This window comes from Corvus cornix, chromosome 5 (genome assembly GCF_000738735.6).
Source record: "Corvus cornix cornix isolate S_Up_H32 chromosome 5, ASM73873v5, whole genome shotgun sequence".
Taxonomy (NCBI): Eukaryota; Metazoa; Chordata; class Aves; order Passeriformes; family Corvidae; genus Corvus; species Corvus cornix.
The window spans coordinates 20,096,384-20,154,896 of NC_046335.1; the positions used below are offsets into that span (position 1 = coordinate 20,096,384).

Sequence of the window (58,513 nt, forward strand, 5' to 3'; positions counted from 1 at the left end):
GAGAGGTCTGAGAATTTTCCATTGTAAGCTTAAATTGTAACATACTTACTCTTGTGATTGGATAATAATGACTATAATATGGTGATGGTAGTAGCTATGATAGGCTATAGGCAAATGTAAAGGTATTGTGTATGGTGCTTATTGGTTGTTATGTGTTAAGATACTCTGCAAAGAAAAGTATAAAATGCTTTGTAACTTGAACAGAAAGTGGCTTCAGGTATGCCTACAGCTGGAGCTGGCAGCTGTAGGGCTGGCTCTGGATACCCACTCCCTGAAATGCTGTAACTTCGCCTATGCAATAAACAGCTTTCAAGAGAGCCGCCTGAAGTCCAGACATCCTTCGTGAAACTTTCTCCTATAAAGCATATATGAAAAGACTTAAATTCACAGAGCTATTTTTATTGTCAATTGCTTCCTAATCCTTAGAAAAATTTTTCATTGGCCCCTACCTCACAAAGCACTTAAAAGCACAATCTTCCCCAACTATATGCCCCGAAGTCCCAATGAAATAAAGCATGCTTTATTTCCATTCAAGACAATACACAGACAAGAGTATCACACATAACTGAACTATTTCGATCTTGTATGAGCCCAGCTCATGTGCCCAAACCACTCAGACATCTGCTGATGACTAGACTGAGCAGATTACATGCAGAATTGATACAGGTTTTACACGTTTGTCATCACCTGTTCAAATTGAGGCGTGTAAGTGTCCATGTAGTCATTGCTGTCTACATAAACCCTTACTCCCCTGCAGCCCATGAGCACTATGGGGCTATTGAATCCATGATATGATCACAATCTTTGCTTGGATATTAGATCTATGATATGATCACAATCTGTGACCAGTCTTGTCTTCTGACTGTTTAGCTGTTCATCTCTGCAAAACTTTAATAACTCCATGATTTGACAATGGTAGTGCAGAGTGATTACTTCAGGTAAGCTCAGCAATGTCACACTTACATTTTCAGAAATTAGAAGCTACTTTAAACATTTTTACCCACAGTCTCATGATCAGCCTGTTAAATGGTTTTTTCAGATAAAAAGCAAAAACAAAATAAACTACTGCCTTGACCAGGATTAGAAAAAGAAAAAAAATGAGGGTAGAAAAAGTGATTTTCTTGATGCAACTCTTCCAAGAAAGACAAAAGGCATTTGCAGTTATACTAAAAAGAAAAAAGTATGATCTCTGTGGTGCGTGGGTAGCTGGACTCAAATGAAGAGAAGCAAAAGGAAAGCGAAAGAATGTCAAGCATTGCCCATTTTTATATCTTCTGTGGAGAGAAAGACGCATGCATGTGAATGGAAGTGAGGCAGTGGCACAGTGCCAGACTGGTTTGTTTTATTTGAAAAAGCACTGAAGACTGATGTATGAGATCATTTACTAGAGAAGCTGGGAGAGCAACTCACAATAAACAATTTAGTCTCCAAATGTAGCTCTTTTACTATTCAAACTATCCACAAAGATCAAGCTATTTTTATAGATGTTTGCTGTTTGTACTTATCCAGACAAGTATTTCCTTCTAGTCCATACCAATGCAAGTGGAAGGATTCAGCACTCACAGTGACAGCACTGTGACTGCTCAGGCAAGTCAGCTGGCATTTCTATTGCTCCAGCTTAGCTGCATATGCTAAATTCCTTTATACAGAACTAAAACTTCTGAAAGTTCCATCTCAGCATCTACATGTCTGAGGTTATTTGTCCCAAAACTTAGCATAAAAACCCCTGCTCTTTCTGTACACTTCACAACGGATTTGAAGAACATGTCACCATAGAATTTTATTGCAAGGTTAGTAATTTTTTTACTTATTTCTGCAGCTTTGCTTTAAAGCACACAGAGAAAAACAGAATTTAGTAGACAGTCTGAGAGACAAGACAGGTAGAATTAGTCCTTTTTGTTATATCTGCTGTGTCCCTTTCCTCTATCCTTTGAAATTCAATTTCTTGTTTGCTGATATAGCATCTCATAAAAGCTTAACCAGAATACACATAAAACATTTCTTCGTAAATCTGAGATTTATCTTTTCAGAAGGCAGGTGTAAGTGCAAGAGAATCATACAGCTACTTTTCTAAATGTAACTTGATTACAGACCTCATACAGCTCACAGAATATGTCATGGTGATATCACGTATCAGGCAGGTAATTTTATATACATTCACTGTAGTTCACATGCATACTCTGTTTATTCATATTAAGCTGCAGCTGTTGAAGTACTTATGTTTCAAAAAATAAAACCATTTGGGGTTATGCTCTGGGATTTTAGAAAACTGATGGAAAAGGAATGGGTTTTTTCCCCCCAGTGAATCTCAATGGAAATACATCCATTTTCCATGAAGACTGTGTTTCTTTGGGATAATACAATTCTACATATATTAAAGGTCAGCGTTAGGCACAACGTTCCTTACTAAAACTGGACATACTGCTTCCTAATATCATACTTCTCTGCTTTCTGTAGGACATACAAAACTAAAGATACAAAATAAAAAACAAGGTTTAAACATTATTCAAATCCTAGGTGCTGAAACAGGAAAAATAATATTTGCTGTAATTTGGCACTGGAGAATAGATGAGATAAAAGGTACATCAAGTAGTAGAAGATTCAAAGACATCTGGAAGAGTTCAAGAAGGATTGTGCTATCTCAGAATTAGAAGGTTATCAGTCATTAGACACCATGTATCCCCTGACCTAGGGGAAAAAAAATATCAGGGAGCACTGTACTCCATACTTGCTTCCGGTCTAATAAAAGTTCTCCTCATAATGGGCTTCCTTTCATAAAATCTGACCCAGTAAAGCATTCACCAGACTTTGGTTATAGGTACAAGGGATGCCATGGATTTCTGGGAGACTCTTTACATGACATAAGAATTCACAGAGTTCAAAGTTTGCTTCAGAACATAAAAATAATTAAGTTCTTGTAGGATTAAGCCCATCACTAAACCTCTAAGGCACATGATTTCATTGGCACAATGCTAATCATCACAATGCTTTCTAACACAATGCCTTCTGTCCTGGAAAACCTGTCTCACTAATTTCATCTTAAACTAAGATTTTTAGCAGTCCTAATAGAAATTATACAATTACAGAAGTAATCCACATAAATAGAGTCGAAATATCTGTTATTTATTTATTTATTACTCAAAAGTACAAATAAACACATTAGCAAGAAGGGAGAAAATTGTTTGACTGCAACACCTACTTTTCTAAAGCTATAAAGAGATTTTTAATGCATGAGAGGTTTTAGAATAATTATATTTCCAGGAGATTACTCAAGGATTACAAGTCTTTTTCAAATGAACTAGTCTTAACCTAATTAATATTTCTAATTTTACAGATGGGGTAATTGACACAGCTGACATTTTCAAATTAGGTCTCCTATATTCAAATTACTATATCCACATTGAGAACTGAAGGAATGCAGGATCTTTGAATGTCAAGACAATTTTTCAGGAACCTATGCACTGACTAAGGTAAGAATTACAGGAGTTAATTTTGGGGAATTGTGGTTGATATGATGAGACCATGGATATCATTAGGAAGAAATGGGTATCTGTTCAGTAGTTTGACTACTGTCTGATTATAAAGCTAATAGCTTTGTGGTCTGCAGGTCCGACTGACAGGAGGGCTAGAGACTTCTGATCTAAAGTTCCCCATTAGCTCATAATGCTGAGCCCTGGAATATAGTTGTTGTGCATATGGGTAGTTAGTCACGCCACAGAAGAAAAGCCACTCTCAGTCCAAGCATTAAGCCAAGGCTCAGTTCATTAACAAATCCTGGAGCCTAATTGTTTCTCCACGAACTTTGGGGAAATTTGAGTTTAAAGCAAGGAATCAGCAGGCTACACTACTTTTCATTCACAAACTTTCAGCATAGTAGAAGAAACAAACTCGGACGGCTCTAGTCTGTGGTGATCTGTTTACCCGCTGCTTTCCTGATCCCATATTGTTCACCCCCGCTTTCCCCTTCCCCTAGCCCTGGCCACTCCCTTGGGCTGCTGTACCCCAGCTCCGCCCATGTACCGCCCCTGAGCCCCTGAGCAAACCCCCTGCGCCCAGATCGCAAAGTCTCTCTGCTTCTGGGGATCGCTCGGAGAAGATATAACTATTAGAAGTCCTCTGAAATCCTCATGGAGAGACCCTTCTCGCCTCCTTCGCCGTCACTGTGCTGTAGAGCTGATAGCTAGCTGGAGCAAAACTCTGGAGCCGTCCGAAAAGGACTGCAGGAGGACAGAATGGCTGCCCTAAGCAGCTCCACTGGGCTCTCAGGAAAAGCTGCAGCTTGCTAAACTAAACCTAGCACTACACTAGTCCATTACAACCAGAAAGGTGTAGGACACGTTCGCAAAGCAGCCACTTAACCATACGGCCTTAAATATCTAGAGCTGTCTCCAATCCCATTTTGCTTTATTTGAAATATATGATTGTAATACTCGTGCACAAAGAAACCCTGATCTTTGAATTGCTCCTCCTCCTGAGTCATTAAGAAGATACCAGTATCTCTACCTTACTGTTCCACAGAATAAAATATCCTAGAAAATACATATAAATTTACAGTGCTATCTTGATACTAATTTTATTCAGTTTCTTTAAAGTCTCAGTATCTTTTGCCAATCCCTTCTACTAGCAAGTTTTCATCAGCCAGTACAATATACATTAAATGCTGATCTATTTCTGCCCTCACAATATGCTTGTTCACTTCAGCAGTCAATAAACAAAAAGAAACAAAGACATAAAATTTGGGATAAAAACAAACACTAATCATTACAAAACTGGAACTGGATGCACTTGTAACATCAAGCTTCAGCTACATCTCCAGCAATACTGAAAGAGCAGTTTTAAACCAGACAGCAAGACTTAGCAACAGGTAATCTGGAATGTGTTATATAAAAATTACACCATTCATCTTTCCATCTCATATCAGAAAATTGTGCTTTTTCAAAATGAAATTTTTTGAGTTAAAAATTGCTTAAAATTCAAAAGTGAAAAAAAAGTTACCTGAAGAAGTCAGTCCCATTTAGATAAAACAACAAACAAAAACCTAAAAAATAATACCCACAAGCTAAAAAACACCTAAGTAAAAATTGAAGTAAAGAAAAAGGATAAAAACATAAATTGTTCCTCTTGTTTTTGGATATAAATATTTCAAACATGTTTAGGGATTAAAATGTCTAAGTCTCTGAACATTTGTTTTCATGATGAAGAAATCAGCTATTATTCTACAACTTGGTGAGGCAGATGATGCACAATGATGCTACATGCTATTTATGTACTGAAGTCAATTTTGCCTTGCATTTGATTTCTTTGTGATGTTTACCTAGAGATTTAAATAGCATTATTATTAAAATACTTAGAATATCACTCCACAAGCAAGTTCTTGTTCAGTAGAGAACGGATGCATTACTAATGCCATTTCACAGTTGAGCTATGTAAGTCTTGAGAGATTAATGCAAGACGTCTCAAAAAGTGGACTCTGAACCAGAAAAGCTTTGCCTGTTATTTTTACAGAATGACAGAATGGGGTTGAAATGGATCTTTGGAGACCATGTCGTCCAACCCCTTTGCTAAAGCAGCTTCACCCAAAGCAGGCTGCCAGGATCGCATCCAAGCGGCTTTTGAATAGGAGATTCCCCAGCTTCCCTGAGTAGCCTGTTACAGTGCTCAGTCACCTCACAGCAAAGGACCTTTTCCTCGTGTTAGGACGGAGTTTCCTGTGTTTCAGCTGGTGCTTGTTGCACCCCCCCCGTCGCTGGGCACCACGTCCCTTGGGACCGTGAGCAGCAGTGCCGCCGCCGCAGTGCACAGCGCTCCGCCCCTTGGAACGGCAGCAGTGTTCAAGGTGTTTTCAGACCCCCTTGATAAGCGTAATCGGCAGTGGAAACCCCTCAGATCAGCGGCAGGGGCCTTTCTTTCTCTCCGCCCGGCAAGCCTCGACCCCGCGCACCCCGCACCGCGCCCCGGGCAGCCTCACGCGCCCCCGGGCTGGCGCCGCAGCGACACCTGGCGGCTCCCGCAGGCACCACGGGCGGCGGGCGGGGAACCCGCGCTGCAGGCAAAGGTCACAAACAAACATTCACAAACAAACACACACACTGTAGGCACGCATATCTGTGGAACATATAGATATGCACACATAGCATAACCTATATGTATATCAACAACCTTAAAATCCCGCTTGCAGCGTCCAACTGTCGCAGCTTTCAGAAGCTTTGAGGTATCTGAGTCAGTACCCAGCAGGAAACTCTATAGTAGAGAGGACCACCACACATTCAGGACAAATCGAATTTACATCTCAAGCACTTTTTTTTTAATTGTTAAGATTTTACTCCAGTGTTTAGAACAGGCACTGCTGAGGAACAATGCCCAGTTGCTAATCCGAATGTGACATGTATGGGAGCAGCAGTAGTACAGACTTTCTGCTCAAGTCAAAATTATTCTTAAGCCTGAACTCCTCCTGCACAACAAATGGATAGTTGGATCTCTAATCTAGTCAGTTTATAGCCGAGGGTACTGAAGTTTGCAACCTGAACACTGAGCTCCATCAAAACTGTTTGTGTGCTATGGCTTACAGACCAGCTAAGCAGACAAAACCCGAGATCACAGGAGAAGTAAGCTGGTCACCAGTGTCCTGAGGGAATGTTATGGAGTAAAAAAAGACTGATATGCCAAACATTTAAAACTCACAATCAAACCAGAGAAAAAAAAATCTGAAGTGCAGGCTGTCTCCTTGCCAATGTGAGAATCATCTGTCCTTCCATGGCATGAACTGATGGATGCTTGCCCTAATCAATCCATTCGAAAGCTCAGACTCCTGGAGCAGTATATGAATAACCTGCCTTAAATCACATCTGACTGGCAATACCTTAACCTGAGTGCCAGAACTCTGAAGCCATCTGTGACACCTGTGTGTCCTTTAACAAGGTACAAAATTTATGAGATACATAGCAATAACCAAAATTAATTCCAATTTATTTCCCTGCCATTTTTACAGAAATAGCATCTAATTCTGTTTTTGAAAAACAGAAATATGAGCTACTTAGGAGCAGAGAGCTGTTACCATAGTAGAATGACTGGGCTTATGAAGCCAAACACGGTATTTTATTGACACAGTTACACGTCATCCAGATCTCAGTTGGTTTGAATTTGTCTCCTCAGAACACACTGAATATACCAAATGAGCCTGATTCTGTGTCTCAGTCCAAAGTAATATGTTTTTTACAGACATTACAGCCCATTAAAATGGACTAGAAACACATACTCATTAATGTTGTCAACCATTTGCTTGGTAGGTGATGCAGCTGTGAATCTCCAACAGGCAAAAGCATCTGTGCATTATTTACCTTATTCAGACACCAGTGCAAGTCCAGTACATGCAAACAATATGACACCAAGTTGAGTGATGTGGCAACACACCTGAAGGACAGGATGGCATCCAGAGGGACCTGGACAAGCTCGAGAAATGGGTCCATGGGCATCTCATGCAGTTTAGCAAGACCAAGCACAAGGTGCCGTACCTGATTTGGGGCAACCCCTGTTATCAACACAGGCTGGGGATGAACAGATCAAGAGCAGCCCTGCCAAGAAGGACTCGGGGGTGTTGGTGGGTGTTGCAGCAACAAGCATATTTCAAACCAGGAGTCCCATGGAAACGAAGTATATATGGACAGATTCGTGGTAGATGTTTCAGAGATGTTTATTTCTCCAGCCGCATGGCCGGGGCTCTGCTCAGGAACTCCGCAGTCACGGGACCCCAGGGTCCTTGGCCACCCTGTGGAACACAAACCAACCAATGGGAAACAAAGGTGACCAGGGGCAGGGAAACCCCGTGTCTCCCCTCAGGGCCCCTCTCCCAGGGCTCCATGGCAGAGGAGGGACCCCAACAGGTGGGTGAGAGGGTGGCCATGAGCCAGCAAAGTGCACCTGCAGCCTGGAGAGCCAAACGTGTCCTGGGCTGCATCCAAAGCAGCGTGGGCAGCAGGGGGAGGGAGGGGATTCTGTCCGCCTATTCTGCTCTGGTGAGATCCCACCTGGAGTGCCACATCCAGCTCTGGGGTCTCAGCACAGGAAGGACACGGACCTGTTGGAACAAGTCCAGAGGACCACCAAATTGATTAGAGGGATCAAGCACCTGTCCTATGAGGAAAGGCTAAGAGAATTGGGATTGTTCAGCCTGGAAAAGATAAGGCTTCAGGATGGCCTAAGTGCAGCCTTCCAGTACCTGAAAGGAGCCTACAAGAAAGATGGAGAAAGACTTTTTACAAAGGCATGTAGTGACAGGACAAGGGAGAAGGGCTTCAAACTGAGTGAGTAGATTTAGATTAGATATATGGAAGAAGTTCTTTACTGTGAGTGTGGTGAGGCACTGGAACAGGTTGCCCAGAGCAGTTGTGGATGCCCCACAGGTGTTTAAGGCCAGGTTAGACGGAGCTCTAAGCAACCTGGTCTGTTGGGTGACACACCTGTCCATGGCAGGAGGGTTGGAAGTAGATGATCTTTAAGGACCATTCCAACCCAAGCCATTCTGTGATTCTATGACTCTATGAAATGGTAATTCTCCATCTTCCCCATACTACTTCTGATTTCATAAACATTTAACAAGTTGGTTTTTTTTTTCAGTTGCCTCTTTCCCAAGGAACAAAGAACCAGTCCATTTAGTTTCCTCTCACATCGAAGGTGGTCCATCTTTCTGAACATCCTCAGTGCCTGTGTGTGGATCTTCTATTAACTTCTGTTATGTAATCTTTAAGATACAATGAACGGAACAGCGCAATGATTTGGACATACACTCCCTTTTTTATTCTATTATTTTCCTAGGAATTCTGAATGTTCCCTCTGTCTTAGTATTACCGATCACAAAACTGACGTATTCACAGAACTATCAAAGAAAATTCAAAGACTGTTGTAGGGCTACAGCCAAAAAATGCAACATATTTGTTGTGGCAGTTTGTGAGTGGCACAAGAGTTTCTGGCACACTTGCCAAGCTGGGGAAAGCCAAATCTTCTGCAAAGCCAAAGCATCTGTAAATTTTATCTTCCCCACCAACACCACAAATATGCACATGGGAACATCTGGGCAGTCTCTCCTCTAAGAGCTTTTTACAGTGATCTCCCTCCATGTTGTTCCAGCTCTTGCAATCATTCCTCAAGCACATTTTCTTCCCAAAAAAAATGTAATTGTTGTTCCAATTTTCCTTGCTGCTTCCTTTACTCGTCTCCCTGTTCAATTACTGATTTATCTTTTGTCCTTGAGCCTTCTGTTTCTCTCCCATGAGACTTTTTTGGTTAAGAAGTATGTAAAATTGACTCTCAAGCATTTGAACAGCATGCAGTGAAAATGAAGCCACTTAGACCTGTATTAGATAATATGAGTTCATGAATGTCAAATTCAGTATAAACTCAACTCTCATTCCTTCACACACTGCATGCATGACCATCTCACTTTGCAGCTTACACTTTTAAGTACAGTAAAACCATAAACAGAAGCAGATAAACCATTATAGGAAACAGCTTTTTCACCAAAGCAAATATTTTCAAAATAAAATAGGTTTGATACTTTCCCATTATTCTCTCTCTAGACATCTGATCACTAGACCATTGTTAGTGCATCAAGGGCCTGACATGAGAAACACAATGAAACTGATAGCAGTGGAGATTTTGTGTGAATCAGTGTGACAGTATAATTTGGTGGCAAGGTGCTGTTCCATTCCTGAGGAGCAGAGCCCAACCCACACACTTCAGTCCTGGCTTTCTACTAGTCCCATTTTTTATATAAGTTAGTTCTTTGATGATGTGCTTCAAAGAATCTTGCATGGGCTGACATCCATTCTGAATACTTTAATATCAAGTATTAGATTCTTTTACATGTAAATTATTTCTACATACATGTTTCCAAATATATACAGTTAATAACTTTTACCATTCTCTGTTCCCAAATAACCTAAACAAAAAAAACTCCAAGTATGTTCATTATTCACAAGTATTTCATGAACCATTTTTCTGAATAAATTATACTCTGCATGAATGCCAAGATTGTTTATTTATGATTGATAGTTTAAAACTTGTGATTGTTTTCTGTTCTTCCACCTGAGTCAAATTTTCTAAGCAAACCATTACAAATAGTAACTACCCATATTTAAGAGCTAACTCTGAGAAAGCCCAAGAAATAACAGTGTTGGCATACCATAAACACAAATTAGATACCTGAGAGTTCACAGAAAGCTAGGGGACAGTTAATATAGCAAAATATGATGCTTTCAGAGATGCACTTTTCTTCATTTGGCATTGTGTACCTCCCAGAATTACAGCTCTAAAGATGTTTCACAGTTAATACCCAGCCCTATTCCCATAATAAATATCCTGCTGCTTGTCTGATCACTGAGCAGAGCTCTGGCTTTGGTCTTGAGCCTGCAGTCAGCACAAAAAGTTTCAAGAAAAGGGCTCACAAGCTGGGAAGAAAAACATCAAAACCAGGTCCCACTTACCCTTGAACCCATTCCCATGCTGTACTTGTTATCTTGTCCTATTTTCCCTTGAAAGCTTTCAGCCCTGTTGAGATTTTCTTACTTTTAAGTAATTCAGACTACTCTAGAAATTCCCACTAAAATAACGGACACTGCTAAATCCATAACTGCAACTGAAGTGCAACATACATGAAAATTTTAGCTTGAGGGCAGCATTAGTTTTAATTTTGTCTGCACTGCAACTCATAAGACACCTCTCTGGAAATCATGTGAAAAACACACTAATATATCAAAATTCACATGTGTGTACATGTTTCAACTTGTTTATCAATAGCCTGGTGTGCTGGTTTGGCCAAATTTGGAAATATATCCTCTGAGAGAAGGCAGGTCACCACCCCTCCCCCACCAGGTTCGGGAAAAAATAAATTTTCCTCAAAGGAAAGTAAAAGAGATAAAAATTATTTATTTAACAAACACACAGGAAAAGGATAATAATGCTAAATAATAAAATCTTTCACTGTGGAGAAAAAACCTGGGAAAGTGTTGGAGTCTTCCCTTTGGTCTCCTCGGAGCTGGGGCTTAGCCCAGGGCCAGGCCCTCTGTGCTCAGTGGAAAGTCCTCCTGACGCGTTCTGAGGTTGAAGCAGTCCAGTAGAAAAGGGAGAAAATCCAAAATTCCAGGGAAGGAAAAAAAGTTCAACTCTCAGTCTCTCTCTGGAGAAAAAGAAACTGAAACTGGCCAAAAACTGACCCGGGAGCAGCAAGCCGGGTGCCTCCTTCCTCCCCTGCCGCAGCTGGGAAAAAAACAGTCACTGTCTCTGCGTGACCTTGGACAAGCTGCAAACTGCTCTGAAAAAGTTTTGCTCAGTTTTTCCTTCCCCCTCAGGCTCAGTTTAGAGGCATAGAAAGGCACAAGAATTAATTTCTGGGCATAGGGCAGCGATATGGGATACACATCATAAAGTCACCCCAAGACACCTGGGCAAAGGGAACCCTCAGCAAGTTTGCTGATGATTCAAAACTGGGGGGAGTGGCTGATCCACCTGAAGGCTGTGCTAACATTCAGTGGGACCCTGATAGGCTGGAGAATTTGGTGGAAAGAAACCTAATGAGGTTCAACAAGGGAAAGTGCATGGTCCTCCACTTGGGGAGGAAGAACCCCAAACACCAGCACAATCTGGGGGCTGTCATACTAGGGAGCAGCTCTGCTGGGAAGGACGTGGGAGTCCTGGTGGATGACAAGCTGACCATGAGCTGGCTGTGCCCTTGCAGCCAGAAGGGTCAATGATATCCTGGGGTGCATCGGGAAGAGTGTGGCCAGCAGGTGAAGTGAGGTGATCCTCCCCTCTAGTCAGCCCTGGTGAGACCACATCCAGACTGCCATGTCCAGTTCTGGGCTCCTCAGTACAACAAAGACAAGGAGGTACTGGAGAGGGTCCAGCAAAGGGCCACAAAGATGATGATGAGTCTGGAGCATCTCTCCTATGAGGAGAGACTGCAGGAGCTGGGCTGGTTTAGTCTGGAGAAGAGAAGACTGAGAAGGTATCTCATTAATGCATGTAAATATCTCAAACATGGGTGTCAAGAGGATGGTGCCAGACTCTTTTCAGTGATGCCCAGCGACAGGACAAGGCGCAATGGCCAAACACAGGAAGTTCCACCTCATCATGAGGAAGAACATTTTTACAATGAGTGTGGCAGAGCACTGGAACAGGCTGCCCAGGGAGGTTGCCAAGTCTCCCTCTCTGGAGACATTCAAAACCCACCTGGACAAGTTCCTGTGTCACGTGTCCTAGGTGACCCTGCCTTGGCAGGTGGATTGGGCTAGATGATCTCCAGAGGTCCCTTCCAACCCTAACAATTCTGTGATTCTGTTCAGCAGTACAGAAAGGGAACAGACCATCACTTGCAATTTCCAATTATAGACACTTAACAGTTAGACTGCCTCTTCTTTTCTTCATTTTGTCCAATTTCTAAAAATTAGGGACTAGAATACAATTCTACTGATTTTGCACAGCCTTAAAACAATAATTTAAACTTTTTTTAAATTACAAATACTACGTTTTCACCAGACTTGTACACAGGTCAGCCTGATGTCACTATACTTTTTCTCCAGAGTAGGCTTGCATTTGTTATGCTGTAACACCTGCAAACTCATTTGTGTTTGCTATTCATTGTCATCTAAAGACAGGACATTGAGCACACAGACAACTGGGTAACATTAGTTTTAGTGCAAACACACCAACTGTTCTTGCTGGAGGGTTCCCACACTAGGCAGCGAGCTGATGTTCTCAGCACAATTTGTACCCATAAGAAATCTATACAAGCAACTTACTCATGCCTCTGGGACTCTAACATTACAGTTGTGGTAAGCATGTAATACTCAGGTGTCATTAAATCCTGTAGGAAATCTCACTGAAGATAACTGGAGCTCTTCCCTTGAGAAAATGAACAGGAAAAAAAGCAAGTGATAACAGTAATTCAATAACAGGTAAAATCAGAACCAATACAAAAAGCAGCATGATTCCAGGATCTTAAATAAACAAGAGTATTTTTCCTCTATGCCACTGTAAGAGTACATAGACTGTAAGAGCATCTGGTTCATTAAGCTCTCCTGTTAAGGACCATTCAGTGTAATAGAAGTAACGAGTAACAAGGAAAGCAATAAAGCAAACATACACACAAACATTAATGAGCAGGTGATAAGGTAGACAAAGACCAGAACTCTTCAGTCACTGATTGATGGGCTGTTAAAAGGAACTACTCAGACATAGGCAAGGGCAAGGGGGAGGGGGGAGCAAAAGAGGGAACAGAGTAGAAATCAAGACTTCATGAGTATGATGGTGTATTTGAAAGTCTTTGTGAGAGTGTACCAAAACCATGGAAAAGTTGAAAGAACTTGTGGGGGTTATGTAAACATTATAGATTCTTTATGGGAAGTGAAAACAGTAAGGAAAGATAGAGATATGGGTGGATAGTAGAGGAAAAACATAGGATACTTGTCTGAGCCACATGATCAACGTGATCAACACATGATAAACATATGATCAACACAGTGTATCCTTTCTTCTTAATAAATTCTGTTACTGACTTTGCCTTTTTAATCTCACTCTGTTCTACATGAGTGGGACAATGTCCAACTGCCAGCAGCTGGAGAACATACCACGGGTTCACCAGGTTGTAGATCCATACAAGAATGCAATTGAGATCTGAGTGCTAGCAACAGGGAAGGGATCATTCGCCATCGGGAATAGCATGTGTGTTGCTGGGGTCTAAATGCCAGCAACTGTGGCTCACAGGGCCCATATGTTTAAGGGCCAGCAGTTGGAGACACCAGACTGTTTATATTTCCCTAGGGAATTTAATTGTGCATACACATGTGTGCATGCACATTCGTGTGTACACATACATATACTTTGCTAGCCAACCTTAAGCTGGACTAGCCATGAAGTAGAAGATCTGTATCTGGAAAGACTCCAGCTCTGAGCCAGCAGCTAGGTAAGGGACACAGTGTGTGTGCGTGGACATTGGATCACCCCCCAGTGAGAAGCCAGTATCTGAGGGATGCATGAGAAAGTGTGCTTGTGAGAACAGCGCATGAGTGTGTGTATCTGTTCTGCTATTGAAGATCAAGCCAGACTCTCCTGGTAAGCAGGGGAGGCCCCACATAATGGGTGAGGGCCATGAGTCTAGGCATGGATACTAGAGCCCACACTGATACTAGAGAGATCTGTTAATGCTGGTGTATTTGGGAAGCTAGAAAGCAAGGGCTGATGTTTTCACTAATGAGCTTCAGCCCTAACCATTTGGAGAGGAGAAACAGGCCTGGGCTATCTGCATTTCTGTTTATGCGAATGCTGGTAGTTCACAGTGTTGCCTAACCTCTGCAGCTTGTTACTGGTCTAGACTGGGTGACAGCTCTTCAAGCTACATCCTTCTTGTTCATCTTGACCAGAGTCTTCACAAAAGCCTTGCAAACAACTTCTTTTCCAACATACACTGCAAGAGACTTCTTTCCTCTCTCCATCACTGCCTTCTCTCTCCCTCACTCCCTGTTACTGGGCACTTGATTTTACAGAGCAGGTGATATTAACCATAGCAATTTTCACCTTTTCTCCCTTAGCTTGCTTAAATAACACCTGTATTGTGTCTCTTAGTTTGCATATAGGCCTTGCTAGAATCATAACCCTCCAACTACCATGAACACTGAAGATATAAGAGTATTATTCTCCTTGTAATTGTTTCCTCATAAATTAGCATCCAAAAGCTTTAAAAACACATATTAAAATAAAGTTTTTAAAAAATCATTTAAAAACTATGAAAATTAGTGTGCCTAAAACTATACATTTTGTACACTAATTTTAAAAAGAAAGAAATAATATATCTTTTTGTCAGAAAAATCTGTCACAAAGCCAATGTATTTTAGGACAGAAATCTTCCCTGAGAGGCGTCTCAAGCTTTCTCCTTTTAATTTCTCTAAAGCAAGCTGAAAAAACTTTATGAGAACATTCTGCAAGGGCAGCTCTCGGGAAATTGCTCTTCAAAATCTACCAAGCTTCATACATCTCCCACCTGTGCAGTTTTCATTTAAAAAATACAAGAAAGTTTCTACAATCAAAGTAAAAAGTAATATTGGTACAACACAGATAGTTGTATGATCAAACTACAGAGACAGAAGACAAGAAAAAGGGTATGAGAAATAATCATAAAAAATGCATATCACTAAAGTACTCCAAACTTAACTCCCACACTTCCATTCTCCTAGCTAGAGAACATCTAGAATTACATCATGCCAGACAAGCTAGGCAGCACTTATCAGGTCAAATTTTAAAATCTCTTGAAAATTTAGATCAGATAATAGTTTGAGAAAACATACCTACGAGTACCTAAAACACAGAGGATGCAATTTAAGCCCTTACCATTTGTCTGGTCATTTGGACTGCTGCATAAAAGACCACGACATTTTGGCATAGAATAGAGAGGAAGAACACTGCAAAAATACCTAAGCTTCCATTTAAAGCTTCAGAGAAAAAAATACAAAACGGGCTAAGAAAATTAATGGGAATTTTATGGCTGCTGCACACATAGATGGAACCACAGTAATAAATTTACAGCATATACTAAATTAATCAGAACTAACTCAGTCTGCAACATCTAATTTTTTTGTTTGGAAGGTTATTAATTAATTCAGAAAAACAAAATCTGTTTCCCCCATTATATTTTTCCTCTTGTTCCTTCAGTTCACTTAACCCCACACACAGAGCTTTTGTTGTAGAATAAATTTGGTTAGAAGTGATCTCCAGAGGTCATCTTGTTCAACCCCTGCTTGCAGGAAGGCTGATTGGGTCAAGTTGAGGAGAGATTTGTTCAATGAAGTCTTGAACAACTTATGGGCTGGGAGTACCATAAGTGCTCCAGACAGCTGTGATGGATTGACCCTGGCTCATCACCAGGTGACCACCAAAGCCTCCCCTCCTCAGCTGGACAGAGGAGAGAAAATATAAGGAAGGGGTTGAGGGTCAAGATGAGGACATAGAGAGATCACTCACCAATTATTGTCAGACTGTCAGGGCAAAACACACTTGACTTGGGAAAATTAATTATGAATCAAATCAGAGTAGGGCAATGTGAAATATAACCAAATCTTAAAGACACATTCCCCCCCAGCCTCATCCTTCTTCCCAGGCCTTACTTCCAAATTCTCTCTCTCCCTCCTAGTGGTGCAGCGGGACAGGGAAAGGGGGTTATACTGAGTTCATCACTCGTGGTTTCTGCTGTTCCTTCTTCCTTACGGGAAGGACTCCTCCCACTACCTCTGCTCCAGCATGGGCTCTGTCATATGGGAGACAGTCCTCCACAAACTTATTCAACGTGACTCCTTCCCAGAAGCTGCCGTTCTTCACAAACTGCCCCAGTGTGGGTACCTTCCACAGAGTACGGTCAGTCCTTCAGGCACAGCCTGCTCCAATGTGGGTCCTCTACAAGGTCACAAGTCCTTCCAGAAAACCTGCTCCAATGTGGGCTCCTCTCCCCAGTGGGCCACAGGCCCTGCCAGGAGCCTTCTGCAGCATGGACTTCCCACGGGGTCACAGACTCCTCCAGGCATCACCTGCTCCGGCGTGGGATCTCTGGCTCCTCCATCAACCTCCACGGGCTGCAGGGGAATCTCACCTTCCACACCTGGAGCACATCCTCCTCTCCTCTGCTGACACTGGTGCCCGCAGAGCTCTTTCTCTCACATACTTTGTCCCGCAGCCATTGCCATTGTGCAGTAACTTTTCCCCCTTCCCTAGAGGTGCCACCACTGCCAATGACGGGCTCGGCCTCGGCCAGCGACAGGTCCTTCTTGGAGCCGGCTGGCATTGGCTCTGTCAGACAAGGGGGAAGCTTCTGGCAGCTTCTCACAGAAGCCACCCCTGTAGCCCCCCCATGGCTACCCCAGCCTGCCCCACCCACCCCTGCCCTCATGCCTTCTGGGCAGGCCGGAGCCGTCTCCTGCGGTACGGCCGAGGCTCAGGGTCACCTCACGGCCCCTCCTGCTGCCTCGCAGGCTGACCCGGCCCGCTCCCCTGAGCGCTCTCACCGCCCACGCAGGGGGCTCACGCCGCTCCCCAAACGGGGCGGGCTCCCGTCCTCCGCCCCAGGCGGTGACATTCACAGGCACGTGGATTTATGCTTTTCCATTTACCAACACATAGATTAAACTTAGGGCTGATCCGGGCACAGAGAAGCGCCCCGGTGAAACCCCTTCAGACCTGTTCCGAAACGGCACTCCCATACCTGTGCAGCTTCGTGTTGTCGAACTGTTTAGCCATGTGTGCTGTTTAGCTGTACTGTAGCTAGAAAAAAATTGACTGGTACTTCAGTGTTCTCCTACTTAGAATCAGAACCACTCGTTAGTTCTATCCAAGGCGCTTACATGCTATTTAGACACCTCCTGGCTGCAGCAGTGCAGGCATTCCCTTGCCTGCAGACCCTGCCCCAGCGGGCAGAAAATCCTTCAGCCAGCCCTGGCCTGGGAGTGCACTTGCCACAGCTTCTGCCACTGTGTCCCACGGGAGAAAGGCAGCCGGTGGTGGCCACTCTCGCCCTGCAGGGATCCCAGGTGTACCGCTGTAAGGCTGAGGTGGCTTGACACTATTGAGACAGTGTGGGAAAAACCCACTTTATAATTTAGAACAGCACTGTGTAACGGCGCAGTCCTGTGAGGCGGTGGCATTTACCACCTAGCCATGTTTCAGTCCACTAAAGGCTGAGTTGCTACTTCCCTTCCTCGTTTGCTTTTTAATTGACCCAATTCCTGTGAGAACCGAAGAGTTGTGTCCCTCAGCGCTCAACCCCTTTCCAGAACTGATGCCTTTCTGAAGATAAAGTTTTACTAAACTCTTCATCTTTCACATACTCCATCTGTGCTGGTTTAGACACGGTTAATTTACTGCTGCTCCCCATACTCCCAGTCAACAAAGCGTACCCGGTTCCCGGGAATTCTGCGGTCTGGAATGGGCGGGGCTGCGGGCGGTGACGCCGCGCTCGCTCGCTGCCCCTCTCGGCGCGGGGAGTTATGGGTGACGTAGTCTCTGCCCCGCCGCGGGCCCTAAAGGTACACGCTCCCAGGCGGCGCCGCGGCCCTCGCAAGGCTCTGTGGGTGCTGTAGGAACGGCGCACGAGCCAATGGATGGAGCCGCTTCGGAAGGAAGCGCTCGCGCAGCGGCTCTGGCTGGCACACGTGAGGCGCTATTTGCGAACGGGAGGGCGTGGCGGGCGAGCCAGGCCTCCGCCGAGCCAATCGGAGCGGGCCACGTAGCGCCAGCCGTTCCCCGGGGTTGCGTGTGCTGCTGCCAGCGGCCCGTAGTCGGCCGTCAGCGCGGCAGTCGATTGGTGGCGGCGGCGCGGCGGGCGGGGCGAGGGAGCCGGAGTCGGGGGCGCTCGGCGCGGCCCCTCAGAGCCCAGCGGGATGGGGCGGTGGGCGCTCTGGCTTGCCTTGATGCTGTGCCTGGCCGCGTTCTGGGCCGGAGTGCTGCCCGCGGTCGGAGCGCTTCCCGCGGCCGGTGAGTACTGCGGCCCCGCCTCCCTACGCCCCCCTGGGCCCGAGCGCTGCGGCGGCATCGCCCCCCGGGGCCTGCGGCGGGGGAGGAGGGCGCCGAGGTATCTCTGCGAGTCCTGGCGCCTGTAGCGAGGCACGGAGGCGATGAGAGCGGGGGAGGCGACCCGGTGCTCTCGCTGGGGCTTTGGGGTGCGTGGGGGCAGCGCCGACCTCGCCGGGGCGCTGAGGCGGCGGAGCGGAGGGGAGGCCGGGAGCGGGGCTCCTGTCAGCTGCTTGAGCTTTGCCTCACCGAGGCTGCTCCGTAGGCCTGATAGGGGAGGATACATTGCTCAGTGCGGTGCCTACCTTTAAACAGCTCGTTAGGAGCCCACTTTGGATTGCTTGCACCGCTTAAAAGCGAAGTGAGGCGTTTTTTCTCCCTAGAACGGATTTTCTCCCCGAGGCGCTGATAATGCTGCTTTCAGCCTTATCAGAATGGCTTTCTCATCACGATATATAGAGAATACTTACGCATCCTGCTTTAGGTCCCCATGCTTTTTTCCTATCCCTGTCTTGTTGTTATGCATTTCGGGGTTTGTGTGCTTCTCATATGTTGTCATCTACTTCCTTTCCTGGGGTTTCTACCTCCCACATCCTTCTTTCCACCATGGCCTGGTGGGGGGGATGTGCAATGTATTTATTTATAAAGCGAGAAGCCACTACCTTAACGACAGCCATATGCGATGCTACTGGGGATTTGCTTTTACACTATTTCAGGAAAGTAACTAGACGTTTTCTCTACTGGTAAGTTCAGTAGTTTGGGGGTCATTTTCCTATATGCAGTAGGAAGTTGAAATTTAAAGTAATATTACTTAAATTTAAAGTAATATTACTTGACTTCGGATTATATGAGCTCTGTAGGTCACTTTATAAGCCAGCAGGCCACTTTCCAAGTTACAGAAAAGATACATGCAATTTCTGTTAAACCACAGAGATGTAGCCAAGCTTTTGAATTATGTGCTCTCATTTATAGTGTATATAAAGAAAAAGCTAAGGTGAGATGAGGCTGTGAATGTCAGATGAATCATCTGTTGTATACGTGGAAGTTAGGTGACAAGGGCTGGTCAAGTGTGCAGCAGTGGCTGTACTACCACACAGCTCTTCTGTCTTGACTGTTTGTCCACTATCACAAAATTATTTGTGAGTATGAAGTTCTGGTAGTTTAATTCAGCCTGTATAAACAATATGCTTACAGTTGATTGAACTAATACAATTAGCAAGCTGAAGAAAGCACAGTACGTGAATGTAGGTGTAGGAGCTGTTTACAAATTTAAATTGCTACTGTGATGCCAAGCTGTTCATTGATATCCACAATTAATTAGGAGAGGGTGTTCTGAGTCCATCTTTGGCAGAAATCTATGAGAGGAATACCTTTCTTGCTCCAATTTTTGACAAGAATCATTCTGAAAGAAAGTTGTCCTCACTTCATGCTTTGATTTCCCACAGTATGTCTTTCTGTAGGAGAGACTGGTATAAACCTTGGGACTGTGTATTAAATGCTTCCTTGAATGCTTATTTGTTTCTAATGTGTGGTCTGGAAACAGTAATCTGGGAGGGGTTTTAAGAAGAATGAGTAAAAATGGTTCAAGTTTTACATTTCCTGACTTTAGGAGGAGTTTTTAGTGAGGATATTTTTTTAGTAGTGGGTATTTTAAATATATATTTGTTTAAATCAATTTATTGAAAACTTGAGGTGAATACGAGAAAATTCAGGCCTAAAGAAATGGGCACTGTATTTTTTCTAAACATATGATATTACTGCAGATTATGAAGGAGTTTGAAATTGGGATTGGGGAAAGATAATAAGAAGCATTTCCAAAATCAGCTAAAAAATGCTAAGCGTGTGTGTGTTCTCCAGACAAAACTGGCTGTCTTCTGCTCATCGCAGCAGTGATGGCCTTCCCCTGTTGATCAGTCATTGAGAACATTGAAAAAATCCCTTTAATTTTTTTTTTTGTGATTGCCAGTATTGTTTCCTCTTGTTCACAAGACTAAGAGGTAGAAATGTTCTCATTCTGCTTGAAGAGAGTAAGTGATGCTTCCTCTGACTATCCTGCATGTTCCATGGCTGACTTCAGCGATAAGCAGATGTTTTCATACTGAGCACAGTCATTTACCTGTAGGGAACCTCAGAACGTATTCTTCTGTAAGACAGAGCTCAGTGGTTTTCCCTGACCTTTCTGGTTTTACTTAACTGACTGAAAAACATTCCCTAAACTATTTACCTTGTTGCTTGATTGGGAATCTCAGTTCCTGCCGAGGAACTGCTGGAGAGTAAGTTCTGTAACTAGGTAGCCAGCAGTTGCAAGGACACTGGAAAAAAGTTTTTTATTCAGGGTGAGGCTTGACCTATATCTCAATCTTCTAGTTGCACTAAAATGAATATGCTGCACAGATTGTAGCTGGGAACAATTTACTTGCTGCCAAGGATACTTTGGAACTATTCTTGCTGAGTAGGTGCCACTTAAGGATTTTACTTAACTCACTGCATGTTTTAAAACTTTGTGTAATGGGAATAGTATCTATGCTATCAAGTCTGTTTCTGTGCTGAATATAACAGTCAAAAATTGATGAAAAGCAGTCTGAGGTATTTTTTTTATTAAGATTTCCTTTTTTCCTGCAAAAACTGGATAAACAGAGTTTGCATTCCTTTTCAATGTCTATCTAGTTAATTGCACAAAAGCAACATTGAAAGAAATTGCCAAAAATACCACAGAAAATCTCTCAAGGATGCTCTAAAGCAGTCACTGCCAAACCATTTCTGTTCATGCACCTCTCTCCATAGAAAGATTTTTGAGCATGCATTTTACATGTATTTTTTGTAAGTTAAACATTGATGTATTCTGGTCGTAACATAATATGTACATCATAAAACATGCACAAAAACACAAATGAAAAAATAATGAAACAAAGGTGGAATGACCACAGTATTAAGAAAAGTTTTATGTATTGACAGTATGAAAGGTATTTTCTTCCTGCAGCCCCTGCACGTTGTCTGACATACTCCCTGAGGTGTGCACGCTCCACGTGGGAGATCCCTGCTCTCAGCAGAATCCCACTAGTTGCTTTGTTGTTACAGTGTTTGAGGCTTGAAGAGCTTGGCAAAAACTAGAAGGAAACTGACTACAGTAATCAGTTAGGGATTCATCAGCGCTGTGGGAGACTGTTTTGCTTTCTGAATTTTTGGCTACTTCCTGGCTGTGAGTGATCATTTTAACATTGAAACTAGTGGTATTTTTTCTCTGGTAGTAGCAGCCCTTTAGCTTTATGGGATGTCAGTTGATCTTCTAATACAGCAAAACTTTGGAACTGTTGAACTCACTCAAGCTAATGATGTTATTGCTGAATTACACTGCATAGCTCTTTTGGTTTCTACCCTTCTCTCCTTAGTGCTCTCTTGAAAACAGTAATTCTCACAAAATGGTGGGATCTTTTTCTCTAACGTAGGCTGCCAGAGTACTTTTGCTATATTTACGTAGCATGCTTGAACACTGGCCTTTCTGATTGAGGAAAAATGAGTACTTTTTAAAGCTGATTTTAATTATCCATGAAGTGGTGGATGGTTGAAATAAGATTTTAGCTCTGTGAAGTGCTTTAGAGTCCTAGCTGGGCATGGGAGCACCCAGCAATGTCTACATCTCAGCACTGTTTGTAAGTGAAGTATTCTGTACAATGTTGTCAGCTGCCCACTTAAGCCACAAGTATTTTTGCCTACCTTTTCCTTTTAATATATTATTGCATCTCCCTAACTTGTTTAACAGATGTTGAGATTAATTTCCACTTGGCCCTCTTAGAAGAGGTTTATAGAATTAGACAGCCTTGGTAACAGATCCAAATCAAAAAAAAAAAAAAAAAAAAGTAAGTTACTTTTTTTTATTGAAGTGTGGAAAAACAAGCTAAACTATCAGCTTTAATCTCTGAAGCAGGTGCACAAACATAACATCTGTGACTTTGTTCAATAGCTCAGCCTTGACTAATAAACTGTTCTTAGGCCCAACTGTGACCTTCCACAGACTTTTCATTAACACTTTCAGAACAGTTTTTTTAACTGTTTTAGAGGTATAAGTAGTGGGTGCATATTGGTCAGCAGTTCCATGAAACAACAAGGCTGTAAGTGATCCCTCTTCTAGTCACACTATTCATTACCCCTGCAACCTCATCTGCCTACCTTAGAAAGTAGTCTCAGAGCTAAGAGAAGTTAAATTAATATTTTGGTTTTGCTTTAGTGCAATTTGGGACCACTGTTTGAAAACAATTGTTCGAGTACAACTTCTCAGTAACAAAGCTGGTTCCTTCACAGAGAATTTAAATGATGCAATAGAAATGAAAGAGGTTTATTTACTTTCAAGGAGGAAGAGCAAATACTTTGTGAGCTCTACCTTATGTTGCTCAGGTATCTCTTGCCTTTCAATTTAGTAAACCTTTTGCTTTGCATATGAAGTTACAGTAAAACTGTCCTTTCATATGTGTGCACAGATAGTATAACCTATTTATATTTGGTCTTGTGTGGTCTTTTGATATAAAGTCAACTTACCACAGATTGAAATCAGTTAGGGAAGCCTTTACCAAAATATTAGAAAGCTCTAGAGCTGTCAGGCATATAGGCTGGTTTTGTGCAGACAAAAACAGTCACCTTGGCTGGTGTAGCTGTTCAAAAAAAATAAACATAATGTTTCCTACTGTAATAGAAGGTACTTTTTAAGTGCTCTGTATATATTACAAGGAGCATACAAGCTACTGGGTAGGTTACCCTGTCTTAGTTTTCCTGCTCTCCAGAAGCATGTCTGGATGTCCTGACAAGTTCTGAAGTTTAAAGGTGGTGTGTGGTCTTAGGTCAAAATTATTTAGGATAATCGAATGTAATATGTGGGAAATGTGGTAAATTCCAACTTCTTTTGTAGTTTGAAAATAGAAACACCAGCAAGTAACCTAAATGTATGTGTACTTTTACTGAATTTAAAGACCAATTGTCATGTCATGATCTGGAGTGTCGAAGTTCAGTGGTAGAAGTTCTTATGACTTACTACAATCACCCTTATCTGTTAGATTCCTCAAGCTGCTAAGCCCTGAGGTCTCTGCCAAAAATGCAGCTAGCCTTGTTTATTCCTTATGCCTCGTAATGGTTTTTTTTCCAAATTGGTGTTTGTTCTTATGTTGTCTTGGTTGCTCCTTGCAGGGTCTGTTTCATCTGGAGTGCTCTTTGCTGTCTCCACAAGTTTTTCTGAAGTTCTCTACACATTTTCATGTTTGGACCTTTAGAGTACAGCTGTTTACCCACATCAACTGTTCTAGATCCTTTTTAATTCCATGTCTGTTGGCAGTCAAACTCTTTGAGCTTTACATCCTCTTCACCATCCTCAACAGGCTGTTATTTATATGTCTCAGTTACACTCTCAATCATCTTATCACCATAGTTTTGCAGCTTCACTTTTAAGTCTCAGCATTTTTTCTTAATTTCTATTATGCTGTTACAGCTTAAGGTTGAATTCTCCATCATCTTTGTACTTGTTCCAATCAAAAGTTACACTTCAAGTAACAATATGGCATCTAGATTCCAGAAAGTGATTTCCAAGATAAAGCCTTTCATTGCAAGGGTTATGGTAGTAGGCTTCAAAACATGAACTGATGAAGTGTCATGTTTGGAATTTGTCATTCAGAGATGGTTTATCTCTGCTAAGTCACATTACTTGCATGAGAATGAAAATTATGCAAGTTTTGTTTGCTGCTAAATGCTTACAGGAGTCAGCAGAGTTCTATAAAACTGTTGAAGTGTTTGTGCAGATAGTTTTTCATAGCTAACTGTAACATATGAAATGTATCTCGTGGACGGGGCATTAACTTCTATGAGTTTAGACACTTTTTCTAGTCACAGTGCAGGCCTCCAGACTGTCATTGCTTTGCCACTGGTACAGGGCATTATGCACCTCAGAGCCTCAGAAAGGGGGATTTCTAAATGTGGGAGGAGTTAGTGGCAGCTTTGCTAAGTGGTCTGTTTATGTTTTGAGCTTTTATTTCAATGTAAGTGAGTTGTGTACCAGAGAGAGGGAGGCCTGTAGCATTTTCTTTCAAAGGTAGGGGGGTTTGCTGAAATGAGGTGGTAACAGATACTGATAACTGTCAACAGTCACATCTCAGTGATGCTAATTTTAGAGGCTTCCCATCAAAATGATAGCACAGACCAAGTTGTTTGAAGCACAGTGAGTAGCCCATTTTAGTTAAAGGAACAAAACAGTTGTTGCAGAAACAATTCTGAAAAACAATGGTAAAGCTGTCATAAATAAGCTTTTCTGATTATCCTTGCCTTTTCACTTGTGTTCTTTTAGATGTCTGCCTGTTAGCCTTTCTTTTTTACAATTTCTTCTCTTTCCTGTCTTTCTAATCAAATATCATATAGCTTTTAGACAAAAAAGATGACAGTTAAACAAGACTTGCATCTCTTGAAGAGTATCTTAAAGACAAAATTCCTCACAGTTTTGAAGAGAAACCGCTGTTTAAAGGTTTGAATATGCTGGTCAGGTGGAATGAATTGGCATTCTATAAAGGACAATGTTTAATTACAAGCATGGGGGTATTAATATAACTTTCTGGTCACAACTGAAGCTGTTCATACTAAAGCTGATTAGGTGACTAAAAACCTTATGTTCCATAGACCTTTTTCACTTGATGCACACGTTTTTAAGTAGTTTAATTGGACTGGAACCATTCAGACTGTGATTTGGGTTTAGAAAAACCACACTTTTTTTCACTATGGAACGCACAGTTGTGTTGGCATAATTTAAGAGGATCACCTGTGAAACATCTGATTTCTCCTCATCACACTAATAAGGTTTTTCTGAAGTGCATTAGTTGACTTAGTACACTAGAATATTTCAGTACCACAGTACAATATTGTGACTAAAAGTTTTATTTTTGAGATAGTTACTCATGGAAAAGCATTTTACTGACTTAAAATGTATCTTCTAGATGAAGAAGGAAATCAAGATGAATCACTGGAGTCAAAGGTGAGCAGATAAGTTTCTAGTCATTCTCTTTTACCTGTGGAGTGAGAGCAAAGGTCTGAAATTCAGAACAATAATTTGATTTTAGGTTTTAAGCTTTTCTGTAGCTCTTGCTGTCTCATTAATTTCTTCTGTGCATCAGAGAAATTAATACGGTGTTACAAGTTTGAAACATTTTTTTTCAAAGACCTGAAAGGGATAGAGGCAATGAGAGCTGATAGAGGTAGCTTAGCTTACTTTTGATTCTGTTTAAGTTAATTATCCGTATCTGTTAAGAAGTTTATAAATGAGTGTTTAGCCAGCTGCTGCTTCTCAATTTCTAATCTTCTAAATTATGTGGCTGCTTTCCTTCAGACTTTGTCTGCGGAGGACCAGGTAAAGGATCATTCTGCAGGAACTCGGGTGGTAGCAGGTCAGATCTTCCTTGAATCTGGGAAATCAGACTCTCAATCAGAGAATGAAGAGAACTTTCACAGTCGAGAAGAGGAAAAAGAGAATTCACTGGAAGAGTTAAACTCTCTAGAAATGTCAAATCTGTTAAATAAGGATTTGGAAGAAGCAGAAATACAGAGTCCAGGTAACTGCTCACAGACTTTTGAGCAAGTGACAACAAGGATGCATCTGAGTAACTCCAGCATGTGGGGAACACAAACAGTAATTTTGAACATATGGAATAACTAGTGTCTTAACCTTTCTGTAATGGAATGGTAATTTCTCCCTTTTTCTTTAGAAAGTAGCATCAAAATGTATTGGAATTGAAATCTTGAGTAGTTCTTTTCAGATGCATTTGAAAGAATTTTCCATTTTTCTTATTGTTTCCATCTTGCTGGAAGGCTTTAACTATCAAATAAAGAAAGCCCTGATTTCTTCAAATAGAAGTCAAGTACAGATCCTGTGCTCTGTGTATGTACACCGGCAATACAAAGAGAAATTTACATCAGTCTTTTTCAATCCCCTGACTGTTTGCCTGGTGAGTCAGTTGACAGAAAAGGAATAAATAGTAATCTAAAGACAAGCTTCCTAGAACAGCACTGAGAGTCTCAGCAGCATCTAAATTGCATGTAAACTTCATGAAGTTTTTAAATATAGGTAAAACCTTATGTCATGGGCCTTAATTCCCAGGAAATTCTAATGTGGCATTTTTACCACATAATTTCATGATTTTTTGATTTGCAGTTAATAGTAGATAACTAGATGGCACAGTTGAGTACCTTAACCTACGCAGCAGACTTTTCACTTGTCCATGAAAACGAAATCTTCAATATTACTGAAAATACAGTTACGTGGCACTAATGGTATTTGTCTTCTCAACTCAGATTGAAATGTCAAAAGAAAGCAGGAGTTACTAAATGAGCTCTGTAATGTACTGACTGTTTTCTAATAAGCTGTTTCCTTATTAGAGCAGAACTAGTATCAGTTTGTGAAAACTCAGTAATAGACTTAACAATTGCTTTTGATGCTGTGTTGTACAGGAAAAAGGTATATAAAATCCACTAAATATCTTTCTGCCACAAAACAGTGAGCTAAGCACCATATTTAGTCAGTGCAGTCTATTTCAAAAGTAAATTTTAAGATACTTTTAATCTCATACAAAAATATATCCAGATGACTGGCTTCTTGGCAGCTAAGATTTTTAACTATACCTATCAACGTACTGCAAGTGACTTTCAAAAACCATAAATTTAAGTCTTGCACAGTTCTTGGAACATCTTATGAATTAAATAAGCAGTGTGAATGGAGGGATTTTTCATTAAAAAAAGCAATTCTGAAAGGAAAGTACTTGTTTTCTGTCAGGAGAAAACAGCGCTAAAAGACAGCTTTACTGACAAACTCTTCAGGTGAGCATCTGTCTGAGGTACAGATGTTACACCCCCAGATAAGCTACTGGTGACAGAGCTGCATTAAGGGACATTAAAGCTTTTCTAAAAACAGTTTAGCTACTGTGTATGGTCATGCGATTGTGTGGGAAAAAAGTATATTCTTCATGTTTCCATATATATTTTGTAGGATTTGGATATTAAAAAATCAGTAATTTAGAATTAGTGCTAGTAAAGCTTTTAACTTTTTTAGAAAGTTGTCCTGCTCTCTTCTGATGAGTGAGGAGACTATGTGTAAGGAAAATGGTGTTTTTTTAGTTATTGCTATTTTGTGTTCTAGGGTTTTATTAAAGTTCCATACTAACAATTTTTGCTGAAAACTGCTCACAAGTTTATATAGAGCTGGTAATTCCTGTTGCATTTATTTTCCTATTTGGAAGAATCTTACAGTAATATTGCCAATACTTATAAGTAATTTATATTTGGGCTTCCTGCGGCATAAAGTATGAAACGAGACATAAGTAAATTAGGACAAAATATAATGAAATACCACTTATTTTATTCAGAGATAGTAAAGAAGTAAATTGCTTCTGGAGCACTTGGTTTGACAAAAGCTAATTTATCCTCTGGGTAAATTGTTTGCCTCACTTTGTATTTATCATTCTCTTACATAAATAACTGTGGTAAGCGTTTTAACCTGTGATTGTCTTGCTGTGTTGCTCTTGGGGTTAGTCTTTGTTACTATCTGGGAGCAGAAACAGCATTATGGTTGAATTTAGAATTTAAAAAAATGCAAAGGGGAGCATTGGGGCAGAGCTTCATAACTTTAGTATGCAGCTAAATCTCATGCAGAGCACTGCATAAAACTGCTTTCCACACTGGAGACAAGGTACAGAACAATACAAGTAAAACCTTGAGTTCTTGAGTAGTGTTAAAATCCCAGACCTGGAGCTTGTTCAAATTACAGTCATGAGAGGTCCCATAAGTTGTAGTTACATGAACCCTTAGCAGGAGTTTGTATACTACTCTGTAGTTAACAGATGTCTGAAACTATTCCAGGGTAGTTGCATCTTAACACATTAATTTTGAATGAAGTTACTGAAAATAACAGTTTTCCTCTTGTGATACAATTAACTTGGAGTGATGTGGTGAAACCTCTGCCAAGGCATCCAGTTATGGAGAGAAATTTGAACAGGTCCAGCTATACCTGAAGACTTTTTTTTTTGCTTCAGAAAATCAGCACAAAATATTTAAACTAGTATAGTCTTTAGGCCTTTCAATTATAGACCCTCAAAAAAAGAACTAGTTTTCCCTATAATTACAAAAATTACAAAGTTAACTTGAAAAAACTGTATAATTGACATTGTCAACTGCATGATTTTACAAATGTTTTCAAATGAAGATGAACCCAACTGTTGGATTTAGCTTAGTGAAAGAGGAAAACTTTCGTAAATGTCTAATTGAAATAATCCCATCTTCAAAACCCAGAGAATTCTTAGTCTTCATAGAAGATTGATTTTATTTTAAAATATTGTGATATTGTAATCAGTAACCTTTGAAGTTCTAGTGCAGGAGAAATGATAAATTGTGCTGTTCAAAGCTATTTTGAATGCAACTAAATATACTGGCAAAATGAAATAATGCTTTTAATCTAAGTATTTCCAAGAGTAGAAAATTACCAGATTCATAGTGATGAGAATCTTTTCATCTACATCGTAGTGATTTCCCTTATGTATTTTCATATAGTTGTATGTTCAAGTGTACTCCCTGCTGACATTCCAGTACTTTCAGAAGAGCATTTCGTGATGTGCGGTGTTCTGTCATGATTGTGTCCAACCCTGGTGCTAAAATGAATGTGCTCTGTAATGCACTTCAAGGGTGCATTACAAGGTCTTTTGCAGAGAAGATAAAGTGCAAGGAAAGACTGTTTATTTTGGTAGGCCCTAATGTAACTGAGATTTCCCTTCTCCAATCAAAACAATAATTGCTTAGAACTAAGAACATAAGAAACTACATACCTTCTGCTTCATTTCATAATTAAAACTAAGAACTATATTTTTCATGTGCTATTTAGAAAAACTGCTTTTTCAAGCTTTTGTAAATTAGAAATTTTACTGAAACTTGATTAATGGTAGCTCATAGAAATTAAAACCAACATAGGAGCACTTTTCTGTATGTTGTAATACATGATTTCAATTTGGGCATAAAGGAGAGTAGTCTAATTGCTGGGTGTGTACTTTCAGTTTTGACAGCTATTGGAGGCACTGCAGATGGTGAACCTTGCCACTTTCCGTTTTTGTTTATGGAGAAGGAATATGCAGAGTGCACTGCCGATGGGAGGGAAGATGGCAGGCTTTGGTGTGCAACAACCTATGATTACAAGAAAGATCAAAAGTGGGGCTTCTGTGAATGTAAGCAACCCTTTGTCTTGTTCTTGTTCAAGGAATACTTTTTTAAGGTAGTGTTTTCGGTCCTCTTAACACTCCTTATTTCAGGTTGTAGAAGTCCCTGGCCACTTTATACCATGATAAACAAGTAGTTGTGAAGGCAAAGTTTTCATGTTGGAAGAAGTTTTAATGCAAATGCCACTTCCCAAAGCTGATTAGGAAATCTTGCAGTGAAAGCATCTGTAAAACTCTGTTCCTGAGGCTGTAGGAGGGTAGGGGTTTGACAGTTGCCCATTATACTTAATCATTTGTTGTACAAAAGCAACCCTTCTCTAGGAAATGTCCTTCTGAAGGAGGAACCTGCACAGCTTGCTTTTGAGCAATGAATGAAATGAATTTTATCAGCAAACTTGTACATGAGAGACGTCCCACAAGAAGAAATTATCTATGAATATATCCAACACATCCATTAGACAGCTTTTTGTAATCACTTTGTTTATTGGTCTTCAAAAACATGTTTCTGGCTGTATTTACCCTTTAGAACCAATAAGAATTTTGAGAGGATAGTCTTGAGTGGTATAATTGGAGCTCTTAATGTATATTTTTTTTTTTAGCTGAAGAGCAGTCTAATAAGAGAAGGCAGATGCAAGAAGCTGAGGATGTTTATCAGATTGGAATGAAAATTCTTAATGAAAGCAGTAAAAAGGCTCAGAAGAAAGTGTAAGTATACCTCATCCACCCCCACAGGAGAAGGATGATATGGCTGGTCACTCTCCTTTAACTCAAAAACAACTTGAATGAGCTGCCCTGAGATTTCAAGCTTTATTGGATTCAACATCAAACTATACAGTGATAGAAAATAAATAGTAAATTCAGGGTATTTAGAAAAATTTATGCCTGCATTCCTTTGAATGCAGTAAAAATTGTGTATGATTAATTTCTGAAGAGTGGGTGTCATCAAAACATTGACTTAATACAAGATGATGCTGCAGTTCTCTAGTCCCAGTTTTACATGGCAACTGCCCAGGAGAAAAACTGAGAGCATGATATGAGGTAATTGTCCTTTTTCAGATGTTTCTTACAGTCTGGTTCTCATTCCGCTTCAAAAACGATGTGGGGAAAATTGGCAATTCTTGTCCTGCTCTGTTTTATCTCCTGCTTTCTGATGGTTTTGGTCACCATAAAAATAGTATTACACTTAAGCTCAACAAATCATTAAAATTCTGATAATGAATGTTGTTAGAAGGAAGAGGGTAATGCTTGTAGACAAAAACAGATAACAAGAAATTAGTGTACTATTCATTCTTGTCTCTACTTTCTCTTCTGTATGGATCCAATTACGGATTAAGTAGCTGTGGCTTTACCAGTATGATTTAGAATGGCTAGGTTAATTTAGATCTTATTCATGTTGATAACTTCTTAGTAAGTAGTGACTTCTGCCAACTAATATGTGAGGACTTATTACTATTTTAAATTTGTTTGTGGAAATAAAGGGGTGCATTTCTACTTTGTGTCAGAGAAAGTGAGGCACATCTAAAGTTGTCTGCACCTTGGCAAAGACAAAGGGAGACAATATCTGTTGGATTCTGAGTAGTATTTTTTAGTATAAAATAGTGTAAGAGTTGTAAAACAATATTAGGTGTTAGTTCTCTTGTACACCTTACACTTTCTTAGAAGATGAAGTTCTGTGAGGAATCATGTATGCCTCTGTCCTAAAGAACAAGGACGAGGCTGAGAGTAGAAAAGAGGAGAGGTAAATAAAAGTCTTGGAGTGCTGTCAGAGGTCTCTGAAAACAAGCCGAAGCAGGCATGTTTAAGGTTTAGGGGTTTTTAATTGCTGTGAAACCAGCTGTTGTGAAATTACTTTGAAGGGCTACCTTAAGTTCTGAGACTGAAACAGAAAGAGGAGCTTCCAGAGATCCTCCTCGTTGTTAGCATGACTTCATCACAAAATTGATCACGTATGCAGTTGTCTTGGGCCCAAAGCTTGGTGTTTTCACTGGAGTGGTTTTGTACTCAAATCAGAGAGACTCCATAGTCTTTTTCAGGCTGCTTCTTTCTAATGTGATCTACGAGACTGTTACGGGAGTGGTTCTACTGGATACCTGGCACAGAACTTAAAATTGTTGCTAGAATTTAAAATGTAGCATTTGACCTTAAATTTCTTGTATATGTTAGAGGGGAGGAAATGCATACTGCTTTGCTTATGGAATAGAGTGAACATTAAAATTCAGCTTGTCCGTTAACTAAATCATGCGTTGTTGCTTATGTTGATGATTTGAGGCTGGAAGAAATGACTGTAGGTAGATGCGCTTTTAGAAAATAAAGGCTAAAACAGAGAAACAAAACACCTCTCCAGAATCTTCAGGTTTATGAATGGAATCTGCTTCTTTGCTTCAAGTTGACAAAGAAACTGTTTTCTCTTAAGGGCATATCAGTATCTTCTGAAAGCAGCTGACATGAATCATACCAAGGCCATGGAGAAAGTGTCTTATGCTTTGTTGTTTGGGGATTACTTGAAGCAGAACATCCAGTCATCAAAAGAACTATTTGAAAAACTAACAGAAGAAGGTTCTCCTAAAGGACAAATGGTATGTATATCCTTAGATTCTACAGGTGTTTCTGTAGGTTTACAAATTGTTTATAGATTGTATTTATTCTAAGGTGCTTTTTTAGATGGCTCCTGCACCCTCAAAGTAAACACAAACATATCTTCTCTTTGAGTTTTGAAAAAATGTTTAACTACTGGTAATATGGGATGGTGGTGGTTTTTTAATTTAATTTCTTTCCTGTTACATGACTGACTACATTAGATGTATAAGTCAAAAAACAGGTAGATACAGGTGACTGCAGCCGACAAACCTTGTGAAACTGTGTACTTTTTATGTGGTTTTTGTGCAATGTTGTGCCTTTTCATTTGCAATTTAATCTGAGATGGGCAGATATACACACCAATTTATAATCTAGGAAATAACTCCTAGGAATCTTGACAGCTATTTACTGGATTAGTAAATAGATTATTAGTAAATTAGATTATTACTGGATTGCTTTGTCCGTGTGCCTTTGAACATAGAATGGTTCATACTTACTGTTACAACACGTCATAAAATATGGGTGGTTTTGATTTTAATGTCTCAGTATCTGCATATACTTATTGTTTAGTTCTCTCTTGTTTTGGAAGTGTCAGCTTCTTAATGAACTATTAATTTTCTCTTATCTCTTTGGCTACCAGCTGTTCCCTGTTTAATGGTAGAATACGGATTTACCATAGAAAGCAGGAACATGTTCTCTATAGAGACTTTATCTCTCAATGATGACCTTGACTTTTATTGGTCTAGAGTTTCAATACTGTCTGCATGACATAATTTTTGTGTATGCTTTCAGATTGCCTAGAATAGTGCTAGAGCACTGTGAAATATAGACATCTCTATATATATACCGTTTTCTGTGCTACTAGTTTCTATTCTGAGCCACCAGCTGTAACAGGTGTGATAGGTAGAGCAATAACTATGTAAATCTTGAGAGCAAAAATAACTTCTGGAAGAACCTCAGCCAAACAGCTCAGTGCATTCTGACTGTTTATAGTCACAGTTGCAACTATCCTGTGGCAGAACAGATGCAAAACTGTAAATTCACAGGATCTGTGAATCAAACAGTACAAGCCCTCTAGACAAGGCTGTGGTTCATGTATGTTTACACTGGTGTATGAGGCAAACTGGTACATAAATAACCTGACAGATACTGCTTGTCTTCAATAAAGATAATAAACTTTAAACTGGGATACTTTCACTCTTTAGGACCTTTGGATCTATACTTGACATTCAGGGAATTAGTAGTTTGTTCCTTGCGTTCAATTTCCTCATCTGAATTCTGGTGAAACAGTAATTTATGTTAGCATCCTAAACAACTGAGTAATTTAGAAACTTCATACTTTGAAAGGGGCAGGGAAGAACATAGATAGAGGCACTACCAAACTGAAGGTAGAGCTGGGCATACTCTTTGCATCTTTGAGTCTTTATGCCTATGTATTCCAGGAAAACTGATCCTTGATTTTTCAAAGGGTATGCTGACAAACTTTATTTTATTTCTAGGCTCTTGGATTTCTGTATGCGTCTGGCCTAGGAGTCAATTCTAGTCAAGCTAAGGTAATTTAGAAATTTCCAGTGTGTGCTCTTGTATTTTCTCTTACGGCAGATGTTAAATAACCAGTGATTTTGTTTTAGGCCCTGGTGTATTACACTTTTGGAGCTTTAGGAGGAAATCTGATCGCTCATATGATCCTGGTAAGTAAGATGGTTAATAACTTTAAATATGCAAGAGTGTTTGTGTACGCCTACATTTTCAGTGTTAAGATTTCCTTTCATATGAATACCCTGTCCAAATATTAGATCATTTTACATGCATTGGGTGGGCACTAATACCTTCCCCATTATTCATTTTTAATGTAAGGATGAGTCTGCTCATTTTAAGCTATATGCCACTATGAATTTAGATGGACTATGTTTATATCTCTTGACTTAAATCAGAATTGTCAGACTTAACATTTTTGTAATCTAATGAGGACTATGAAAGAGATCTTTACAGAAGATGCTGTTTTAATCAGTATTGTGAGATTTAAGACCAAGTGCATATGTAAGTAAAAGGCTTTACATGTTCACCCTTAAGCATCATTCTGCTTATTTGCTTTTTCTTGAGTAATATCCAAACTATACTGGCCATGTTTAACCTTTAATAGTGTCCGTCTTTTGCTTTTTTTGTAGCTACAATGGACTCGTGGCCTTTGTCCGGCCTATTGTCTCATCAAATCTTGCTCAAGTAATGTGAAAAAAGTTTGTAACACAGCAAGCACTATGTTCTCAAGTAACTGATAATCCCGTATTTTTATATTTTCCTTTCTAGGGTTACCGCTACTGGGCTGGGATAGGAGTCCTTCAGAGTTGTGAATCTGCTCTCACTCACTACCGACTTGTAGCTAATCATGGTAAAAACCTTTTACTAGGGTAGCGTTCTTGACTTTGTGCGTACTGCTGTATCGTCCAACTAGAGGATACTAAAGTACTCCTAACATTGATAGTATAAACAGAGAATTCCTGCTATTAAACAAGTTATCCATTTGGCTCTGAATCATGATATGCTATTTTTGTCTCTATTGAAATGTCTTAGAGGGTGTCAAAGTAATTAATTCTCTCTTGAGTAATAGCTTGAAGCTCTGTAGACATCTGGTTTTACTAAGTTATGGTGTAACTTCTGTATGGAAAAAACCCATGTGAAAATTTATCTCATCTGTTTTCCAGTTGCTAGTGACATTTCCTTGACTGGTGGCACAGTGGTTCAGCGAATTCGCTTAGCAGATGAAGTAGAAAATCCAGGAATGGCAAGTGGGATGCTAGAAGAAGACTTGATCCAGTATTACCAGTTTTTAGCAGAGAAAGGAGATGTACAGGCACAGGTAAGATTCACTTCCCCTGATGGCATTCAGACATTTTCAAGAATTACAGGAACAGCTTTATGAAATGCAGAAAGACATTGGAGCTTTAGTGTTCTCTTCATCCTGAATCAACCTGAATGCTATTTCCCCATTAGTTTTTATGTGAAGAGACTTAGATTTTAGTGTGTTTAAGGTAGAACTTGGACAGAAAATGCAAATTTTTTTTTAAAACAAGTCCATAACATTGCAACTTAAGCAGCTTAGGAATGAGGTCTTGGCTTTCACTAGAAATCAGCCAGACTATTTCAAGGATAACTTCAGATGTTGTGGAGGAAGGCTAGATGAAAAAACTGGCCTTGACAGGGGATTTCAGTTTCTCACTGCTTCTGCTCTTGCATGACTTCTGCAGGCTGGACCTCTCCTACACACAGTGCAGGTGGGGAGGATGCTAATAGAGGCAAATAGTTACAATCCAACTTGGTCACGTATGACTTAAGACATAGGTAGGCAGGACTCAAATGAACTGTTGTTACTTTGCATCTAGGACAGTATCTCACTTCTATCTAGGATAAATTTCCCTTTAGGCTAGTGTGAAAAAGTAGGATTGTATTGTAGTTATTGAAGCAAATCTGTGCCTTCAAACTTTGTGGCGTCTTTTAACTCTGATACTGTCTGTCATTGTGCATGTAATTAGCTCACCTGTATCTGTATTGCTAGAAAAAGGAAGGCTTGAGGGAAAAGTGACTTTCTTGCAATGTAAAATTTATTTTTAGGTTGGCCTTGGACAGTTGCACTTGCATGGGGGAAGAGGAGTAGAGCAAAATCATCAGGTACCTTTTCTCTATAACTCTGATGCATATTACACGTGGCAGAGGGGGAGAAAGTATAACTGACAAAACAAGTGATGCAAAAGTGTGTAAGTGCCACTGTATGGTATGTAGCGATTTCAATAGCCTTGTTCAATAAAACTTAATCTTTATGTGACTAGAAAATGGAACTGATTTTTTTACATAATTAGTTTAACTATCTCAGAAATGAGAATGTTATCACATGTACAAAAGCTCAGCCAGCTCCAGTGCTACCTGATAAGAACAGTTCTTGTTTTTGACAGTCTTTATGATGCAGTGAGCATGCATTAGTGATGATAGTCTAGAACATTTTGCTTCTGCAGACAAAACAGTGCAACTTTAAATACTAAAGATATTAAGTGTGCATAGAAAATAGAACTTCTGCTGATGTAAGCCAACCTAGCTACTCTGCTTATGGGAGTTAAAATAGCTAACCTTGTCTTGAGGTATGTATTGAAAAAATGGAGAGCTAAGGATGTGCAGTCCTGAGGATTATTTCATCCAATACAGTAATTATTTAACAGAAATTATTTACTGGTCATCATATTTAAAATACCTCAAAATGACTGCTTCAGAAGGGCTCAGAGATGATAGTGAGTGGTCAGAAGGAGCTATAACCAAATTCTGTGTAAAAGTAGAATAGGAATTGGCAAATCTCACCTATTCTAAACAGGATTTGATGGTACAATAAGAAACTAAGATTTACCTGTGTAGCTTGCGCATAGTAGCAGTTGTAATTTGTTGGTTTTTTTCCTTCTGCTTTTTGGAATACACTTATTAGAGGGATTGCCGCTTACTGTTGAGATTGAGTGAAGAACCCTGTTACATATATTAAATTAGGTGGGAATGATAACTCTTATTGCCAGAAGAACCTGGTAATTCGGCAAACAATCTACCTGTCTCTGCTCCATTTGTGAGAAAAGTTACTCAAATCATAGTCATGGTAGATAAAACATTTGTTTTCTTCTCTACAGCGAGCATTTGAATACTTCAATCAAGCAGCTAATGCTGGCAATTCCCATGCTATGGCTTTTCTAGGAAAGGTAAAATATGAACACCCTCAAATAAGGAAACTGACTGCCTTGTAATGAAAAGTAGCATATGTTTCCTACTTTCTGATATCAGGCAGTCTAAAACTTGAATTCTGGAATCTAGGTATTGACTTTTTGCTACTGTTTTGAATTTTTCTGCAAGATTTGAGTCTTCTAGTCTGTTATTTCTTGTCGAAGTTTCCTTTCCTTTTGTTTTTTTCTAAATAGTGCTTGAACTAGAGAGGGGGTTTTTTTAAAATCAAATAATTAAATACCTCAATGTCCTTTTTCTGCGGTGGAATTCAAAACTCTAAATAGGCAGTTCTTCCCCACACATTGTGAGGGGAAAAGCTACACTTCTCAAAACTTTGCCCAGTAGGAAATAATAAGTTGAGAGAGGAAATGGGAAGGACATTCTTCCCCTTTCAGTCTATGTAGAGAATTGAGGCATCTGAGTAAAAATGGCCAGTAGGCCTGTACTTGCTCTATGCTGAAGCCTGAGTCTGTCTGCAGGGTACACCATTGTTTCAGTTTTCTCAGATTTAAGGCCTTTTTGTCTAGGGGCAAATCTTACCTGACCAATCTGGTTGCCTTCTGTGATGGAGTGAAAGCAATGGTCAACAAGGGAAGAATGACTGATGTCAGCGATCTGGACATCTGTAAGGCCTTCGGCGTGGTCCCATACAGCATCCTTCTCTTCAAACTGGAGAGATGTGGATTTGAAGGGTGGAATATTTGGGGGATAAGGAATTGGCTGGATGGATATAGCCAGAGAATCGTGGTCAATGGCTCGATATCCAGGTGGAGGCCAGTGTCAAGTGGGGTCCCTCAGGGCTCTGTCTTGGGACCGGTGCTCTTTAATACCTTCACCAGTGGCGCAGACAGTGAGATCGAGTGCAGCCTCAGCGAGTTTGCAGATGACACCAAGCTGAGTAGTGCAGTGACACAACAGAAGGATGGGATGCCATCCAAAGGGACCTGGACAAACCTGAGAAGTGGACCCATGAGAACCTCATGAAGTTCAACAAGTGGAAATGGGAGGGCTGCACCTGTACAAAAATGAGTACAGACTGGGAGATGAACTCATTGAGAACAGCCTTGCGAAGAAGGACTTGGGGGATCTCATGGATGAAAAGCTGCACGACCCAGCAATGTGCACTTGCAGCCCACAAGGCAAACAGCATCCTGGCCTGCATTTAGAGAGGAGTGGCTAACAGGTTGAGGGAGGTGATTCTCCCCTTCTGCTCTGCCCTCATGACACCCCACCTGGAGTGCTGTGTCCGGGTGTGCAGTCCTCAGCACAGGAAAGACATGGACCTGTTGGAGTGAATCCAGAGGAGAGCCATCAAGATGATTGGAGGGTAGGAGCACGTCTCCAATGCAGGCAGGCTGAGACAGCTGGGGTTCTCCAGCCTGGAGAAGAGAATGCTCCAGGGAGACCTCATTGCAGCCTTCCATTACCTAAAGGTCTTACAAAAAGAGGGAGAGCAACATTTTGCACAACAGATAGTGATAGGACAAGGGGGAATGGTTTTAAACTGAGGAGAGCTTTAGGTTAAATGTTAGGCAGAAGCTCTTTTATTCAGAGGGTGCTGAGGCAGTGGAAGGGGTTGCCCAGAGAAGTTGTGGGTGTCCCATTCCTGGAATTCCTGAAGGCCAGGCTGGATTGGGCCCTGAGCAACCTGGTCTAGTGGCTAGCATCCCTGCCCATGGCATGGTAGTTGGAACTAAATGATCTTTAACCCAATCTGTTCTGTGATTTTTAGTCTAATACGTGATTGGCAAGCTGCTGGCAGTGATGATGATGCATTACTGCTTAGAAAGGTATTTAGGTCACTTGTCTGAGATCTGGGTTGCAGACTACCTTCAGCCTGTGATGAACTAAATCCTTATTACTCCATTTGAGTACCGTCTAAGGTTAGGCTACAATAAGCACCAGCTCTAGCTCATCTTTTTCAGGCTGTCATTGCAGTAGAGGATGCAAAATTCATGTCCTTAAATGTGCTGTTCAAGGCACCTGACAGAAGAAATTGCAGTTCCTGCTTTCTCTATTGCTTGAGTGTTTTGTCACTAATACATGTTGAAGTGTACTATATTTAATAACCAATTTTTGCTTTGTTTTCGCAAAGTATTTTGACTGCCAATACAGTTTGACTTCCACTGGTCTCAAGGTTTTTGCCTGATACATGTTTTTCACTGCACTGTGGTAGAAATTAAAAATGAAGGGTACTGTCATGAAAACTTTTTAATTTTATGGGCAGTTCATTTTCCATTAGAAAGTTAAACCCTCTGAATTTTACAGCAGAGGGATGTATTTGCTGCTTCTGGACAAGTTTTACTGATTATTCAGTAATGCAATAGTCAGAATAATCTAAGTACAATAGACTCCCTCACAATATGTAAAATGAAGATGCTTCATGGTCTTCATGCTCAGCTGACTACTTTGGCTGTTCTTCAGTAAAGGCTTTCTCTTTCAGATGTACTCAGAAGGAAGTGATGTTGTACCTCAGAGCAATGAAACAGCCCTTCAGTATTTCAAGAAAGCTGCTGATATGGTATGATTATCTGTAAGCTGCAACTACAGCATGTGCACTAAGAAGTTGATTAGCTCTGAAATGCTGGAAATGCTTCATGTGCTCTTCCATGTGCACATGCCTACTCCCAGCTTCTGTCCCAGATTAATTAGCCCATAATCTTGCTTGCCTAAGATGTCAAAAACTGCTCTGGCCATGGTGCTTCATGAAGATGTGTTCAGCATAAGGAGTCTAACTCCCGTGAATAGAGTCTAACTCTATTTCATCAATATGAAATACTGTCCACCTAAATAGTTCCAATTCTGTGAAGTGCTAATTTTTGTTAATCTGAAGTTGTCTCGTCACAGGAATTTACAGTGCTTCTGTTTTGTGAATATATGATAGTTTTATATCTCTCATCTCATTGGACTGTTTGTTTTCTGGGATGACATTTTTTGATCATGTTAATCCCGTGTATCCGTCTTTGACCTATCCTTTATGGTGGTGATTGTACAGTTAAAGCGTGAGTAGTCCTCCAGGAAGGGTGTTTAGCATGTGAAATACAGTAGATCAAGTTCTGAAGGGACTGTTGTAAGAGAACTGCATTCATGGTTCTTACATTCCACGATCAGAATGCTGTTTCACATCTGTGTACTAAAGTGAGGATGTCTTAATGTGCTCATTCCCTACATTCACTGAAGGTTTCTGATGTGTCCCATTGCCTGTCCTGGCACTGAAGGAGTGCCATAGTGCCTGCTTTTGCAGGGGCAGGGGTTAGTAATGCAGCCCACAGGACAGCCACCATTCTGCCCTTAAGACAGGTTCTTAGAGTTCCTGGAGTTGATTTGGGAACTTCTGTAGCATTCAAAACATTTTGAAGTTAGAAAAACTAAAGTAAGCTATTAATGCCCCGTCTTTCTAGGGTGGTGGGTTCTACATCTTTTATGACACTGTAGAAGTGCACAGTAGACTTTCATAACTAGTACTGAAAGTTTTTCCCCATTCATCATCTGTGTAGTTACCATACATGAACAAAAGTTACCATAGATGCTGTTTCCTCCCTAAATAACTATTACTAGGAGTAAAAAATAAGTCTCTCTTAGTACTGTATGCTTTAGTGATGTTAAAGGCATGCCAGATTTGAAAGATGTAGGCGTAGGTTTTTGCCTTTCTTTGCAGAAGTGTTTTTCTGTGTTTTCAGGGTAATCCGGTTGGACAGAGTGGATTAGGAATGGCTTACCTCTACGGAAGAGGTGTTCCAGTGGTAAGCTTTTGACAATCATCTTTCTAATCATAGGTGATTGTGTGACTTTTTGTTGTCAATAGATTTTTTTTTTTTCTGGAGGGAAGTACCGTAGAAGGCTTAATTGTGAAGATTCCTGTTACGCTGAAAATTCCTTGAGGAAATCTGTAATGTAAAAAAATGCGCTATGAAATTAGCAGCTATGAAAGAAACATCCTGATTTTCCTCTCAAAAGTTTGAAAATGTTGCTTAAGCTATTAGAAATGCATAGAAGTGTGCATTTTAGCAGGAGATTTGAGCTTGTCTATAATTTTCTTGTGAAATAAAACAAATCCTAACTGTCCCCATTTTGTGTCTCTGGTGGGAGTGGAGGAACACTTTGAAACTTTTAATTAGTTCATTTGCTTTATTTCTTTTCCCACAGGAGGGTTTCTTGTCAAATGTTTTATATTTAGCTGTGCAAACAGATATTCAAAAGTTGAATTAGCCCAAAGTTTAGGAAGTAAATAGGTGTTCTAGAAACAGAACAGAGCTTCCATTCTGTTAAGCATAACTGTTCATAGCAATGCTGTATGTGGATGCCAGCTTTGAGATAGCTGCAGAATTTCAACAGGCTAAATATAATTGTAGTCTATTTCATTTTTTGCTTCCAAATTTTGAACAGGGGAATATTTTCACTGGAAAATCTTGCTGTAATTTTTCTGTAAAAGAAAACTGTCCTTACACGTAGGCACATGCATATTTTCTCTCTTAAACTTTTTTATATTGCATATTTTCTCTCTTAAACTTTGGTGTATTGCAAGGCTCTAATGACTGGACCAAATTTTCCTGCAGAACTATGAGCTAGCGCTGAAGTATTTCCAGAAGGCTGCAGAACAGGGATGGGTTGATGGACAACTTCAGCTAGGTTCCATGTATTACAGTAAGTGGCATCAAAACGATTTGCAGGTCTAAGCACCTGCCCTTTCAGTCACTGTTCACTAGGTGGCAGAAGTGTGCATACACTGCATGTAGAATGGGCTTTACTACATTGAACTTGTTTCTGGTTTTTCCTAACATTTTCACGATGCTTTTCTTGACTAATTTTAAAAAGTACTGTATTTCATACAACACTGCTTTTCAAGAGGAATGAATAGCAATGATTTAATCTTTCTTCTAGATGGCATTGGAGTCAAGAAAGACTATAAACAAGCTTTGAAATATTTTAACTTGGCCTCCCAGGGTGGCCACATTCTGGCTTTCTATAATCTGGCTCAGATGCATGCTACTGGCACTGGAGTGATGCGGTCCTGTCATACTGCTGTTGAGGTAAGGTCACCCATTTATAAAGGTCAATAATACTGACTTGCAAGAAATTGGCTATAACCACATAAGCCTATATAGGACATTTCCAGTAGTGACTGCAGAGTCAAGGCTATCAAAAGGGAAAGTGATATATTAGCAAACTTGCTTGTATTTCATGAGAAAAATCTTTGGCTTTTGTGTTATGTCAGATTTGTATTTGCTTTATTAACTTTGAAGAAAATCAAAAGAATGTAATACAAAGCAAGCATCAGTATTTTATAAGTACCAAATTCTTCTTTTATACCTCGATTTAAGTATAACAAAAAAACTAATGCTAAAGAATAATTCTGAGTAAGCATCTGAATCTTACAAGTTACTATCTTTACTTACCAGGAACCTTACACGTTACTAAGCATCTATCTGCTTAGCAACTTGTATCTTAAATTAAGCCTGTCTTAAACAGTGGAGTTTGCCTGTCATGTTTTTCATGTGAAATATAAATATTTTGAACAGGCATCAGAATGTTAAAGGTTTACTTCTTGCAAAACCTAAATTTTTGAAGTTCCTGACAACCAGTATCCTCCCCCTTCGTTTTTCCTCTGCAGTTGTTTAAGAACGTATGTGAACGGGGGCGTTGGTCTGAAAGACTGATGACTGCCTACAACAGCTATAAAGATGGTGATTCAAATTCTGCTGTGGTTCAGTATCTTCTTCTGGCAGAACAAGGCTATGAAGTTGCACAAAGCAATGCTGCTTTCATACTTGATCAGAGTAAGAATCTGCATATGTACTGAAAAGGGTTTTTCTGGAGTTGGCATGTTAGAACTTAAATGAAGCTCTTGTCCTCTTTCCTGCTCTTCACACTGGAAAGCAATCAGTTTTCATTGTCTCTTCTAAGGATGACTTCCTAGACTAAAAATTTAATTTCTGACATAAGGGTTTTTAAATGGCTTAGGCAGAGTCTTCAGAAACTTGCACAGTGCTAAAAATTCTCTTCTCTGGATTTCCTAAGCACAGTTGTAAAAGTAGGAATTGCATTAGGTTTACCTTTGGCCTGTACTGTGAATGCATGTCTGTGTCCTTTGTTCTTTCTCTTGTAATTCATTTTCTCAGCATCATCTTCTTTGTGTGACTTTACTGATGCTACTCTTAAAGCAGGGATGAGGAGCTGCACAGGTGGTTCTGTTAGATTTGAAAAAAACTTGTCCCATGTGCCTTACTGGAACTAGATGGCTAGAATTTGAATTTATTAGAGTTTGAAGTCATAGGGAGACAATGGAAGTACAATGACAAAGCTTTCTAGAAACTGCAAAACCCAATATTTTAAACTTTCTCTATACCAAATCTAGGTCTCATTGCCAGCTTTATATCTTAGTATTGAAAGCACCTATTGGTGGCTGATGGGCTAATCTAACATCTTAATTTCCAGTTTGTGTTTTTCAAAGGTGTCTGAGTGAATCATCCTTAGATAAGGTACAGTAATGACAGTCTTGGCTGGAAGTGCATGCTTGCAAAGAAATAGCATTTTTCCCTGGGTTAAAACTCTGATTGTTTTTACTCAGCTGTATTTGCATCTCAGCTGAAGATTGATTTTAAATTATTTTATACGTTTTATACAGAAAACCTGTGTGTCAGCTGTGAGATAGTCCAACTGAAACCATAATTACACTAGAAGTTCAGGTTACAAATCCCTTGAATTGTCTGAACTCTGATAGTTCATGAACCCTCAAATTGTGGCATGAGCAACTTCTGAAGTAGCTGAAGCACTGCTGTGTAAAACATGCAGTCTCTGGCTGGTTAAGGAGTTTAAGCCTTTGTTTTACTTTGCTAGTCTTGGGTTTCAGATGGCCAAACTATAACAGGTTATACTTCAACCTTGTATTTGTCACAGTCCAAATTATGTGCTCTTAAAACTTGCATCTTCTGCCATTCCTCAAGTATGCATCAGAATCTCCTACAGCTGGAATGGCAGAGATGCTTGGTAAGCAGTAGTTCAGGGTGAAATTATATAGTTTGTTCCTAGCTCTTCTGTGGGCAGATAAATGGAAAGGCCATATGAATGATAGGGGTTTTTATAAGTTTCAGATGGGTTGAATCTTGTTTGTTCTATAACATAGATTGCTTCAAGTTTTTTACTTATTTCAGCAGACTGAAGATGAGCAGGGGGCTTTTTGTGGTCGTGGGTGCATATACCATGGTTCTATTTAACTGGATTCTTTTCTTTTTTAGAAGAAGCCAGCATAGTAGGAGAAAATGAAACCTATCCTCGAGCTTTGCTTCACTGGAATAGAGCAGCTTCTCAAGGTATGTCTTTACTTCACAATTCCAATCAGTTTATTTTTATGTTGAGGAATACATTCAGTGTAGGTTTGCAGCTGCAGTAGGAGCTGCAGGTTGAGGTCTGGGTGGGAGGAGCTCGAAGCAAGGAGCCATGAGCTGCCGACCTTTTGCATAACAAAGGTCCTGGGGACCTGTGGCCCAGCCAGGTGACCAGACACTCAGAGACACAGCAGAGTCAAGGACCCCAGACTTAAGTATGAGCAGAGTGTGAGGGTATAAAAGCCTAGGGATTCCTTTGTTCAGGGTTCCTGCTGGGAAGTATGAGCTCAAGCTGTTTTTTGACTAACAGTGTCAATATGAAATTGTTTAAAAGCTTCAGGCGTCTGAGACTCTGCTCTTGGAAACCCAGGGTCGAACCAGTAAGGAAAGCTTGCCTGACTGTGTGAGTGACACAAGTAGGGAGTCAAGTACCCATCAGCTCTTGGAGCCACCCACTGCAAAGAGGGAAGGGGCTTCAGTCCCCACAGTAACAATATGTAGTGGTGAGAGTGTGATGGCCTGAGTGCCTCCCAATGGTCAGACAGGAAGGTTTCCTTAACATTTAGTAGAGCCATTAATGTCCAATTTCACAGGTTTTGTTATGAAACTTGTGAGGAGGGAACGTTTACTTCCTTCTGTTCAACAGAAATTGTATCCCAGGTAGGATAGATGGTGTTCTTTGTTCCATTGTTAGCTATAGTGTCATTGCAATATGCTTGCAGGTCTGAGCCTTTCTGTGATTCTGAAGACTAGAAGGACTAAAATACAAATGTACCGTGTGTTTCTTTGGCCGTTCCGTATGGAATACATAGCAGCATTAAACAACATTAGCAATGTTTATGCTGGCTTTTCTAAAAATATATCTGCTTTGAAAAATAGATCCAAAATCCTAAAGAGTAATTTGTTAATAGTCATCATTTATAAGAAATGCAGTTTCCTATTCAAAGTAACCAGAGTCCAGTGATGAAGAATGCAGCCTTGATGTCCAAACAACACAAATTGAAACTCTGGTGCTCGTGATCCTATCCTAAAATAAGCAAAAGTGAACTTAATGATGAAATATCTTGAGGTGTCTAACTTCCTAATGGGTGCATCTACACTAGTATCTGTGTACTAGTTTTTTACTTCGGAGTATCATGCAAATAGAGCCTAATTCAGACTTCCAAGGCTTTTAGTTGAAAGTTAAGAAACTGAGATGATGACATGGATGATAAGACACTATTTTTCAAGTTTCCAGTGTCACTGCTTTTGAAACAAAGTTGAATCCTTTAATAGCCCTATAGCAAATGAAAAGTTTTTCTGTAATAAGTGACAGATTATGAACATGTTACGGATTTTCAGCTGATACCACTTCACAGCAATAAAAATATTGGTAGGATTACCAGGAAAAGATCTTATCTGCAAATAGAAATTGGTTGTGTTTTGGTTAGCTTAACCAAATTTAAAAAATAAAAGCTGTATATGTGAGGGAGCGGTGAGAGGTAAACAGTGTGTACAAACTGAAAAGTAATACTAAAGCTCTTACTGCATTTTCATAGGACGCCAAAAGGGTTTCTTTGCCTAGCTGTTTTATCCATTTTTGTTGTTTCTTGATTTATAGGATATACTGTTGCAAGAATTAAACTTGGAGATTACCATTTTTATGGGTTTGGTACTGATGTTGATTATGAAACTGCATTTATTCACTATCGACTGGCATCAGAACAGCAGCACAGTGCTCAAGCAATGTTTAATCTGGGCTACATGCATGAGAAGGGATTGGGCATCAAGCAGGTGAGTAAGCTGTAGACTGAGAGTCTCCTTCATTAGAGTACATTTGCTAATGTTTGGTTACTACTACTGGGCTTTGGGTACTATATAACCACTTAATTGGAATAAGCATATCTACCAGTACATTCACCAATAGGCAATGGACAAGTATATTGACTTCACACTTAACTATGTGAAGTAATGATGCATAGACAGGGAAGAAACATTTGCCCAAAACTGTGAATACTGGCAAAATGAGTGCCATATGCTTCTGTAATGCTTTCAAGACTTTGAAGTGTAGTGAAGTGAATGCAAATCATCTCCAGGCTAGTGGCATTTTAGTACAGGATTATTCTCGTCCTCTGAAACACTGGTTAAATTGTTTCCTGTATCATGACATTTTGAAAACAAGGTAACAAAGCATAACCACGACCAAATTATATGTGGTTTTTCAAGTTAAGCAAACTACATCACCTAAAGACGACAGTGTATCTGGGTCTAGGAACCCTGTGGTGTGTTGCTGTCCATGAGTTAATTCTTATGGGATCCAGAGCAACATATTTCTGTATGTGTCAAAATAATGTAATTGGCAATTGCATACTAATTTTGAGCAGCCTACCTTAGCATAATGTATGAATTTAATAATAACTTGACCTGAAACTGTAAGAAATGGCTTAATTTTCTGTATTTTCAGTGAGCTTCAACTTTTTTTTTATCTACATATGCACCTTTTAATTATTCTGTTGGTCTGTTAAAAGAGCAATTTTTGTTTATTTTCCCGTAAATTCCTGAGAAAATATCTGAACAAAGCAGAGCAAATCATAGGTCAGTATTGTTACTTTGGCAACATCAGGCAATCAACATTTGAAAAATGCATAATGACCTAGATGTAGGAGTGACAATACAGTAGACAAACTGCATTTTTTTTAAAGTTTGTTTTCAAATGTTGCTTTAGGATTGTTTTCCCTTTGTAACTGAGCCCTCTAAAGTAGTTAACTTCAGAAAATAAGTCTGTGGCTAAAAGCAACAGTGCTAAAGTTGGAGGTTTTCTTAAAAAAAAAATTATTTCAGGCATGGACTTTTTTCTTTTGCTTCTGCCTTGAATACAACACAGTTTAGATCAAATAATAAAAAAGTTTGAAAAAATTATTGCATCATGTTCAGCATGATGGGAAAAATTATTCCTAATGCTATCATTTGCACAGAGTATTCTCCAACCTGAAGCAGAGATGGCAACACACAGAGAGCTAAAATGCATGCACAGAGGCTCGTGATGAGCATATGTAGCCTTCCTTTATGCAGGGGAGTAATACTTTCTCTCCTTCAGATCTACTATGGAATGAAAAGTTGAATTGCAAGGAAAATAGGTAACTTAGATATAGGAAAGGAGCACTGAGAGTGTCTAAGCAAGGAAACTGCATGTATAAAACCTGTCTTAGTAATTCTGGATATGTAATGTCCTTTGCTTTCTGCATTCCAAAACCTTACAACTGTAAGATGAGAAGATGGAGATTTAGGACTGACTAGATAAGGCATGGGGCTGGGCCAGGATATTCTGGAAAAGGCTAAGACTGAGTTTTGCTTGAAGCAGAATATTTGGCTTTCCTTTCACAGACTGGAAATTGCTGAATTATGAGCACCTCTGAAAATGACTGACAATTAAAATCATATTTCCTAGTGCAGTAGGATGTCTACTACTAGAGGCTCTTCCACTAGAGGCCTGTGGATAGGACATATAAACTGTAGTAGCACTGTAATATATAACAAAATTGGGGGGTTAGTGCTTTGATGAAAGGAATGTGTACTTTAAATCTCTCCTCACCTAGATCCATGTCATTAAGATTGCAAACACTCCAGAGTTCGGGAGAATGTTCCAATAAGATGGCCTGCACAACTTCAGGGCACTGTTCATTCTGGATAAACATGGTATTTCTTAATGTGGGGATTTTTTTTTCCCCACTAAACAGCTTTTGCCTTATTCTCACTTATTGAATAAATAGTCTTTTTCTTACATATAGAATTTTATGTTACACTTCCTGTACCAAGATGGTTTTCAAACTGAGATCAGGTCAATGCCAAATATTAAGCCATTTCAGAAATCTCAGACATGTACACTTAGACACTCTTCATACATTTAATGCTGTCCAGTCCCTGAGGCTACATGTCAGAATGAAGACTGTTTCCATATACTGCTCAAAATTAAGAATATGTTAATTATATTATGGTCTTAAGATTTGGTGTGGTATTGCAGTGCTATTTGTATGTTATAACTCAGATTCCTATGGTTTGCACTTTTCTGTCAAGTAAGAGTGAAGTATGCATAAGCAGAATGAAGTGCTTGCTAATTAGAAATGAAAACAAGCCATTATTTAGGATCTCCTTTTACACCAACACTAGCACAGTATAAAGGAGGTAAGGAAGCTCTTTTAAATAGCTATACAGAAGATTGACTTGCCAGCCTCAATGAGTATTCAAAGTTGTTCTATTGAATTAAAATACTAACGTGAGCTATTACATCTCATTCATTTAATGTATTGATTTTCATACTGTGATTTCCCCAAGTGTTATGGAACTAAGCTTTGCTGTATCAATGATCAGAAAATCTTCATGGTATTTCACCATCAGGAAATTATAAAATGAGCATGTGATGTGAAGTCCTGGAGATTTCTCTTATTTTGAGTGTCCAACTTGGAACATTTTCAGAGGCAAGTCTTACCCAGGCTTGTTCTTCATGTCATTGGGTGAACACAGCCAGTTTGTATCCAAATATCCTAACATTGCACAGTATGTATCTGTAGCAGAGCCAAAAAAACACTGAACAAACAAGGAAAGTTAAGCTATTGAGTACGTGTACCCTCAGTCCTTACAGTCACCACTTTGTTTCAATTGCCACCAAAGAGAGCACTAAGTTAAGCTCTTCCTTAAGTTGCTCTGTTTGTGCTCATACTTTTGCCAGGCACTAATGCAAGTTATGTGCATTTTGGACATAGTGAAATCTAATTTGTGCATATGGGCAGGAGTGGTTAGAAGCTGCACTACGCAGCAGGCATACTGTAGTGTAACCAAAAGGAAATGCTGCTGCATATTCCTCTGGAACTTGAGTTTTCTTAGTCTGTCATATTTTGTGTGGTATTGAAGATGTTAGAGTGTACTAGAGTTACCTAAATATTTGCTTTGGTTTACAGCGAATAGGTTGAATATGCTACTACTAATCTCTTTGTGAACTTCCATTCTAGCATCAGTTAAAATAGCTTCATCTCAAATTGAAGCTTCCATTTAGTTGCATATTCAAAGGTAAACATATCTCAGGAAAAAATAATTATGGTTAATTTTTCAAGCTTTTCAAAACTGAGCTTTGAATTTTCTTAACTTTAGGATATTCATCTTGCAAAACGATTCTATGACATGGCAGCTGAGGCAAGCCCAGATGCTCAGGTTCCAGTCTTCCTAGCACTTTGCAAGCTTGGAGTGATTTATTCCTTGCAGTATATACGAGAAATCAATGTAAGTAATGCAGAATTAAAAGAACACAGCAAATGTGTTTTCCATTTTTAAAAGAAGCTCAATTTGTAATCTTTCTTAAGTAGAAGTATTGCTTGAGCCTTCTGCAAACTTAGATTTGTTTTCTGTTGTTGCATGTTAAGAAAGTCACTGAAGCTTTGATTCCTATTTGTTCAATTCTTTGAAACTGAAACGTGTACAGCCAGTGCTCTTCTGTGCTCCTCTTCCCTTGAAGAGACTTTCTCAAAACTGTTTGACTGTTCTTATCCATGACCATCTGCTACCAAAGTGAAGTAGATTTAACTGACATAATTGCTCAGGGAAAAAAAAAACTTTTTATATCCCTAATTCTCATGCTATTTTATATTCAGCTGTAACCAACCCCATTAGAGTTGTGTTTGATCTATGTGGGGGGGGGGAAATGTATTTGTGTTAGATAGTTTAGGTGTTTTGTAGAGTTTTTACTGTGTGATGGCCCTGGAAAAAAATTTGTCTGAAATTAAAGTCTTTCCAATATTTCTCAGTGTTCTGACATCTTACTGCCTTTGTGGATTAGTTAATAAATTAAAATGATATGGAAGTTACTACCACTTAGAGCAAATGTAGTTTCAAGCCATTCAGCAAAGTTCGCCAAAATGTAGTAGTCTTGAGACTGAGGACTTTCAGGGGTGGACAGTCAAAATATTCTTCAGCCAATTGGGCAAATACCCATGTAGGACTCACAGAAGCTAGTGTGCAGAACACAGCTTTTCCCAGTTTTAAGTCTGCTGATGCAGATTTAAATTGGCACTGACTGTAGTATCATCCAATACAGTAGCAAAGCAGAAAAGTGCATATTGGCTAATGCTTACGCAAACAGAGTCTTACAAAAAGGTACTTCAATCAAAACTAACAGTAAGTCACTTTATTTCCCTGTCCATTACCTGCACAGACCTCAGCATTGTACCACACAAGTGTCCTGGGGCTTAGTGCTCTATCATTTATGGGAAAGCCCCAAAACTCCACAGTGAGAACGTTAGTCTCTAAAAGAGAAAATAGAATACCTCATTCTATATAGCATGGCTCTTCGTCTTAGTGGTATTTTAATTCCTGGAAACTAAGAATGTCACTGATGTGGTACTATTTTTCAGAGAGCAAAAGAGCCACTAAGTTTTAAAAGTGGTACAAGTCAAATTTAAAATCAAAGTAACTTCCCATTTGTATTCTTTGACATGATGATGTGGACTTCTTCTTTCTTAGATAAGGGAGGTATTCTCACGTATTGATATGGACCAGCTGCTGGGGCCTGAGTGGGACCTCTACCTTATGACTATCATCGCCTTGCTCCTGGGAACAATTATAGCTTACAGACAAAGGCAACACCAAGCAATTCCCAGACCAGCAGGACTGCGGCCAGCTGTGCCTCAACAAGAACCACCCCCAGAGCATCAACCACCACAATAGCAACAAGAGCCTCAGTGAAAGAACTGGATTTTTCCATAAGGAACAATTTTCATTGTGAATTAGGACTTTGGATCAACAGTCCCTCCCCCAAAAGAGGCGCAAAGAAGTTTAAAAAAAAGTTTGAAAGCTGCTTAGAATGATGCCTTTTTTCAGGGATAAGAAAATTATTTTGAAACTGATTTGAATGTTATTTCAGTGCCAATGGAATAACACTATGGCTTTTTTCATGGAAACACAAGAGTGCTACTACAAAAATGTTGCCTGCTGTATCTAGTTCCTCTTTATTCAGAGTCCTTTTCATCTCCCAGAGAGACAGAAGGATAGCAGTGGAAGGTTTTCGCCTGCTTGATAGCAGTTGCCCTTTATAAAAGTAATAATAGTACATTTATGGCCAATTTAAGTCTAAGAAGCTGAACTATATTCAAATTCTAAAAAGATTAGAGCTGTTAGGAACTTAAATCCTGATCTGCATCCCAAGTATTTCTAGTCCTTATTTCATTATTTTTTAGTATTTCTTACACTTTGGTCTTTTATGCTATCTTGGATGGTTTAACATAGATTATTGATAAACCCTGTAAAAATAAGCCAGCAAACATGCCACTCTCCATTTGTGCTTTTTTGTTTTGAGTATTTTCCTCCATTCCCCTTAGACAGCTCTCAGCAGTCAGTATGTAGCCTGTGAGGTGGAGTGGGACAGATTGGATCTGTACAGCTTGTCAGTTGAAAACTGTCCTCACAGCGCCCAGATCTCACATACTTCTAAAACTTTTCAGGAGCCTGTGTACTTTGCAATATTTTATGACATGAAACCATATCGGTGGTGTTCCTAAATTTAAATTTGTCTTTACAAAAAAGAGGCTGAGTCTAGATTGCAGAAAGCACCAGTATTACTGCGCACATTGAAGAAAGGAGAGAGCCAGATATCTCAGTGAGTTAGCTGACTTGCTTTTAGAGTTGGAAGTTCTATGCTTAATTTTCAACAATCCTGTTAGGGATTTGCACTGCAAGAAAGAAATGTGTGTATCTCATGCATGCATCTGCTTAATGCATCTACAAAAATGAGCCACAAAAATGCATACTCTCTACAAAAGGGCATGGGTTTATGCCAGCGATGCTACTCCAAAGCTACAGGGGTGCTCTGGCTGTAGCCAACCTCTCTTGTACCTGGCATAGATGAAAGTTACAGTAATGTTTCTGGCTGTGCCATCTCAAGGACCTCTTGTTACAAGAAAATCCAAAGAGAAAGAAGACTAGTGGTTTATGGCTTCTTGATGCCACCAGGTCAATGTAAAGGCCTTTTAATGAGTGTAAAGAATATGACCTGTGGACTGATGATTTAAGACTGCAAGAGGAATCTTCACTTAGTGATGATTTTCATTGAACTATAATTTCCGGGCCTGGGGGTGGGAAGCAGTGGGGGAGTAGTTTAGAAGCACGAAATGCAGAAGTGTCTGTTCTTTTTTACCAATGGTAATTAAATATTTGTTTCTGTACTAGCATTAAACCCTCTGAATATACCATCTTAAAGCTGAATGAATACAAATGAGGAGGCTTTAGCTGCTTTCTGACAAAAGTTGTTGTGTTTAAAGGGTTAAGGGCTTCTTTTAATGCAAATGTTTTTCCAGTGTATTGGCAACAACATATCAATACACTTCATTTAGAATTGAGATTTTGGTATGTTTCATACTTGGTACATTTGCAAGGAGATCATTGCACAATAGATCTCTAGTTTGGGATAGAAGATAAGCAATCCATTCTTTTGTAAATGGGAATGTCACAGATGACTAGTATTAAAGGTACTAGTATTATAGGTAGAACTTCTCAGTACTTCTCAATGTTTATTATGCTTGTCATATGAAGACAAATCTTTAATTTTAGTATGGAGGGTTGCAGCATGTGGTAGAGGAATGTCTTGTTCAGTCTTAATCATCATTAGCAGATGAAACAGTATTGAACTTAAATATAGTGTCTTATATGTACAGCATTTCCCAGCTGCATTTCTAAGATATCTGTGACTTCTGAACACTCCCTCTGAAATATTTTTGCCACTGTCACTTAATAACTCTTTTTAGCTTGGCATGAATAAATTAAAGATTATATGGAAAATGTTTTTCAGTTAAATACCATTGGTTCATTGGTATTGGTCTCTTAGGCAATTTAACAATTTTGTTACTGCATTATTAAAATGTTTTGGTTGTTTGATCTATTATAACTAAATTCTAAAAGCTCTGTCCTACTTGCATGAGAATCTCTCATCACTGCTGCTATAAGACAGTCTTACAGATGATTTCCAGTGAATCTGATGCATTTTTATATCCAAGAAATCAGCAGAAGAAAACAATTGAAGATCAGCAAGCTATTTCGTTTTAAAAAACTGCTTTTTGAAGGAGCAATAAGGAAGTCTTTCTCCTGCTTTTTTCCCTTCCACCAAATTACTACCACTAACTTTTCAGATGACATTCATTTGAATGCAGTGGTAGAAGAAAAAAGGTACTTACCATAAATAATGGCAAGTTAACTCAGGGATTAAAGAAATGAATAAGTTTTCTAAATCAGTTATCTACACCATGACTTAAGTTTTTATGACAATCCCTTGCTACTCTGTTCTGAAACCTGCATTTTGAGGAAAGTATATTTAACTCTTACTAGCAATATGTTCCTTGTGCACTCAGTTAATCAAGCATCTTTTTCCTAAAGAAGCTGAGTTGCTCAGTTTAATGCAGTGAAGTACTTTTTCCTTTTGGTAGCACACAGGTTATCCTATAGTTTATATGCAGGAGTATTTTAGAAGGGAAACTTGATTTAAGAGAAGCCTTTCTGGGTGTGTTCAGCATGGTTTGAATCGAAAAGTTGTATTCTTTGTGTGTAGTAACATAGGCCAGAGCCTGCCTATTTGACCTTCCCAGACACATGCTCTTCTTTCCCTGCACAGAAAATGGAACCACAGAGCAGTAAGTGTTATTGGTGGGATTTCTATATGTAGGAAAGCTGTGCGAAAATACGGAGAGACACATTGTTCTGCATCTCAGATTATTAATCAAAGACATTAGCTGTTCTTGCTAGTTCAAAGAAATGCTGAACTGTTGAGAAAACAAGATTTTAGTTCATCACTGGTGAAACTTGTCCCAGAGCTATATGTTGAAATAATTTTCTTGCTTTATGTTGTCCATCATGGGACAGTGTAATAAAAGGTAAGGCCTTTGATACAAACATCCCCATGAGACACTTACGACAGTTTTACTCACTTTTTAGCCATCTTCTGTAAGTCAGCTGCTCTTACTAAAAAAAAAAAAAAAACACAACTATCAAATGTTATTGATTTGGAGGAAGAGCATTAAGATATGGCTTGTGAAAGGACTTTAAGACTATGCATTATTTAATTTCCACCTATTATATGCTAGTTTTGGCCTATAAAAGGGGATTACACTCACCTTTGCAAGTTGCTTTCCTTTTAGATAGGCAACAATGAACTGAAATTCTATTTTTGTTTCAGAGAATATTAAACTGAAAAGATTTAGTTTGATTTGAACTACTGCAAATGCGTATGGCAAATAGGAACTATTGGGGGGAACCCTTTGTTTTTATCAGCTACAGTTCTTTAAAGGGTCTTGTAGGAGTTTTGTAAATTTATTTTGTATTTAAAATCAGTATAAAGGCTGGTCAAATGTAATATAATTGTGTAAACAAATTCTGTTAATAGAAAGATGTACAGATTCATTTTGTACTGTATCTTTAATCTTGTGAAATAAAGATACCACCTGTGTGGTTACCCTCAGTGTTCACAGTGGTTATGATAACAGAGGATGTGAATTGCTGGTCATATGCACTGGTATATGCCACTGTTAAATGCATCCCTTCCTATAAAGATTGTCATACTTCTTTCACTTCCATTCCGTAGGAGGAGCATAGAAGGTGGAATGGGTCATTATGTATTTTGTCTTCAGCTGTGCTAGAAACTTGCCTGCTGTGTATATGTGTGTGACAGTGTATATAGCATTTGTACCATGCCTGGTAGACACAGAACTGCTGTGTGATTCAAGAGTCGTGACCAGTAACTTCAGAATTACTACTGCATTTTCAATACTGATACAGGGATAATTCAGTGAGTTGGAAAGAGATACTGGGGGAGGGGAGGGACTACTCCAAGCTGACAAATCCGTTTGCTTTTCAGGCCATTTTTGACCCATTCATCCCTTCAGGCTCCACCTGTTGAGACCAAGTCCACCCTTGTAAATGCATTGAGTTGATTGGCTTTCCAGTGTGCTTGTTCACTGGGGAGAAGGAAAGTAAGGATGGGGGGGGAGCAATGTTAATGGCTAGGAAAGGCATCAATAGATAAGTGCTCCTGTGCATCAGCCCAACTTACATAGTTTCTGAACTATTTGGAGGCTTCCCATGTTGTCTGCTCCTGCCAATAGCACTTGTTGCAGGTAAAAACAGAACGACGGGTACTAAAACCAGCTTGAGTTCAACTAACAAAGCTCAAGCTTAGTGAGGTCATACCTCACCTTCCAAAAAAGTCCATTGTTTGAGATGTGATTGCTGACATACTCAGTTGAGGTGAGATCAGGTATAGATACTTTATTGACTACAGGCTATAGGTAAAATATGGAGTTGTGTTCTGTGGAGGGAATTAATTGAGCACCAGGTATATATATGATGTGGTGTGGGGAATGTTGGGGATTTCTGTTGCTTTTTTATTTTAAAACGCCACAGAATAATATTCATTGCAAACTAGTGTATTTTGTTTGGTTTTGGTTTTTATGTTGCTGTATTCTCTATATTTTAGTCTTGAGACTAAAACCAATTAAAATATTATTAGCATAGTTTGTAAACCTATAAGACCCATTTCATTAGTTACTTGGTATAATGACAAAATGTTCTTCCTCTTTAAATTATCATTATCTTAATGGATTTTCTGAATCATGACTTTGATTCCTAGTTTTATAAAGAATAATTGAGGAAAAAGTCACTCCAGCCTACTTGTTGTTAAAAATCTTCAGACAACTGTAATCAACTTCTTCTAAAGCCAAGGGTGAGGGAGGGCAGTGTACCATCTGTCCAGGTAATGAAAACTGTAACATACAGTCTTATACTTTATTTTCAGAAAGAAAAGTAAGTGAAGATGGAGCACCATTATAACTGCACTTCAGGTAGTAAGAGAGATAGATGTGATTGAGCTTCTACAGCACAGTACCTGAATCTTGTAGTGAGCCTCAGGCAAAGTATTTTAACCCCAAAAGGTATCAGTGTCATTGCTACTTAAATCTGGTAAGATTTCTGAGGGCAGCAGCACTTCAGAGATGGGTTGCTCACGTTTTTACTTCTTTGGTATCCAACTTTTTGAGCTTTCCATATAACATGGGTTGCGATTCCAGGTTTTTGAAAATAACTTTGAAGAACATCAATTTTTTGTGTTGCAAAGTACTGAAATTACAGCACTTCAATTGTGCTGTCAATAATTTTCTGTATTTCCTTATTTTTTATATGCTTTTCTTCATTCTTCCTCCTAAACACAGGCTGTTCTGTAAAATTAGTTGTTCTAGTTCCCATCTGTTATAAATGTGGCTCCATTTCTGTACAAGATTCATACCAACTTTTTTTATTGCATCTAATTAACTGCTTCTGTTGGGGGGGGGGGGGGGAAGAAGTTGTACCTGGAGTATGTGTTTGCAGCCACAAGGAGATATTAGACAATATTGGCAACTTGGACTTGTTAAATACTTGAGGTCTCAAAGATTGAGACCTTTAGAGTCTCCACCCTTAGAGTCACTGTCATATCTTGGGAGTATGTGTGTGTATCTATGAGTGTGTGTGTGTGTATATACACACACATACATAGAGATATAAGAAGTCCTTGTTTGCAGGAGCTTCAGAAACTCACTTAACAAAATTAAATAATTCAGTACTCTTACTTTTCTCATAGTTGTGGAGCAAAAGTTCAAAACTAAAAATACACTGTAGCTTCTGGTAAGACCTGGCAAAGAATTACCTTTCCATGACTATTAAAACTTTTTTAGTATGTAAATCCATTAACCTCTTGTGCCAGTCTGTCTTGAAACATTGTTTGGAATATTATGTGAGTGGCTTCCAGGAGAGTGGCCTCTTTGCAAAGTTAAATCCATATTTTCTTAGAGTACAAAATCTTTCCCACTAAAATAAGTGAAAATGTTTAGCAACAGGTGATGAAGAAGTATTTTTTAAATCACTCTTTCACTGGGACCATCTGGTGCACTATTTGAGCTATCCAAATAGCTTGAAAACTGTAATTTAAAATATTTTACATTATTTGTTTCTGTCCAATCTTACTTTAATGTTTGTTAGGCTCTAGACTTTGCTATATATGAAATTCCATTATTTAATGGCACTCTAGGTGCTTCTAAATAATTTATTATTATTATTACTATTATTACTACTACTACTACTATTTGGAAAGTTTTCCAGATCTAATCAACAGCAATTTTAAAGGAAAAGCCAATTTGCATTGCTAGTATTAAAAAGGGATATGGGATAAAGTAAAATATTCTTCATAGACTTTAAAGTCATTATTATAGCTGATGTTAAAATTACTGAAGAAGTATGTGGAATGTTCCCATTTAAGGGTTACAACTTTGCATTATAAAAAAGATACTTCTTGAACAATCATCCAGCTTTGAATTCAAAGGCTGAAGGCCTGGCAATCTACATGTTGGGGAGTTTTCCAAAGTGGTTTAGTTACCTTCATTACTGGGGCTGTGAGGTCAGGAGGACTCTAGTTAATTCTTTTCAGGCTGTATTTAATTTAATCTCTGATTTTCATCACATTAATTATAGGACTGGACAGTTCATTAGGAATAATAGGCACACCAAAATATGTATGCATTTTATTGTGGCATCCGGTGTTACGTTAATGTTCAGCTGTAACTGGATAACTAAAGAATTTCACATTTTTTACAAATAATTTTGTGTTTGACTTGGTTGTTGAAATCTGGGAAACATTGCACAGAAGGGAGGTGACTCTAGTAAGAGAATTCAGACCCAGTGAGATAAATGTGGTGATCTCACTTTACGCAGCTGTGTTGGCTTTTCCTGCCTCCTTGCTAAACAAACAGCCTTACTGGGTTCCCTACTAGGAGTCTTATTTTTTGGAAGGCAAAGGGTGCAAGTAGGTAGGAACTTTTCAAAACAGAGCAAGAAAGGATTTCTTCATTGATGTAATCTCTCAACAAATTGAACAAATCGTTGTATATTAACTTTGCCTACTCTATCTTTCATATTCAGTGAATAGCTCCATAGAGACACAAAAAATACTTCAGGTTTTTTGCACGTGTAATTGCAAAACACTGGCCTAATTATTATGTTTGGGTTTACAAGCCCCAAAGAGTTTATTCTTTACTATATTTGTCATTCTCAGTTCAGTTCCAAAAGATAGAT

The 58,513-nt window shown here is 39.5% G+C and overlaps 1 protein-coding gene across 2 annotated transcripts; it reads left to right on the forward strand.

Annotated features, from left to right (window-relative positions):
- Window positions 1–18,240: 18,240 nt before the first annotated feature.
- Window positions 18,241–54,875, forward strand: SEL1L (SEL1L adaptor subunit of ERAD E3 ubiquitin ligase). 2 transcript variants are annotated; one of them, XM_039552112.1, is made up of 21 exons: window positions 18,241–18,504; window positions 25,503–25,540; window positions 25,892–26,114; window positions 29,598–29,765; window positions 30,356–30,461; window positions 32,170–32,332; window positions 33,833–33,886; window positions 33,965–34,024; window positions 34,641–34,722; window positions 35,036–35,190; window positions 35,943–35,999; window positions 36,992–37,060; window positions 39,526–39,603; window positions 40,763–40,825; window positions 41,639–41,726; window positions 41,964–42,112; window positions 42,694–42,859; window positions 44,318–44,392; window positions 46,008–46,180; window positions 49,532–49,660; window positions 50,897–54,875. In XM_039552112.1, the coding sequence occupies exons 1-21, from the start codon at window positions 18,411–18,413 to the stop codon at window positions 51,098–51,100; spliced, it is 2,394 nt and encodes a 797-aa protein (XP_039408046.1). In that variant the 5' UTR covers window positions 18,241–18,410; the 3' UTR covers window positions 51,101–54,875. The 2 variants fall into 2 exon arrangements, with proteins under 2 accessions (XP_039408046.1, XP_039408047.1); XM_039552113.1 differs by having other exon boundaries at window positions 44,321–44,392.
- Window positions 54,876–58,513: the final 3,638 nt, after the last annotated feature.

Coding starts and splice junctions, on each gene's coding strand:
- SEL1L (XM_039552112.1), top strand. CDS start 18,411: ATGGGGCGGTGGGCGCTCTGGCTTGCCTTGATGCTGTGCCTGGCCGCG. Junction 25,541..25,891: donor ATGAATCACTGGAGTCAAAG/GTGAGCAGATAA, acceptor GCTTTCCTTCAG/ACTTTGTCTGCGGAGGACCA. Junction 26,115..29,597: donor AGCAGAAATACAGAGTCCAG/GTAACTGCTCAC, acceptor GTGTACTTTCAG/TTTTGACAGCTATTGGAGGC.